The sequence below is a fragment of the Glandiceps talaboti genome, chromosome 6 (genome assembly GCF_964340395.1).
Source record: "Glandiceps talaboti chromosome 6, keGlaTala1.1, whole genome shotgun sequence".
In the NCBI taxonomy this organism is placed as follows: Eukaryota; Metazoa; Hemichordata; class Enteropneusta; family Spengelidae; genus Glandiceps; species Glandiceps talaboti.
The window spans coordinates 13,693,863-13,765,951 of NC_135554.1; the positions used below are offsets into that span (position 1 = coordinate 13,693,863).

The 72,089-nt window shown below is 35.7% G+C and overlaps 4 protein-coding genes across 6 annotated transcripts in view; 1 reads left to right on the top strand and 3 right to left on the bottom strand.

The window, feature by feature from the left end:
- Positions 1-8,590: 8,590 nt before the first annotated feature.
- On the bottom strand, positions 8,591-30,423 carry LOC144436870 (uncharacterized). Its single transcript, XM_078125731.1, has 26 exons — positions 30,333-30,423; positions 27,384-27,409; positions 26,439-26,480; positions 25,253-25,344; positions 24,751-24,880; positions 24,110-24,187; positions 22,331-22,476; positions 21,120-21,385; positions 20,120-20,203; positions 19,640-19,749; positions 18,697-18,812; positions 18,169-18,352; positions 17,419-17,545; positions 17,202-17,232; positions 16,411-16,471; positions 16,200-16,241; positions 15,910-15,963; positions 15,139-15,294; positions 14,457-14,577; positions 13,781-13,897; positions 13,173-13,219; positions 12,395-12,488; positions 11,682-11,734; positions 11,014-11,142; positions 9,725-9,818; positions 8,591-9,349 (listed from the first exon to the last, which is right to left on the bottom strand). The coding sequence occupies exons 1-26, from the start codon at positions 30,421-30,423 to the stop codon at positions 9,303-9,305; spliced, it is 2,538 nt and encodes an 845-aa protein (XP_077981857.1). The 3' UTR covers positions 8,591-9,302.
- Positions 30,424-38,681: 8,258 nt separating this feature from the next.
- LOC144436719 (zinc finger protein 367-like) lies at positions 38,682-43,063 on the bottom strand. Its single transcript, XM_078125573.1, has 4 exons — positions 42,703-43,063; positions 41,275-41,394; positions 39,551-39,704; positions 38,682-38,964 (listed from the first exon to the last, which is right to left on the bottom strand). Exons 1-4 carry the CDS (start codon positions 43,058-43,060, stop codon positions 38,763-38,765), a joined length of 834 nt encoding a protein of 277 aa, XP_077981699.1. The 5' UTR covers positions 43,061-43,063; the 3' UTR covers positions 38,682-38,762.
- Positions 43,064-45,919: 2,856 nt separating this feature from the next.
- LOC144436135 (uncharacterized) lies at positions 45,920-56,064 on the top strand. 2 transcript variants are annotated; one of them, XM_078124835.1, is made up of 5 exons: positions 45,920-46,222; positions 48,523-48,859; positions 50,402-50,578; positions 53,672-53,873; positions 54,582-56,064. In XM_078124835.1, exons 1-5 carry the CDS (start codon positions 46,006-46,008, stop codon positions 54,909-54,911), a joined length of 1,263 nt encoding a protein of 420 aa, XP_077980961.1. In that variant the 5' UTR covers positions 45,920-46,005; the 3' UTR covers positions 54,912-56,064. The 2 variants fall into 2 exon arrangements, with proteins under 2 accessions (XP_077980961.1, XP_077980962.1); XM_078124836.1 differs by having other exon boundaries at positions 50,414-50,578.
- Positions 56,065-59,412: 3,348 nt separating this feature from the next.
- The window catches only part of LOC144436247 (translation initiation factor eIF2B subunit beta-like), a 13,703-nt gene continuing 1,026 nt past the window's right edge, over positions 59,413-72,089 (bottom strand). The window contains exons 2-14 of one of the 2 annotated variants that reach the window (XM_078124990.1): positions 71,872-71,980; positions 71,318-71,335; positions 68,932-69,138; positions 68,005-68,050; positions 67,405-67,464; positions 66,581-66,630; positions 65,647-65,743; positions 65,002-65,061; positions 64,743-64,876; positions 63,866-63,926; positions 63,263-63,322; positions 61,826-61,962; positions 59,413-61,668 (exon numbers count right to left, since the gene is read on the bottom strand). In XM_078124990.1, the coding sequence (XP_077981116.1) occupies positions 61,584-61,668; positions 61,826-61,962; positions 63,263-63,322; positions 63,866-63,926; positions 64,743-64,876; positions 65,002-65,061; positions 65,647-65,743; positions 66,581-66,630; positions 67,405-67,464; positions 68,005-68,050; positions 68,932-69,138; positions 71,318-71,335; positions 71,872-71,942 (1,086 nt within the window). In that variant the 5' untranslated portion in view covers positions 71,943-71,980 and the 3' untranslated portion in view covers positions 59,413-61,583. The remainder of the gene's footprint in view (positions 61,669-61,825; positions 61,963-63,262; positions 63,323-63,865; positions 63,927-64,742; positions 64,877-65,001; positions 65,062-65,646; positions 65,744-66,580; positions 66,631-67,404; positions 67,465-68,004; positions 68,051-68,931; positions 69,139-71,317; positions 71,336-71,871; positions 71,981-72,089) is intronic. The other variant, XM_078124991.1, reaches the window with a different exon arrangement.

Consider the following 72,089-nt stretch of genomic DNA (forward strand, 5'->3'; position numbering starts at 1 on the left):
CTATCCACCTATCCATCAATCCACGTATCTATCTATCTATCGATCTATCTATCCATTTATCCACCACTTATCTATATATCGATCTTCCTGTCTGTCTATCTGTCTATCTGTCTGTCGTGTGTGTCTGTCTGTCTGTCCATCAATCCATCCATCTATCTGCCTATTTAATGCATCTATTCAATTTCAATATCTAGACAAGCCAAAGCCTACCAATGGGATGATGTTAGTTGTGATTTAAAAATGTACTATGCCTGTGAACCTGAGGGTAAGTGCAGCATTCAATTATGATTTGCTAACAATTTCCATGGTTTTGGCTTAATATTTTACCATTACAGTAACCTACAGCTGGTGCCTTATTATTATTTCATAGAGAGCTTATGTCTGCCAAAGAGATCCTTTTAAATAAAGTGGTCGAGAACTTTATTATGCATGTATTTTCATCACATATGTAGGTATTACTAAACAAACTAAGTCGATCTATCGATCGATCGATAGTAATAAAAATGTATTTTTTGAATAACAAAACCTGACGGAGGTGATCAATGATCATCAAAGCATGAATACTTTCCTATTCTCATCGTACTTTCCTTATGACCTTTCTCCATTTATTACACTTCACTTTTAGAAGATGTATCAAAATACAATGTTTTTGATGAGAAATTATCCCAAGCTGAGGCTTCTACGGCATGTCATAATCGTGGAATGCAGCTAGCAGTTGTAGACAGTGCAGAGGTACAACAAACTTTGGTTGATCTTTTGAAGAGCCAAGGCTTAGATGGGAGTATGTGGATAAGTTTGCATCGTTTCGGTGATGCTGGTTTCACAACCATGAATGGTAATACTTTGGACTATACAAATTGGGATGATGGTGAGCCTAACGGCAATGGTAGATGTGGTTATATGAGGTAGGTATAATATTCAACCATGTCAATTCATACCAAAATGTTGTTTATGTAACCTTAAACAACTAGATTCTGAAATCATTACCCCCAGACACTGTAACACAGTGTCAACAAATATTGCACAGTTATGAATTATATAACACAGTGATTGAATTCGGTTCAAATCGAAATAAATCACTGATTTTAGATAGATGTGTTTCATGTCTTTGCGTCACAATACAAACTATGATGGGAAGTGTAAATAATATAAATCACGATTTCATCTTCTTCTGTGTAACTAAAGGAATAGTAGCCCTCCCTCTAAGAATGGCTATTAAGAATTTGGACTTCTTTTGTTTATCTATTCGGGTCTTCATTCCTGTTGACAACTTATGAATACATAACGATATATATATATATATATATATATATATATATATATATATATATATATATATATATATATATATATATATATATATATATATATATATATATATATATATATATATAGTTTTGGTAGTACTGGAACTCTTTCTTGGTTACAACCAAGAAAGAGTTCCAGTACTTCCAAAACTATTACGCTCTGTCGTTGCGGTACTATAGAGCACTGCCTTAGCAGATTGATACTCACCGAGTTATATATATATATATATATATATATATATATATATATATATATATATATATATATATATATATATATATATATATATATATATATATATATATATATGCGTGTTCTTAACAAAGAATATCTTATATCCCTGACTTCTAATGTTTAGGGATGTCAAAGACTACCGTTGGGATGATGCTAGTTGTGATCTGAAACTCTACTATGCATGTGAACCTGTGGGTATGTACATTGAACAAATCACTTAATTGTATGCATAGTTGAAGTATGTCGATTGTTTATTAAACTTCGAGTTACTAAGATAGCGTATACGTATTGCCTTTGATTATAAAAAGTTCAAATCTCTCCCTTTCACATATATTAAATCATAATCTGTTCTCATTATATTTTTACTGACAGAAAAATACAAAGTATTTGATGACAAATTATCCCAATCCGAGGCTTCTACAGCATGCCAGAATCGTGGAATGCAGCTAGCAGTTGTAGACAGTGCAGAGGTACAACAGACATTGGTTGGTCTTTTGAAGAACCAGGGCTTAGATGGGAGTATGTGGATAAGTTTGCATCGTTTCGGTGATGCTGGTTTCACAACCATGAATGGTAAAACTTTGGACTATACAAATTGGGATGCTGGTGAGCCTAACGGCAATGGTAGATGTGGTTATATGAGGTAGGTAAAATAATTAATGATATCACATGATTCCCATATTGATATTTACGTAACCTCCTAACCAGATTATGACGTCGTTACAGTCAGACCCTGTATGTCATATACACATTTCCGAAAATTGTGTCATTCTATGACAAATTGTAAGTGTTCGATAAAGGTAGCCTATTCGTTTGTCTAACTAATTATTTCCTGTACTTTGGCAATATCTTAAATATACAAACTTCTGATTCATTATACTTTGGCTTAGCTACTTGCCTAATAATGGCAACATTATGTTCATGATACTATAATGTCATACTGATATTCATTCACGTACTTGATTTACGTAAATATTCATCTATCTATGGAGTTTGTTTATGTGTAGATTCCTTTACTTCTTTATTTATTCATTCATTGATTGATTTGTTCGTTCATATATTTATCATTTATTTGTTAGTTTGTTTATGTATCCGTCTATCTCTATATTTACCTACCAGTATATCTTTCTATCTATCCACCTATACATGTATCCATCCATCTATCCACTTATCTATCCACACCTATCCATCAATCCACGTATCTATCTATCTATCGATCTATCTATCCATCTATCCACCACTTATCTATATATCGATCTTCCTGTATATCTGTCTATCTGTCTATCGTGTGTGTCTGTCTGTCCATCAATCCATCCATCTATCTGCCTATTTAATGCATCTATTCAATTTCAATATCTAGACAAGCCAAAGCCTACCAATGGGATGATGTTAGTTGTGATTTAAAAATGTACTATGCCTGTGAACCTGAGGGTAAGTGCAGCATTCAATTATGATTTTCTAACAATTTCCATGGTTTTGGCTTAATATTTTACCATTACAGTAACCTACAGCTGGTGCCTTATTATTATTTCATAGAGAGCTTATGTCTGCCAAAGAGATCCTTTTAAATAAAGTGGTCGAGAACTTTATTATGCATGTATTTTCATCACATATGTAGGTATTACTTAACAAACTAAGTCGATCTATCGATCGATCGATAGTAATAAAAAATGTATTTTTTGAAAAACAAAACCTGACGGAGGTGATCAATGATCATCAAAGCATGAATACTTTCCTATTCTCATCGTACTTTCCTTATGACCTTTCTCCATTTATTACACTTCACTTTTAGAAGATGTATCAAAATACAATGTTTTTGATGAGAAATTATCCCAAGCTGAGGCTTCTACGGCATGTCATAATCGTGGAATGCAGCTAGCAGTTGTAGACAGTGCAGAGGTACAACAAACTTTGGTTGATCTTTTGAAGAGCCAAGGCTTAGATGGGAGTATGTGGATAAGTTTGCATCGTTTTGGTGATGCTGGTTTCACAACCATGAATGGTAATACTTTGGACTATACAAATTGGGATGATGGTGAGCCTAACGGCAATGGTAGATGTGGTTATATGAGGTAGGTATAATATTCAACCATGTCAATTCATACCAAAATGTTGTTTATGTAACCTTAAATAACTAGATTCTGAAATCATTACCCCCAGACACTGTAACACAGTGTCATCAAATATTGCACAGTTATGAATTATATAACACAGTGATTGAATTCGGTTGAAATCGAAATAAATCACTGATTTTAGATAGATGTGTTTCATGTCTTTGCGTCACAATACAAACTATGATGGGAAGTGTAAATAATATAAATCACGATTTCATCTTCTTCTGTGTAACTAAAGGAATAGTAGCCCTCCCTCTAAGAATGGCTATTAAGAATTTGGACTTCTTTTGTTTATCTATTCGGGTCTTCATTCCTGTTGACAACTTATGAATACATAACGTAATATATATATATATATATATATATATATATATATATATATATATATATATATATATATATATATATATATATATATATATATATATATATAGTAGTACTGGAACTTTGGTAGTACTGGAACTCTTTCTTGGCTACAACCAAGAAAGAGTTCCAGTACTACCAAAACTATTACGCTCTGTCACTGCGGTATATATATATATATATATATATATATATATATATGCGTGTTCTTAACAAAGAATATCTTATATCCCTGACTTCTAATGTTTAGGGATGTCAAAGACTACCGTTGGGATGATGCTAGTTGTGATCTGAAACTCTACTATGCATGTGAACCTGTGGGTATGTACATTGAACAAATCACTTAATTGTATGCATAGTTGAAGTATGTCGATTGTTTATTAAACTTCGAGTTACTAAGATAGCGTATACGTATTGCCTTTGATTATAAAAAGTTCAAATCTCTCCCTTTCACATATATTAAATCATAATCTGTTCTCATTATATTTTTACTGACAGAAAAATACAAAGTATTTGATGACAAATTATCCCAATCCGAGGCTTCTACAGCATGCCAGAATCGTGGAATGCAGCTAGCAGTTGTAGACAGTGCAGAGGTACAACAGATTTTGCTTGGTCTTTTGAAGAACCAAGGCTTAGATGGGAGTATGTGGATAAGTTTGCATCGTTTCGGTGATGCTGGTTTCACAACCATGAATGGTAAAACTTTGGACTATACAAATTGGGATGATGGTGAGCCTAATGGTAATGGTAGATGTGGTTATATGAGGTAGGTAAAGTAATTAACAACATTAAATTCCTTTTATATAAACTTTTATGTAATTTAATACTTAGATGCTGACATCATTAGGTTCATGCCCTGTACATCACTCAGATTTCAACATATCATTGTTTAATTGTAAACACATGTGTTGCATTCATGTGTATACATGTGTTGCATTCATTTTAGTTACGTAAATTGTATACTTGTACATGTTGTTTCTGCTTTTATTCTCAAAGTACACGGTAACAACTTTTAAGGTATATAAGTGAATTCAGGTATATTTTCTTAATTTTCTCATAGAAACAATAACACATATATGTCATGTAATACGATAAATAACAGTTTCGATTTTTCTCTTCAATTCAAACACTAGTATCCGTCTAATTGTGATGTTGTTTTTTGTTTTTTTCTCATTGTTTCCTCATTTATGTAACACATTATGAATACGTTATGTAATGAATACATGTTTGTAACAACAATTTCTTATTTCCCACAATTACGATGTTTAGGGATGTCAAAGACTACCGTTGGGATGATGCTAGTTGTGATCTGAAATTCTACTATGCATGTGAACCTATGGGTATGTACATTGTAAAATTGTGTACTTGGTTGAAATATGTCGATTGCTTATTAAACTCCGGGTTACTAACACAGCGTATTGCTTTTAATTTTAAAGAAAGTATACATTTGTAGACATTTTCTTTTCAAAAACTATATTTTTAGTACAAAGAATATTATTTCAGTGGGTCCCATTCAGCCATGCATCCACGCACAATGTGTCATTTCACAGACACTCCAAGTATAAATTTGTTATATTTCGAGTTTAATTTATTTGTAATATTGCGTTTAAAAGTGACTTTATTCATCCTCCGTCTCCCATCACAGATGTTAATGGTAATCGGATCTAATTTTACTTTAATTGACAGCAAAATACACGGTATTCGATGAACAATTATCCCAATCTGAGGCTTCTACCGCATGTCAAAATCGTGGAATGCAGCTAGCAGTTGTAGACAGTGCAGAGGTACAACAAACTTTGGTTGATCTTTTGAAGAGCCAAGGCTTAGATGGGAGTATGTGGATAAGTTTGCATCGTTTTGGTGATGCTGGTTTCACAACCATGAATGAAAATACTTTGGACTACACAAATTGGGATGCTGGTGAGCCTAACGGCAATGGTAGATGTGGTTATATGAGGTGGGTAAAGTAATCAATGATTCCATATTTAAGTTTATGTAATTTAATACCTAGCTGCTGATATCATAAGTTTAATGCCTTGTACATTGATCTTCAATTTACTATTCTTAATTTTAAACAGTAGTATACATTTGTTGCATTTATTTTAGTTGCGTATATTATCTACTTATACATGTTGTAATTGCTGATTTTGTCATCAAACTACAAAATTAACAACATTCAATGTATATCATTGCGTTCAGGTAAAAACTTTTTAATTTTCTTATAGAAATAAGAACACATTTCATGTAATACGATGAACCACTCTTTCGATGTTTCTCTTTATTTCAAAGACTAGTATCCGTCCCTCTTTGAATACTAATTGCTGTGTTGAATTTTTGGTTTGTCTATTCGTTTCCTCATTTATGTAACACATTATGTATGAATACGTTATATAATATATATTTTAAACCACAATTTCCTGTTTCCCTCAATTGCAATTTTTAGGAGTGTCAAAGACTACCGTTGGGATGATGCTAGTTGTGATCTGAAATTCTACTATGCATGTGAACCTGTGGGTAAGTACATTGTGTATTTCACGAAATTATGTACATAGTTGAAGTATGTTGATTCTTTATTAAACTCCGAATTACTAACATAGCACATTGCTTTTGATTAAAAAGGTTTTCATCTGTAGAATAATTATTTTTTAAACTATATTTTAGTGGAAAGGAGACCTTTTTCAGTTGGTACCATTCGTCCGTGCATCCATCCATAAGTCATTTTTCTGACACTTTAAGTATATTTCATTGGCAAAGAGGATGCAAGTCGCCGTGTAAATAAATAAATATGTCATATACATTAAATGAATTTTGTTCTTAGTTATTACAAGATATAAATGTATAAATGCCCTACCTGAGTTAACAAACACAGTGTTGTACATACAACACACTGGCATGGCATGATTCCAGTAATTCACCATATAGTTGGTCTGAGTTTGCGTTTATCCCAGTGACGCTAAAATTATAGCTTGCTTTATCTGATATGGGTACTAGTAACATTTATCTTTAATTTTTGTATTAAAGGAGCCTAGAGCTTGGATAATACCTTGTGTGAGAAGAAAAGATCTGACAACATTATTAATATGGTGATCTTACGGGAAGAATTGCATGATAAAGTTATCAACTCTATTTTCCTTATCATTTCATTCATATACTTCGATTTAGAGGTAATCTCTATTCTGATTGATTGATTGATTGATTGATTGATTGATTGATTGATTGATTGATTGATTGATTGATTGATTGATTGATTGATTGATTGATTGATTGATTGATTGATTGATTGATAAAGGTAATATTCTTACAAAGGTCTTTTCTTCGGAATAAACTACTAATCTGCAAAATATGTTCTGGTTTTCTTGTGACTTTTCTCATTTCCCATGTTATGATACTTTTAGGCCTTTTTAATGGAGGAGGTGAACATTTCAAGTGTAAACATTCATTGCACAATATGAATCAAAAGTAGAGCTGAAGATATTTATTTTGGTTAGAGTCCAATAAACTTTACGATGATCTAATTAGTTTGGTATGAAACGTACGAGCAATATATTAAATTGTATAAAACAAAATCACTCGGGAGACAAGTTTACACGGGTGTTACTGTTCATATCTAATGTGTAAGAGTATGTTGGTCATTGAAAACTTGTCATATAGCACTGTTAATGGCCCACATTGACTCAGTAATGTTCGATTTCAAAGTTGAAATAGTCATGTACCAAAGTATGGTATTAAGATTTCGAGAGAACCTAATGATTGCCAAGTTATGAATGTTACTTCTTATTATTATTTCTAAATTATAAGACACAATGACATTAGGGTGGTTAGAATTGACAAGATGTGATGTTATTCTGGCGATGAAGATTAGTAACATATTATGAACAGTCTGAGTTGAGTACGAACTCCGGATTTCAAGAATTGGCGTCATACGGGCGATAATTAATTTACCATGCACCCTATACATACTGAAATGGTGGCGTGTTAGGTGACACTTAACGCCGAATCACAGTACCATTTAATATATATCTGAAATTATAACCTCCGAAGTTAAGATACACTTGCAATTGTCAGTGCTCAGTAATTTATACATACTTCTGACATTTCCACTTTATAGCGATTCCGTAATAGTGGAAGAATGTACCTGGTGTTTAGCCAGAAAAGGAAGACTATGTAATTATTATTTTAGTCAAAAAAAACAGAGGAAAGGAAAAAGGTAGCAAAACCCAAATTCCAGATCACATGGACGCCGCTCCCTATGATTGCTCAAAACAGTGGCGATCAGCCAGATGACTAAATATCGAGTTTTGTCGATGGTTGCTCACTGAAACATCAGCATATCACATGCCAAGTACTAATAGCGAAAAAATATGCTGCCTGAAAACAAAATTATCAATACCGTAACAATGCTGACAATAGGTTCAATTAATTACCTTCAAGAAATTATCATATTGAAAATTCATTCAGATATATCGTTTGTGAATGAGGGAGCAGTAATGTTTCACCCACGAACAATTACACTTCAGAAAAAGTATCAGGTAACTCTGTTCGGTTTGCTGATATTTTAAATGACGATTTCTAGTTATGCATATATCCTTTGTGTTTTAAAGCATCCGCTATTATTCTAGAAACAAAGTTTCTTTGACACGTGGATGACGCGGGGCAATTCCAACTAATCTCATGGTGGACAATCGCTCTTTCACGTCCGTTATTACTGGCGGCCAGAAGTCATAATAGTCTACTGAAATCAATTAAGAGAGACTATCGCAGATAGTTTACATATAATTGCTTCAATGAGATTTACAGAGTTGACGTTGACCCTACTAAGTATTTGTTTAACTTTTAAACGTTTTCGTGTTCTTCATCATATGTCACTTTTGAGCCAGTAAGGCAGACAGACAGACAGACAGACAGACAGACAGACAGACAGACAGACAGACAGACAGACAGACAGACAGACAGACAGACAGACAGACAGACAGACCTAAAAACACAAGCATCTCTTTGGAAATAAAATTAGTGGTCTACAAATCTGTTGCAAAAAATCAAAGACAAACAGTAAAAGACTGAACACCTTTTCAAACGAATTTTCGTAACAGTGCGCTTGACGCGCATGCTCCAACGAATTCTTCACACTTATCCTAAAGCTACTTTCTTGTGCAAGATAGAATGCAATGTTTAAACGTTTCTTTTTACACATTGAGGCTAATTCTTAGGTCTTTCAACTTTTGTCAGTATGGTAATGAGGTTTCCTTATATTCATTTACGTGGTATCTGCAGTACAGCTCCTCACTCGTATTCCTGTCTTTTTGTAGTAACTTTGTCCTCTATTTTGGCTGGAATGAAATGGAAAAATAGAACTTACAAGGAAAACAATGACGAGGTATTATCTACGCCTTGTTATTATTGGACTGGGTTGATTGAAGATAGCGAAATGGGGCTGTCAATCATGTGTATACAGACGTATTCTAAAAGCTATGTGAAAATAAGCTGTCAATGATAAGAATTGCAATATACAATGCATCAGTTACTCTATCTATAAGGTGTTATACTAGTAAACAACACTATGATAAGCTAATACCAACGTCTAGTCAATATTCGTGATGTACCATTTGAAAGGTCGATGTTTAGTTTTGATAGATAGTCATTAATTAACATTAAGAAGGAATAAAACCATAACAATGTACTTGATAATAATCTGTACTTGTTACCTTCGAGTTGCTTTAGTTGTTCAAGTCTTTCTTTATTTATCTTATGTACAACGTCTACATCAAGTTTTATCCCAGAATCTCTGGCACCTGTAGGCTGTAGTCACACAAACATAGAATATGAACAAGGGGTAGTAAAATTTGAATTGATACTGGACTCCATTAAATACAGTTAGTAGAGATAACGTTACCTGTTTGGGTCTAGTTTGAAGCAATTACGTAGCTATGTAGAATCATATGCAGAGAAGGCCCAGGAAAGTACTTGAACATATTGACATACGAGAACATAATCCGTCTGTCAACCGTGACTATGGTTTTAACCTTATACGTTTAGTAGAAGTGATAGTCTAATGTCAGGTGACTCCAAGGGGGTCACTTGACCTAATGCCTTGAACGTCAAAGTGATTCTGTCGAAAGTCACATCAAACTTGATTTCAACAAGTTAACTTTATCTCTTAGCTACTAATGAACAGGGAAAGTTTTTGAGATTAGAAAATGTTATTATAAATGTGTCAATTGAGCTTGTGTTAAAAATTACTTACATGCCGAGTGTCCTTTACGAAATGATGTGAGATTTATTACGTTTTTCATGTTATTATAGACAAATATTCCCCCCCCCAAAAAAAAATGTCATTATTTGAAACATTATTTCAAATGAATTCATTAAACAAGACATCGACTCGACCATCATTTGGACAGGTACGACAGTCTCTTGTTACAGGATATGTTGCAGTACCTTTAAAGTGTGGACTATCAGTTTAGGACCCCTTCAAACATCACGAGCAAAAAATGTGGTTCAGATAATGAAAATAATGTTTTACCATTCTGAGCACAAGTCCCTGTACAATTATTACCCTTGCATGAACCTATAACGGTACAACGGCCTTTATACTTCCTAACATTCCACCTGTGAAACATACAATCCGTTGCAGTCACTCTAAGTGCATAGGAATAAGGCATTCACATACCAACCTGTCGTATCAGGTATCCACTTATAGAGCTGTGTTGAGTTGGACACAATTGTGGTTTTAATCTTACCCAAGGACTTATGCCACACCAAAACCAAAATGAAACGATTAACTTACAACTTACTTTTCCATGACTCAGCAAAATTAAGTGAAAATATATCAGCTTCTTTTTCAGGATACAACACGCATAATAACGGAGGGTCCCTTAACTTTCAAATCTTGCATGCAGACTGTGTTTCAATGCCTTGCACATTGTGGGAGATTTTGACGTAGGTTTAGTAAATATATATAGCGAAAACACACTACTTGATAGCCGCGGCCTACCCTTTGTGTCGACGGAAGGTCCAGTGTACGCCTCGTCTTTCTACCAGACGAAGGCCTATAACCAATATCACTGGGGATTTCTTCTTTGGTGCCATATGAGGGCAAAGACAACGAAGTTGGTACACTCTCCTGTACATAAAGGTAAAGGTAAAAAACAAGAAATATATCCCTATTAGAACACATTTCAGAAACAGATTTTGATACAACAAAGGGTAACACATAAAGGGACAATAATCCTTTATAATTATAATATATTTCTGCAAAATTAAAATGGCCATCAGCTAGGTTTATGCAATTTATAGGGGTTTTACTTCGTATGAAAAGGTACCTGTCGTATTCAAATTACTACTTTAGAAGTACATTTAATCATAATCTGCTAGTGGCAAAATCCACACATGATACTCCTGGAATAACGCATAAATTATTCAATGGCATAATACCTGAACATATAAATGTTGGGAGACCATTATTATACCACTAACTGTACTAACAGAGCAAGAAGACCATTAACACTATAGAAGGCATGCGCGGACACCGTCATTTCTTTTTACAATAGTTATTAGTGTGCTACATGAAGGTGCAGAATGTCTTTCACTGGAAAATGGACAATAAAATGACCCCCACCCCCACCCCCACCCCTGCAAAATACAATATTGAAAGAAACTCACCAAACCAATGCTTCTGCGATTGATACTTGGATTGTCGTTCTGTGTTGACATAGCTATCAAATGTCAGGACATAATTATAGCAGGAAGAAACGGAAACTTGTCAAGGCATAATCAACACAGAATATAAAGCTACAACCTATTATTAGAATGGAAGCCAGGTGACTTGAAACAAATTTGCTGGCTCAATATGTATTTTACCGACATCGCTACATGTTTCATTGCCTGAGCTACCATTTATCTTACCAGATCTATTGTAACAGTTACACTGTAACAATGTATACTTTTTTCAGGATGTCAAGGGATTAAAATGTAACAATTGTATAGCCATTTCTCTCTTCATATCTGATCAAATGTAGCAATGCTAATGAGATTAGTGTCACCATAACCCTAAAGATGAAACATGTTACTAAATCAGAACTATGAAATACTGTGTGTTGTGTTTACGTACATTTCTTTATGAACTAGCTAGTTTCTGTTCTTTAAAATTGGTTTGTACGTATCGCTCAAAACTTGAGAGAATATTTCGAAAACCTAATATTCATAAATCTTTTAAAAGTACAATTATAAGCAGACCACCAAATGTGTAATACCAGAAGACAAAAAATACAAGAAATATTTGAATGGCATTTTAGAGGTTGTCCTAAGGGTAGGCAAAATGCAAATTAAATCAGGTGATGATCACGTGTCAATGTATAGACATAACAAACACTTACCATGGATATTGTCAAGACGTTCAAGTCGTTCTTTGTTCTTCTTTGCTAAGGCGTCAACATCAAAGTCGGCTCCCGAAGTCATAGGGTCATCTTTCTGCAGAAGGAAGAAAAGAAAAATGCATCGAAGTACGATGGTAAATGCCTTTTAACGTAAGAAACAACCTATTGAAATCCGGTATCAATGCAAATGATACCAAAATATCACAAAATCAATTAGATATTAAACAATTCTGAAGACTATCTTGCACAATCGGAAAGTCATTGCCAAAAATCAGGTCTATTCAACAGCTTTATTAGAAAGATAACATACTAAATAGTGCAGAAGCTAACTTATTTGGAATTATTATTATATTTCAATTTTGTTAAATTAAAATGCTTGCTAAACTTCAGATCACTTGCCTCTATATAGTAGATTTTAGAGCATTGTCTATCAAAAACCAACATGACGCTTATGTTGTCATAATAAGACGCAAAAAAAATGTCACTGATTAAACATCTTACAACGTTGTATATCCCCTCTGAATTTCCCCTATTATTTATGTATTCTTTCGACAAACCATGCAAATCACATCACAGAATACAAATAAATTGTAAAACTATCCTATGCTGACGGTATGAACACACTTGTCAACAGTCGTCTTTACCTTTCAAGTTAGACTACTATTTCAAAGATCTTTGACACACATGACATTGCAGCCTTTACTCGCGGACAGTCTTCAGTGTAAATGGAGACAAAAACGTTCCATTAAATACTTAGTTGCCAACTCACCAAACCTACCTTCCTTTCGTTCATTACTGAGTGGTGTCTTTCCCCTGATCTTTGACCTATAAAGAAAGATGAAAGTACACTAAGTTAAAGACTCGATAAGATTCTGATCAGATAAAGGCTGCAATGTTTTTGTTCGGTAAACCCATTTTTTAACGTAGCTGTATTTTATCAAATATGTAAACTACTTCGTAACATATGAACATAATGTATGTAACTACTTCTTTTTCTTATACAGCCCAATGCAGGTTAGTGTTCACTGGCTCTGTTTGACACAACCATGCAGAAACAGAGAAACTTTACATACAGCAAGGTTGAATGAATAATTGCTAGCAACATTTTGTTTAAAATGAACTAAACGTACAACCAATCAGAACTCAAATGCAGACATCAAAACATTGGCGCCCGGCTGTCTCTGTTTAGTTGCAGTACATTGGTTGAAAAAATTGTTTATTTCATTCAAACTAATTGTAGTAAGAAATTGTGATCTTGCTACATCAAGCAGATCCAGCAAACACTAACCTTCAACTGGGATGTGTACTGGTTTTACTTCTTTATTCAAACTAAGTTATGAATTACGTAACTTTAATACCCAAGCGAACATTTTATATTAATCTCACCTCCGTTTTGGTTTTGTTTTTGCCGTCTTGTGAGAGAATATTGCGGAACTCCTGAAGTTAGGTCTTTCTGTTGGTAGTTTGAATGTCGTCTTTGGAATTCTTCTCTGAATGGAACAACTGCAAAGCGATATATATATATATATATATATATATATATATATATATATATATATATATATATATATATATATATATATATATATATATATATATATATATATCGTTCATTGCTGTAATTCTCAGTCAAACAAACGCTACATAACAATACTAACGAATATTAAAAATTTGACAATATACGTATGTATGTACGGCATGTATTGTTTGTTTGCTTGTTTGTTTGTTTGTTTGTTTGTTTGTTTGTTTATAGTATCTTTTTCATAGGCAGCATTTACTCCATGATAGCAGGTGGTGATTTTGTTAAAGAGTCAGTTCTCATAAGGATTACATTTTGACACAATACAGTTGTCTATTGCAGCACGAGTAAACATAAGCTTCTTCCCAAGGTCTGGTATGTTATCAAGTACAAACTATGGTTTATACCTGACCCACAGAGTAGTATATATGTGAGTAGTAACGGATATTGTGACACGCGTGTCATATCTTACAGTCTGAGACTACAAACAGGCAAGAATATGTTAAAACCAGGTTACTGCACCAAATATCTCAAAAATAATACCAGGGTCTTTTGGACGTGCTGTTGTCCTTCTAGCATAATCTGAGGGTTTGTTTCTTGGTAGATCAAAGACATCAATTTGTGGTGTGTGTCTTCTGTATCTGACTGGCGGATACTCATCAAACTAAAAAGTGAAAAAAACAATGAAACAGTAGAATTAGAGACACAGAGACGCTACTCTAAAAATTGTATAGAAAATTGAACATAAAAGTTTTAAAGATTGGTTATCACAGTTTCATAACCAAATATTAGATTGATTTACTATACCACCATTTCGAATAATTATTGAACATAACTTTGAAGCAAATTACTAAGCGTAGCCATGGAAGAAATAATGAAACAACCCAAATAGCGTCTAGGTACATTTAGAAGGTGATGTAAATAGGATTGTTTTTCATTCTATTCAGGTTTTTTCCAAGTTATTTAAGTATTCGAAAACGTCAACTCCTTGTCGATATAATTCAATGTCGATCAACTCGACTCCACATGTGTTGAATGTACACCCCTCGAAGGAAATAAGTCGGGAATTACCTTTGAATTCAAGATTTTACAGGTTGATGGATTTTTTATACATACTGAATTCAGGTTGGTTTTTAACCCTTGGTGATAACTATATTACTATCATTATGTTACCTGAATTTAAGTTATGCAATATTTAATCGTCAAAATTGAAAGTTATACTGACATTTTCGTCATGCAGTTGTTGCTGAATCCCCGACTCTTCGCCTTGAAGTTGTTGGCGCATAGCAGACAAAGCACGAAAAATGTCTTGGTCGGCATGCTCTCCAGAGTCATAATCAGATCTAGGAATCGGAATACTGTCATATTGTGATGTGTGATCCTACAAATAAAGAGGTAAGATTAAATCAAAAGATACCATAGTTATGTCAGACTAAAAAGGTATACAAAGTTGTTGGATCAAAAAATAAATTTAATATAAAATGGTGTTCCATATGGATGGCAAAATAAATTAAACGAAAGACATTCTAATGTGTGTTTACATGTACTCGTAATATTATTTTGGACATGAGGTATTAAAAGAGGTATCACATGAGGTATTACATGAGGTATTATTTAAGGAACAGACGTATTCATTACTTTAAGCATCATCGACACGATGACATATTTCGAAAAAGAATCGTCTTAGTTTTTGAAATATCTTGTTTTTGAAGTTTCGTACATGTATTTGTTAATTTCGATGCAATAGTTATATAAAAGCTATCACTTTATGGTGGCCGCACAATAACCACCGTTAATGTCTAGGAAAACCACGGGCTGCCGTTTAAAGAGAAATGTTCACTTTTCTACCTATGTCTCATATATCTTAATACCTGTAATATGAAGCAAGATAATGATGTGAGATACTATATCAAAATTCGTATTCAGTCCCCCTCAACAATCAAAATCGTAGTCTATTGCAAACTATACACTTCTTTGCTTTTACCGATACACTTACCATTTTTTGTACTTTATCTGTTTGTGTAGACTTACAGGCAAAAGTCGGATAAAGCTGCAAGAAAATATGTTCAACGTTCTTTTATTCATTAGCTCAGAAAAGAGCACTTATTATCAAAGTGACATAGTTTCTCAAAACCGTCCTATGAACGTCACTTTAAAATTAATTAGCACACATGAGTTGCAGTATAGGTAATTTGATGAAGAGTAAATCTGTTGATATTTATTTTCAATGTGCGTAATGAAAGGACATATTTCATAAACATTACTCGTATTAATCAATTTACATACCCCTTCTGTTTGGATTATTTTATCTTCAACCTGTAATTGTATCTGTAATAAAAGTACCAATGAAATAATTTGTTAATTGATATACGCTTTTGACTTATTATGTAATATGTTTACTAATCACTACTCGTTGGTTTTCAAATTTTACGCACATTAATTTATCAATAATCACGGGCACACGATGGACCATTACACTTGTTATGTTATCACCTACCCATTTCTCTTCGGGAGCGGATTGCAGGGGAACTATCTCTTCTCGCCTTGGCTTTACTTCTCTATAGAAATTGAAAAAATGAAGGTTTAGTGGTATAGCCATGTATGTACGCGTGTGTATGTATGTATGTATGTATGTATGTATGTATGTATGTATGTATGTATGTGTGTATGTACGTGTGTGTGTATGTATGTATGTGTTTGTGTATGTATGTATGTATGTATGTATGTATGTATGTATGTATGTATGTATGTATGAAGGTAGGTAGGTATGTAGGTATGTATTTATGTATATGTATGCAGTTTGTTTATTTGTTTGTTTGTTTGTTTGTTTGTTTGTTTGTTTATTTTTTGTTTGCATACCCCCATTTTGGATGAACTCCAGGTGTTGGAGCGAGGTAAATGTAAATATAAAAGAATTACAGTATATATAGTATACCTACAGTACCTACGTCATACGACTCTTGCCAACCCGGTACATAACACTAGTAACAAATGACTAGGGCAAACAATCAACAGGTTTTTTTTCAATGTTTGCTAATTAAAGTTAGGTACAATCGAAGCAATTGAAACATATATATATATATATATATATATATATATATATATATATATATATATATATATATATATATATATATATATATCAGTACAGTATCCAGAAGTTAGGTACTAAATATACAAATGGTTGAAATGTAAACATAGAGCAATTTTTGTAAAGAATCAATGACAAAGAGCCTTTAGAATTAATATGTTACTATACTCTGATATCATGAGGTGCATTGTTCTCACCTGCTTGGTTCAATGACAGTCCTTCCAAGATCTATATAAGACAAGACGCACAAATGTAAAGATTATAAAAAGGTTAACGAGTATCTTTGATTTCTCATGTTTTAAACAAAATAAGTAATACCCAAAATATTGTTTCTATCGAATAGTTTTATATTTCTTTTTCTTCAACGATATATATCCTTCTACATTTTCTACATTGAACTTTAGAATCACTTACCTTGGTCCTTTTTACTGTCTCGTGTAATCGTATTTATAAGAACATGCATGATACTATGATATTGTTCTTTGACCTGCTGTTTTAGTTGTTGCTGTTGCTGTGTCACCACACTGACTTCTGACAGAACCTTGATATAACATAAATGATATTAATTAAATAAAAAAAAACTTGTTATTACTTTGTTCCCGAAACTCAGAGCCGTTCTCATTAAAATTAAAAGAATTAAACACGGTCCACTGTATACATTGTTTAATTAGTTGTCAAAATTATGTCAAATGAGGTCTCAATAATTGTGCCATTTTAGAATCCAATATGGCCGCCGAATACTCTGTTAACTCAATGGGAATATAAAGATGGTCAATTTCCTTGAAAACCGAATTGTGATTCCTTACATTTCTTTTATCATTTCAAAATACCAAGAGCAACCTTCGTATGGCATAGTTTGGAGACATTTGAAGTACTTTAATTTTCAGGGAAGTTGGTCCCAAGACGGCATTCTACCTTAAAGAGTATACCCTTTATTGATTGACCATGGTAAAATGCCAATCAAATATATAATGAAATTGCATCTATAGGTCCATGCAAAACAAAAGAAACAACAGAAAGTAGAATGAATAATAACAAGAATAAAACAGAAAAAGTATCAGACAATATCTCAATCAGACAATTAGAAGTTTAGCGGATATTTTATGGTAGAATACTTTTTAAGATCTTAAAGGCGTTCTTTTTCATGTAAAGAAGTCAGCTTACATTGTTAAAACTTCTTTCATAATCGTCATCATAAGAAGTATCCTCCTCGTATTTTTCCCTTGCTTCATATTGTTCATATTCTTCTACGGGAGATAGTTTATCCTTCGCTGGTAGGTCGGCTTCTAAATGAGTAATGAATTCTGCCCTGGACTGCCAGATGGCTATATCTCTACCTTTGCTATCTCTGCTTATGTCAAAGTTTTAATATGAAAACTGATCTCAGATTAAGAACTTAGAATTCATGGGCACAATATTACATAATTTTGACTACATGAATTGAAAGCTTGAAGCAAAAACATAGCACAAAAGAACGTGTTGCACTATATACCATTCAGTGACACAAAGATATTTCCTACTTATTATAGATAGTTTTACCTATGTACTTGACCCCCAATGGTCAAAATCAAATGAAATATTAAAAACCGAAAAAGCTTATATTGGCTTAAAAATGCGAATTTCTTGCACTAACTATGCAAGAAAAAAGATCATGTGATAATCTCTCTTTTGACTATCGAAAACATGACTTACCTAATCAGGGTTTCCGTAATTGCAGCCATTACAAAGTGTACAACTATAACCGCTACAATTAGGAGGTAGCCTGCTACTAGTATATCAGTCATGATGGGAGCTTTACATTTGAGACCCTGGCAGTCACAAAAGTGAAAACGAATTACATATTAGATTCACTCCGTTCTCGAATGTCTCACATCCACTTAAGGGGTTCATTATGTATGTATGTATGTATGTATGTATGTATGTATGTATGTATGTATGTATGTATGTATTAAGCCGTACGTACGTACGTATGTGTGTGTGTGCGTGCGTCTTTGTCTGTCTGTCTGTCTGTCTGTCTGTTTTATGTCTGTCTGTGTGTGTATGAATCTATGTATGTATGTATGTATGTATGTATGTATGAATGAATGTATGTATGTATGTATGTATGTATGTATGTATGTATGTATGTATGTATGCATGTATGTATGTATGTATGTATTATGTTCTGTCTGTGTGTGTATGTATGTATGTATGTATGTATGTATGTATGTATGTATGTATGTATGTATTATTATTATTATATGTATTTATGTATGTATGTGTGGGTGGGTGGGTGGGTATGTATGCATGCGTGTATTTATGTATGTATGTATGTATGTATGTATGTATGTATGTGCATGTATGTATGTATGTATGTATGTATGTATGTATGTATGTACTGTCTGCATGTCCATTTTCATATATGTATGTATCTATATATCAATATGTATATCGAATAAAGTAATTAAGAAGATTAAGACATTTATAAAATCTTTACAAAGTGAACTACACTATACTTCCCAAACCGTTCTAAAATGTTAACTAATTTCAAAATGATAAGTATGCATACTAAGTCAATCATACTTAATACCGCAATCATGTGCATACCTGCTAACATAGCAGCATATACTTTGGTTTCCCACTGAATAAGACTTACCTCGTAATTATAGTCATCTACCACGGATAGTCGAACCAAAGAGAACATTGTGTCGAATAGTGTTCCGTATCCTTCGACATCACAACAAAACATCAACATAAAAGCACAGACTGATATGAGAAAATAGAAGTAATAGTCAGTGTTATAATAAATCTGACCTCATAGATTTATGTCAAATGGTATTGCTGCCTTAGCAACGTCTACTTGTGCGTCACGATTTTTTTAAATGAATTCGACCTTACAGCTGATATTTTATAATTGTGTAACTCGTATTTCAGAAACATCAGTTGCAAAACTTGACAAATAACCCATTTTTCAATGTGATATACTTAAAGAACAAGATATATTCAAAGAAAACATTATGTTCTCTACCTTCCCTTAGATGGTCGATTTTTCAAATCTCGGAGCATGATTTATTTTCTGATTCTAGGGCAGATGTTGTAAACGACAAAACATTCTCAGAAGTGTATGTATGCTTACCGAAGGCAAAATAAAACACTATGAACAGTATACTTGCAAGAAAGAGAGCTTTCAGTAGCAGGTAGAACTTTCCGATTATGAGACCTAAAGTTTAGGAGAAAAGTGTAAACAATTATTATCAAACTACACATTTAATGGTTTAATAATAAACAATGAAGTTTATTCCCTATCCCTACAATGTAATAATGGATAAGCGAGGGGAAATACAATGAAATTAAGGGAAGAGGGAATGAAGGAAAGAGGGAGGGAGAGTAGTGAATGAATGACTGAATGACTGACTGACTGACTGACTGCCTGAATGAATGAATGTGTGAGTGAGTGAGTGAGTGAGTGAGTGAGTGAGTGAGTGAGTGAGTGAGTGGGTGGGTGGGTGGGTGGGTGAGTGAGTGAGTGAGTGAGTGAGTGAGTGAGTGAGTGAGTGAGTGAGTGAGTGAGTGAGTGAGTGAGTGAGTGAGTGAGTGAGTGAATGAATGAATGAATGAATGAATGAATGAATGAATGAATGAATGAATGAATGAATGAATGAATGAATGAAAGAAAACTCTTAATATGTATAAAAACACACCATGCTTCCATTTTCCCGGTTTCTATTTGACGTATGTTTCATATATTCCATACATACATACATACATACATACATACATACATACATACGTACGTACGTACGTACACACGCACGCACGCGCACGCGCACGCACACACACACACACACACACACACACACACACACAATTTTTATAGCAAATGTCGCTCAATATTCAACATACATAACAAAGTATTGCCCAAGAAATGACCAGCAATTTAGCTAAATAATGTAGAGAGTTGACTGAAGTATATGTGAGACCATCTCCTTTTTTATTAGCCATTTAGTCCAGTTGAAGATGAAAACTCGTGCAAAGTGTGTACAAGGTTCATTTGATAATCCGGGAAAAAGTATACATTGGTAACAAGCAGGATACAGAAGTAGTCAGGAAAAGTAATGAATAGTTGTCACACTCACTGAAAACAGGAAGTACTCGTAGTGACTTGAATAGTCTAATCCAAACGAAAATTATTGTGACTGCAAAGAGGCGAATATGAATTATTGAGTATATGCTTTCTCCTCTGTCTTCATCTGTTTCACTGGTACAGGTTTCAGATTTGCCTGTATCGCCAGTATCATCAATTCCATAACAAAAGTCCCTCAAAGAGGCATCATTAACATCAATCAGATGCAGTATAGTACATGTAGTGATGAGTAAATAGGTAATCCAATTAAAATAGTTCCTAAAATAATCAAAAGAAAACTGTCTAATATTACATATAACGTTACGTTATATTTTGACTTGTCTCTATAACTACAGGAGTGTCCAGAAGTGCTTCACTCACTTTCATGAATTGTATCGATCACTTACATTGACATGAAAAAAAAAATCGCGCGTTCCTCAATTACAGAATTTTTCGAAAGTCCACCCAATTTAGTCTAATTCAATGTAATCTTCAAAACTTGACGGCGTTCCGCCATTTTGGTGAGTGGGTTCATGGGTAAAATTATTTGATGACGTACATCGTATTCCTACCCTCGTTCTGAGTGGAAATCCCAGGACAATGCGATTCCGTCATTCACATACTAGTGATAAATAATCCTGTTCGAAATTGTGATGTAACTTAATGATCAACAGATTTAATGATGATTAAACGTATAAAGTTCTATCAGAAAAATAGTACAAAGTTTCCAAATTATTTCAAGCAAAGCGTCCGTTTAATAAGTCACCAATCTGTAAAATACATAGTCTCGTCCCCCTGCCTCCTTTCTGCCGCTGCTGGCGCTACACTCACAAATCCTTTCGTGAGTGTAGCGCCAGCAGCGGCAGAAAGGAGGTAGGGGACCAGACTATAAAACACATTCAGCTAAACCACAGACAACTAAGAAAGAAATTGTCGGCTTCCGGTTGAAAATAGCGCTATCGGACCCTTATTTGACCCTTACCGATGACGCGGTACTGTTTAATCAACAACAACAAAAACCGATAGTACCCGAAGATGGACTTCGGTAGCTTTCATTTCAAAGTTGAAAGTGCTAGAGACCCTTGTAGAGTACCCAAGGCAAAGATTGAGCTGTTAATCCCAAGATTAACACCTCGAACAATAGCCATTACCAATCAGTTTTCTCAGTTGTCTGTGGGTAAACGTATAGAACATACCACAGACAAACATCATTATCACACTTACCAAATATCTTGTGCTTGGCGGTAAGATGGTTTCAATTTCTTAACTTCCTCTTCTTGATTTTCTAACATTGCTTTCTCACTTTCCCACCTCGGGTGATGGTTTTTCTTGTCATGGTTTATCAACTTTTGTTTCTGTTCTTTCCATCTCTGAAATTAACCGTGACATATTGGTTATACTCAAATTATATCTTCACATTAAAAGAAAATATGTATATGGAAATAAATACTGTAAAAGAGGGAATTTCATATTCGTATCATTACGTACATCTGACGTAATGTGCAAGGAATGACTAAATTTGATCACCCTGCTTTGTAAAAAAAATTTCACTAACATATCGTAGGCATTCTGTCACCTGACAAAAATTACACAGCTCCTTTCACGTTACCGTCCATCAGCTCTTGTTGATACGTGTACAACGACACAGAAACCAATGGGAAACTGCACATGCTACATACACTTTCAAATAGCAAGATTAAATGAATACATTTTCTTGCGATGTTTGTCTAAATGAAATAAACTACTGCAACACCATGTAGACATCAAATGCAGACGTCAAAACATTGGCGCCAGCGTGTCTGTGTCTTGTTCCATTACGTTTAACCTCATAGTGGTCTGAGATTTAAATGGTTTGTTTCAATTTGATGAAATGTAACAAGGAATTTTCATCTTGTTTTCTTGGGGTACAATATCCAGTGTCTAATCTGCGTGGTTGTAACAAACAGTGCCGGTGAACAGTAACTTGAAACGGACTGTACTAATTAAATTTGCTACATTTCATCGTCTGATTCGACAGCAAAATCTTCGCAGCATTGTTTAATTTCATCGTCTGGATTGACAACAATCGTACAACCATTGCTACACTTTCTTTTATGTGAAATAATATTATCACATCATTAAGAATAACAGTCTGAAGATAATGGTATCCCACGCGAAGAAAATGTAGCAAAGTTACCAACAATATTACTAAGATCTTATATCGAGCTACTCAATAAAGATTAGTTAATATGTTAATGAGAGAAGCTTTGTCGATGACACACGTGCACACACACATGCATACACACACACATATGTGTGTGTGCATAAGCTTACGCATATATATATATATATATATATATATATATATATATATATATATATATATATATATATATATATATATATATATATATTGAGGGTAGAAGAAAATCAAGTAGGTTTTCGTCTCTACAAGCCTGTTTCGTGAGTCAATCACTCGTTTACACCAGCATCTCCTGACGAGTGATTTACTCACGCAACAGGTTTGTAGAGACAAAAAACCCTACTTGATTTTCATCTACCCTCAACATATACTCCGCTCTGCGTGCAGACGTATCGAGCACTGTGCTACGGATAAATCTTACCACTGACTTCATATATATATATATATATATATATATATATATATATATATATATATATATATATATATATATATATATATATATATATATATGTGTGTGTGTGTGTGTGTGTGTGTGTGTGTGTGTGTATATACACATATATATATACATATATATATACACATATATGCGTACGCTTATGCACATACACATATGTGTGTATCACTGTATGCATGTGCTTGTGCACGTGTGTCATCGATATATATATATATATATATATATATATATATATATATATATATATATATATATATATATATATATATATATAACCCCACGAAATCAATGTTAGTTTTACGTCATAATGCTCCGATTATGATTCCGCGGAGTAATACATATTCGAGCCGGTCCATATACTTACGTAATAATCTCGCTTTGGTCGTATGAATTCACTCAGTTCCTTGTAACACAAATATATAGTGTAACAAATTACTAAGCACTGTGAAAATAAAGTGAGTGATCTTAAGCTTCTCATTATTATAAGTACAGGTATGTTGTAATATGTACTGTTTCATTAACACGCTTGTTGGAATTCATCCCCTTTTTTGCTGCATGTTCATAACGCAGAGAAAACCACATCACAATCACCCATGCTAAATACCCTGTACGCCGCTCTTGCACTCAATACGTCATGGGGTTCTGTCATCATACTAAAAAAACAGGCGTTTTTTTTTACTCTTTGTGTATAATTTGTATGTAAAGGACACTATCCAAATGTACATATCAATTGTGATAAAGGTGATTTCAAAACAGATGATTTATGCAAGAAAGAAAAACCTAATCCTTTTGGAAGAAAATTGGGGATCTGAAAAGTGCCTTCTGTATGTATATATAGTAGATCGGTATCGTGAAAAGAATAGTGTTTATCGGACAACTAATAGTTAGAACAGCGCAGCCAGCGGCAAAAGTTACGACGGAACACCGTCTCATAATTTATGTATTCTAAGGTAAACAATCAAAATATGATACATTTCTACACTATGATGAAACGGGGATACTTACCCAAACAACTACTCTCCAAGAATCTACCGGAAAGTCATAGCATGCCCTTTCTTCTCTTTTCCATATGGCGATAAAGGACCACGTGATAACAAAGGCAAAGTCAAGGACGAGAGCTTTTATAGTAAGACGTCTGTAAAACCGAACAATAATATGATGAAATAATAGTGATGATTTTTCTAAAGTACTGTCACTATGTATCCGTATGTGTGTGTATGTATGTATGTATGTATGTATGTATGTATGTATGTATGTATGTATGTATGTATGTATGTATGTATTCTGTATGTATGTATTTATGTATATATGTATGTATGTATTGTCTGTCTGTCTGTCTGTCTGCCTGAATGAATGAATGAATGAATGAATGAATGAATGAATGAATGAATGAATGAATGAATGAATGAATGAATGAATGAATGAATGAATGAATGAATGAGAAGGTTATATCAGGCAAAAGGAGGGTTTGTCAATTTTGAAATGTTCGAATTATATACATATTTACCTCCCAAATCTTTCCCATTTTGCCTTGATAAATTTACGAACGAACTCTTCTTTAATAATCGTCTTACGACCGTCACTTACTATCCTATCCATCTGAAATATGAATATAAAGGCTCGATTATTATAAATAATGTAACAACGATGTGGTTTACATTAGACTCTTAACTCTTGTACAGTTATGAGTACAAATGTTGTGTAGTACACAATCATTGAACTAATATAATACGTATCCAGCGAGCTGAGGTCCCTTGCTCGTGTCATTGTCTTCAGCCATAACACATATACTATTGTGTTAACAACACAAAATTATAGAAATTCCAATATCTCGATTTCTAGTTTACAGATCCACTACAGACAAATAAATATTGATTCCTTGACTTTGTGTAAATGATGTAATGAGGAAATTAATGCGAGAGACAAACACGCGGAAAATCACAACGGTGAAATCCACTTGGAAATGTATCACTATGCAGTGACGTGCTATGTTTTGGTTGGAAAAGTTGAAAAATAGAATATTGAAACAAATTCCAGATTAAAAATAAAAGTCAGAGCAAACTTATTACTGTCTCTAGTACACTTGCAGTATATATTGCTGTCAACTTAAATATGTCTTTGGGTGATACTATAGCACATTGGTAACTTATTCAACTTTGAAATCTTGTAAAGAATCCCTGTGTTCTGCGGATTTCCTGCAAGGCAGGAAATGACATAAAAACATGTCCCCCGTAATCTCTGTCAAGACTTCGGTTCAAACATAAAATACGACAATGAAATTCTAGAGAATCTGAATACATAAATGCAATGGGATGAAATTCAGAATCAAATTTAGTGATGGTCATTCATGTATCAACAGTTAGATATCATATGTAGCAAAATTTAAGCAAACAAGAATACATTCGCCATTCAAAACTCATAAGTGAAAACAAAGGAGTACAGTAAAGAAACAATGGGGGCGCCATATATACCACACCTACAAATGCAAAGTGCTGATATTTACTCGCAATTCATCCTAACTTGAGAATGGTGGAGTTAACAGTTAATTAATGTAACTGCACTATATAAAACTTGTATTTAGAACTCATTCTTGCTGCCACTAGAGTGGTGTGTGATATGATTGGCATTGCAACCGTTTTCATTGTCTCTGAAATAGTCATCTGTTGGCAATAACACTGTCAACGAAAACTTACCGGCGTTATATTGCTTGGTCCCTGTTTTGTGTCCTTACTTTGCTATAAGTGACAAAGTTGAATCCAAATTTAGCATACAATTAAATGTTAATTTATGCAGAGAGGCAGGTTACAAATAAAACAGGAAGAAACAGTCAAATGGTCCTGGGACGGTTCCAACTTTTTCAAAATCCCCGTGATTAAACAACAAAATGAACATTCATCATAAACACCTAAATAAGATGTATTTATTACTGTACTACGCGCTCCACTCAAAATCAATGCTAGGAATTCAAATGAGAAATATTATTAAGCAAATGTCTTGATCACATGACCACTGATCAGGGGCCAGGTGAAAAAAGTTGTCAAAGTTGAACACCAACAGCGCCCTCAATTTAAACGTAGTTAGAAAAAATACATATGATTTGATGACGTGATTCCCGTGGAGATACTAGTTTATGCATTATTGATAAGTAAACATGTTTTAAGGTTTCCCTGCAATCAATCCGGGACACTCTTAAAGGTGACATAGAAGCAGTCCTTCCAGTATAAGGAGTATTGTGCCTCAAAACATTACCAGCAATTGTCTTAGAATTATTTGCATGGTTCGTTATTTAAAAAATGTGTCTGAGAGCACAAATATAATAGCTTATCACTTATATGAGTTACTCGTTGAAATATAAATAGTTTATGTATGTTGTTATTGTAGATGTTGTCGTTTTTGCCTTTGTTGTTGATGTTACGTTGTCGTTGTTGTTGTTGTTGTTGTTGTTGTTGTTGTTGCTATTGCTGTTGTCGTTATCGTTATCGCTGTCGTCGTCGTTGCTGTTGTTGTTTGTTTGTTTGTTTGTCTGTTTGCTTGTCTGTCTGTCTGTTTGTTTGTTTGTTTATTTGTTGTTTGTTTGTTTGTTTGTTTGTTTGTTTGTTTGTTTGTTTATTGTAAAAATTGTTGCAGGTGATAATTACCTCCTCACAACAAGGATAGCACGGTCCTAGAAAAGAACATAACATGATCACAATGAAATATGAACACTATAAAATCCACGGTTTATTAGAGAGGCCAGACTGTCTGTTGTTTTGAAAAGTGTGGTAGCCAGGCTGTAGTCTCAATAATAGTAAGAACACCTCGTCATATTAAATAAAGGAATGTGAGTTCCAATATTATAACTTTAAAGGTTGGTGTTAAAATAGAATAAAGATATTGGTATGAAATACACAAGTCTGACCACGTCACTACTACAGCAAAATGTTGTACGTAAATAAAACGCATATCCCTACGGCACCAATAGTATAGGATAGCAGTAATTCACAGACAGTGAGGTTGAAACAATAGTGTTGAAATATGGCCTATGAAAAATGACAAAACAATTCACCCTAATATATCAAAAGAGAACATTTGCTTAGATGACATTTTGCTCTAGAATTCTACACAAAAAAAGCTGAATGGCTGAAGTGTTCGAGAGATTGAATTATTGACTGTCGTGAATCATCTTGAGTGCGAGCTAAGACTGTTCTGTTTTCTTAGTTCCTTCTTGTGGCTATTTACTTTTGAGTTCGCTATGCCTAACGTAAGTGACCGCATTACATAGCTAAATATTAAGCATTTTCGATGCAGGGTAACATTCTAGGGACATCTTCATAATTGTAATTAAAACCGCGGCCACGGGCCTATTTTAATACGGTGCCGTACTAGACGGAACCACATGTTTCGTTGCGCTCTGGCTTGCGGCAAGAATGTCTAGGGGCGGAACATAGCAAATATCATTACTGATGTCAATAAAGGGGAAACTTTCTATTTTATTTCCTATTTCATTTGATGACAATGACTTTAGCTGAAGGAGTTATACTCCCAACGCAATGTATTACTACTAACTTAGGGAGCCTTCAGTAATTACAGGGGGGAATTTGGGGGTCACCTTTTACAAATCGGGAAGGCCATATCTTAGAAAATGGCATAAGGGGAGGGTAATATTTCACTTTGACTCATTATATCGCCTGATTTTGTATTATTTTTGATTTCCATCCTATCGCTGCCACATCGGTTAGGGTTAGGGTTAGGGTTAGGGTTAGGGCACAGAGCGCTCAGGCTTAGTTTAGCAGTTAGTTATGTTTACGAAAGCAAACAAAATTAAAAAATAGAAAGCAAAAATTGTACATACCCCATATATTGTGGGGTATGTACAGTTATGACTATTTCGGCTATAGGAAAACATATAGTAATTCTTGTTGTTCATACAGAATTGTAATTACTCTCTTGTTGATGTTGACAGTATCTATTTAGTGTCTGTTTGTCTGTTTGTGTTTTTTTTTGTTTATTTTTGTTTATTTGTTTGTTTTCGTAAACATAACTAACTAAACCTCAGCTCCCTGTGGTTAGGATTAGGGGTTAGGTACTGTAATATCAGACCATGTCAATCAAATCGCTGCTGACAACCATGCATGGTTATTACTTAATTAATTGTTAGTTGTGATATGATGTGTGTCTTACAGGCCTATCTAGAGTAAAACGGGAACAGTTGGGTAAGATATTAGGGGTAATGATGTGATGGCGATGTTGAGCTCGGTCCCGACAATGTTGGAAGTGTGACCATCTAGTATTCGTGAATTTGAAGTAAATAATATCTTGAAAATGTTCAAAGTGGTGGGACTTTAAACCATTGATGCTAGGATTAGTGTCCTACTCCATGGCTGGCAGCATTTTAACAGTAACATGTTTTTGACAAATTCAACGGGTAGAGTCAAGTTTTAAAGAAAGGAAAGTGAGGGAAGCGTCACCTTTTAGCATGACGGAATCGGGACTCGGGGGGGGGGTCTTATTTTATCCAGCAGCTCGACCTCTCCCCCCGTAGTTATTGAAGGTTCCTAAGTCTCAAAATATAGTTTCCCTGTTAAACACATACATACATACATACATACATACATACATACATACATACATACATACATACATACAAACATACATACATACATAATACATACATACATACATACATACATACATACATACATACATACATCCATCCATCCATCCATCCATACATACATACATACATCCATCCATCCATCCATCCATCTATCCATCCATACATACATCCATACATACATACATACATACACACATACATACATACATACATACATACATCCATCCATCCATCCATCCATCCATCCATACATACATACATACATACATACATACATACATACATACATACATACATACACACTCCGACATGCGTACACGTCGACGCGTTACAAATATCAGCTATCTGATATCTCGCCTAGATCAATATACGTTTTATATCTTAGACAAATAGTCTCTGACTCCCACCCCACCTCACCCCCAAACTCAGTCATGAACCAAATTTGTTCATACAAATGTGTAAACCCCGACTGTTTGAATGATGCATAAGTAGCGTCAAGATATGACAAATCTCAGACCACTATCTGTATAATGGTCTGAGGACAAATGCACCATAGTTAGACATTATCTAACTGCCCCCGATACATGTGTCACGCTTGGTGACATGCAATAAACACTAAATTGTTATTTTGACTGAATTGATTACGGTCATGTAATAACAAAATGGTGGGTAACTTGTATGAATTTGAAATTTCATCTCAGCTCCTCATTCAACTAGACGTGAGAAGAGATTCGAAGTCACGTGTAGACAGACTACAACACCCACACTTTGTGGTGATTTGATATTCATAATAATAACACTGCATCCCGTCTATTAGTTTCACATTTACACAGCATTCACACTGAAACCAGGTCACAGTTGTTTGAACATGTTACCAAGCAGGTAATCCACGTATGTAATTTATGGCCAGGAAATGCGAGAGTAAAACAATAAAAAGTAGGAAGTGCAAAATAGGATTCGTAGTCCTTAATTGTACATTAAATTTTCTTACCATTTTTGTTTTCTTGGACTTCTGTCGTGTCTCCCTCGTTGGTAACAAAGTTGTTCTTGAAGAATTGCAACCACTGGGGATCACCTTCCATGCCGGAAGATTGAGAAGCGGTGGAGTTGTTATCTGACTGCCCATGTCCTTTCGAAGTTTCCCCATTATCGAACGTCGTTTGATCACTTGGCGAGACTCTGTTATTTTTGCCCAACTTTATCGAGCTTTTCTTACTGGTGGCACTCATCTTTCACTCCGTCATTTCTTCAAGTTTCAGGTAGATATGATTTAGAACTGTGGTAGTCTCATCGTTATAACAACATGAATGCTAAAGCAACTTCAGTGATCTAACGCCAAGATTACAGAAATGCCTGTGTAGGCTAGGCTAGACCGGGGGGTCACAGAATGTGTGAGCAATCGATGACTTTAAACACTACACCACTCGGTCAAAGTTCAGTAACTCAAAAACTGGTACTTTCACTTACTTCTGATGATGCGTCTGATCATATATTGGCCAGATTTCATATAGAAAATCCGGACTGACTTGCCCCGTCATCTCCTGTGGCAGAGGATGATTTGAACAAAGCGTAACAATACACGAATGTATGAACAAGCAATCAGTCGTTTAGACATGATGACATGCTGTTGGATCGGAGTTCGCGACTATTTAAACTGTATCGATACGGTACGGTACCCAAACAATTTCTTGAATACATATGTGACCCCAAAACCTCATTCTTGTGTCTAAACTCAAACCAGAAGGAAGTCCACACAAAACTGAGAAAGTATTCCGGATAAAATGAACTTTTACCTAAGATAAAACTTACATTATGATAGAACACGGGTAAGAAATTGTCAATGAATTAAATATTTACTGTTTAGAAGATATACTGCATATCGACCAATTCACCTTAAGTTGCTGATTTTAAATATTCCATCATAAGCCATAGGGCAGATTTGACCTTGTTTTGAAAAAAAACTATCGATTTACACCAATTATATATTATATATAATGTTTTAAGGTCACGTGGGTCATTCTAATCCAAATTTATCTATATTAAAATTATACTGTAGCAATAAAATGAACAAAACCGTCGCTGTTTTCATTATCCACGGGTACTTCTGCCTTATCAGAGAAGTAACTTCATCATACCGTCCATGCATAAATACCGGATGAGTGTGTGTATTAGACGGAAGACGTCTAGTCCAGCCTAATCTTCATGATTTATTGTACGTATTTAGTTTGTAACGCCTGTAAGCAAGCAACGCGTTGGGTGCTAGTCCATACTTGTACTACTGACACGCGGTTGCTGTAACAACATCAGAACTGGTCACGGTGTCGATCAGGAGGGGTCACTACCCCCTCGGGCTCTTGCGGTTGGCAAGAGACAGTGTGCATTACGCATCGTTTACATATCATTCTCACTTCGTTTTTCTTTCGGCCACTGCCAAGCAAATTATACGAGTGTGCGTGTAAGTGTGTGTGTGTGTGTGTATATATATATATATATATATATATATATATATATATATATATATATATATATATATATATATATATATATATATATATATATATATATATATATATCCTTATAGCTCAAGTGTATTTTCCGAGTGGAGAAAAATATTTAGAACTTTCTTTAATATAATTTTAACTGCTCAAGCATAAAAGACGGAATTTGAAATAGTAGTGGCGATTTTGAAAGCCTGTTTACTGTTTACCATTGGTATGAGAGATAAGCGGTAACGGTAGCACCGTAAATTAACAGACCAATATTTTGACCAATACTTTGAGTATGAAGTAGGCGAGGGTTAAATCCAACATTTTTGTCCGATCGAGTTCGTTCGACTTGGCTTGGCGGCTTGCACGTGAGGATATGCGATAATGAAGAATATTGCCTTCTAGTATTTCGTAACTAGACTGACTAAAACACAGTTGACAATAGAACACAAGTCACAAACATTGTACAGCATTTGCTTATAAAGATATGTAGGGGGCATTTTTGCAATTGTTAGGGAACCTTCAGTACAGACAAGGGGGGCGGCCGGGGGGAATCAGGCGCTGGCTGTTTCGTAAAATGCTACCTTCCCCCGATTCCGTCGGGCTAAAAAGTGCCCCCCCCCCCCAACATTCTTGCTCTAAAACATGATCCCTTCCCCTGTTATTTCAAGCAAAATGTAGGTTAAAATGCTGTCAGAAATGTAGGGCACAAGTCCCAGAGTCATTGCTAAGGATTTAATCCCACCACTGCCACCAATATTGCAATTTTCAAAGGTATTGGTTACTTCCCACTACTACAGCCATGTGGACGTGTGTGAAGACACTGCATTAATAAATTACCCGTGTTTGGATCTCATTGGCTGAGCTAAGGCCTAACTCCCACAACAATTAGATTAGCATATACTTCCAACATTGTCGGGACCGAGGTCATGATCTCCACAACATTATAGTATCTTACCCAACTGTTTCCGTTTTACACCTGTGATACCCACTTCTCTCCTCACATTATATAGCTGACAATCAATTCATTACCACATATGGATGCCAGTAGCAATTTGATTGATAGAGGCCGCTGATAGCATGGGTACCTAATAACCTTAACCCCAAGTGGCAGCAATGGTATTTGGAACCGGTGACAGCAATGGGTCGGGATGACAAAAAAATTGCAATGTTAGGCAATACAATGAGTCAAAATAAAATGTGATATCCCCCCCCCCATCCCATTTTCTAAAATATGGCCATCCCCCGAGAACCGATTTGTAAAAAGTGGCACCCCTCCCATCCCACCTTGTAAATATTGAATACTCCCTTATTCATAACACAGGAGATGGAGTCATCACTCACACTTTCATTTAATGATCTTTTTTTGTCAAAAAACAGTATTTGCATACTTAGGGACTGGTCAGTTTCTCCAGCCTGGGGGGGGGGGGCGGTGGATTCTTAAATCGGACCGACAAAAAGTCACTGACCCCCCCATTTGTAAAACCAAAAACAGGCTGACCCCCCCCCCCTATCACTTAATTCTAAAACATGATGACATGAGGTTTTTAACTCTGAAAAGTCAATTTTGAGACTATTCAGACATTTTCAGAAAATAATTTCCAAGCTTTACAAGACAGCACCAACATGTAAAATGCAACTACATAAGGTTGAAATATTTTTGAAATATAGTTTGATAGGATCTTGACAGTAAGAGGTAGGGGGAAGATCTTGAGACTAGGATGTGTACACCTCATGTGGGGGGGGGGTCCTAGGGGGTCTCCCCTAGAAGCCCTGGAGGTTTTTAACTCTGAAAAGTCAATTTTGAGACTATTCAGACCCTTTCAGACAATAATTTCCAAGCCTTACAAGACAACACCAACATGTTAAAAGCAACTACATAGGGTTGAAATACTTTTGAAATATACTTTGATAGCATCTTGACAGTAAGAGGGGAAGAGCTTGAGACTGGGATATGTCCACCTCATGTGGGGGGTCTGAGGGGGTCTCCCACTAGAAACCCTGGAGGATTTTTACTCTTAAAGCCAATATTTAGGCCATTCAGACCCTTTCAAGCAATAACTTAATCCATGCTTTACAAGACAAAGGGTATCAGAAACTATTCTTTATAACTTACACTAAGGGTTGAAATATGTTCATAAAAAGTTTAAATGGCATCATTATATACATGTAGTAAAGGTCAGCACATCTATAATGGTAGTATCATTGATAGGGGAGATTTGGAGTTTAAGGCAATTTTAGACTATCTTGGCAAACGTTTCAGATCTTGAAAAGACAATATCATATCAAATTAGAAGAGGGTGAAAATATTTAAGAAAAGTTTAATACCATTATGACAGTAAAAAAGGTTGTTGGTGCATCTGATTGTTGGTTGAATGTATGAGTGACCTCTGGGAGTGAGGGAGTCCTTGGGGTTTTCCCCCTGGCAGATCTGGAGTTTTTTGCTTGAGATACGAAGGCAATGTTTAGGTTATTCATAACCTTTGAGGTAATATTTCCAAGCTTCGAAAAGCTAACGTAAAACGTTTTTAAATGAGTTTCTCATATCACATAAAATGGACACGTAACATTAGTACATAGGGGCATTAATATTGCATGTATAATAAAGTCACCGGTATGTTAGAGAACTTTAGGTGGTCATACCTAGTGTATAATAGTAACTGGAATCTGATGAGATGTGGTGATTTGTAGTGTCAATAGCATGTAGTGTCCAAATAGAAAGTGTGTTAATCCCTTCTGACAAGTTCATAGTGAGGAGTATGGAACATTTTAGATTAACTTCTTTTATAAACTATCTATGAAGATTACCATAACGAAACCTTCAAGTTCACTTTTGCCCCAAACTGCAATATAAGTGAAGCATTGATTGTGAAACAGCCAAGCATTTACATGACATGTTCTGTAACTAGTGTGGTAGCTAGGTAATCCCGGTACATGTACAATGTATATGAATATGTATAGTTAGGTTTGAACTAATGAGTAATGTTAAAGAATTCATGTAAGAAACAGGGACAAGAACAAATATTGACATGTACCACATTTCAGACAAGGCTATATGCCATTGTAGAAAGGATTTTTTTCTTCCATCACAATCTAAAACACAATGACCCCCCCCCCCTTCCACAATTTTCAAAACAGCATGACCCAATTTCAAAAACAGGGTGACCCCCTACCAATCCACCCACCCCCACCCCCCCCCCCCAGGCCGAAGAAACTGACCGGTCCCTTATTATATTCTAGCCTTACATCGATGTCAGATAGTCTGGTCGAAACCAAAGCAATATTTAGTCATTGACTGTCGTACCGTAGAGGGACAATGCAAGCGGGAACAGTCATAAAAACAAAAGAATCACCTATTCCCGTCGTAGATGGACACGCGAAGTATGACGGTATTGCAGGTGGTCGAATCGAGACAGTGATAGGGAAGGTAGATGTCCTCCGAGCACACGGGGGAAAAAAAACGAAAATTAGGACTCATCTTAGCTGATCACTTAATTGTTCTGCAAATCTTCAATCTTACTCTTTCAAAACCTAAACAATAGGTTGAGATAAATATTTTGAGCGTACAGATAATCAGACTCCAATGACACGAAGAGGCAAGAAAACCCGGCCTTGTTCCTTTCAGATAGATTACAAGTATTGGAGTAGCTCTACATTTTACATTTCCAAAACAAGGGTGCCACCTTTTGTAGTCTGCGAGTGCCCCATGTCAGGGCGCTCTCTAAAGTCAGTCAATCCCTTTCACGTCTAGTCTGTATACCCATGCTTTTACTTACATTTTCCGACAAGCTCTTGTTGCAGCCAATCAAGTATCATTATGCCAAGTCATTGCTGATAGCGTGACACAGTCGTCGAACCACACTTTTTGATGCACAATGTTGATTTTTTACTCAATGAGCACAACCAAACTTGCACCATGAGAGAGAGAGAGAGAGAGAGAGAGAGAGAGGGGGGGGGGGGGGTCTGGAAGGTATATTTGAATTTACAGTATGGATTTTTTTTCTCTCTCTTTACGAGCACAATCTCATACCAACTGAAACACATCCATACTGGTAATCAAACGAGTCTAGGCATAGATTTTTTGACATTGCTACTATTTGTGTTTTATTTTTCAGGTATGCTTAACACTGCAAACTAATATAGTTCACAAACCATTTTAATGTACGTATATGGTGCTCATCCATAGCAGATACGGACTGTGTACTTGAACTCAAAACAAAAATACAAACTCAATTTCCGTGCAGAAATTTCAAAACCAGAAAATGTGGTGTTGCTGATGTAGTGCATTATCTAAATGCAGAATGTGTGGTTTGAAACCAACTAGTGTTGATATATTTCACATATCATAAATGCTAAATAATTCATCTATACAAGGTTCAACATTGATAGTACTTATTTTTGTATGACTTACTCAAGTGAATTAACAAATAAACAGTACAAAATTACAAAATGTCCAACTATACTACCGACTACATAGATTTCTAAAAATACTTACAAGGAAACATAGTTGCTAAAAAGGTTGCGTTTTTTTGACTATTTGGAAGTGTTATTCTGTCCAGGAAATATACATTGGTGTGATTTGATGACGTCATTTCCTGAAATGTACAAGACCGAATTGAGCCCTAAAGCAGTTTGACCTCAAGAGACAATACGATGGAGTCATTGTATGTTTGCTGGTGGAATGTTCTCTCAACACACGATAAGTGAAATGTTGAATGGTTTTAGTTTTTCAAGCCCAACATTAGTTTACTGTTACACTTAGCAACAGTTCAACCCACTTAGTTACTTATAGGTTGTATTGAAAGATAATTACATACATGTATTTCCAGATTCATTAATTATCTTTCTCCCAGCTTGTACTTAGTTGTGTACAACCGAATATATTCAATTTATGTCAGGATGTTATTGATGTCATCTGGCAATCCTGGATTTATTTAGAATTCAGTAAGATTTTCCACCCATTTTCAGGCTCACACTTTCACCACAGTAAACTTTGAAGTAGTTTTCCTAAGTGTGTCTTGAGAGACCATAGTCAAGATCAACCAACACAGATACTAAGGTAACATTCATCACTTTACAAGTCAGGTTCCCTACCCAGTTCCTTTCATCGGCTGCACCCAAATTCAAAACCTCTACCTTACACAAATTCACCCCAAAATTGTTGATATGTGAAAGGCAGTCGCAAGTCTCCACTTCATCATCACCAAAGAAGTTTATAGTAAGCAGTTGTTTTGATGGCCCAAAGAACAGCAAACAGCAAAGAAACCAAAACAATGCACACTTTTTAGGTGCAGACCTGGCTCTAACAATATATGCTCACCATCTTGACTGAGCATGTGATCAGATTTGGTGGCACTGGCCAATCAGAATGTTCAACAATACAAATAACAGCCATGGATAGAAAGCAAGACTGGGTTTGGGAACCAGACTATATTCAATAAACTCAGATATACCTTCACAACAAACGAGTTCTGCAAATAAGAGATGACTACATGCTCCATCCTGGTAGATAATTCAAGAAAATCTCATCTCAATGATCAGTGTTAGATGTAAAAGCACTTAAACTTTCGTCCCAATTTCCGCTGAAGTTAACTTTTGTAAAGCTAAAACTAAATATAAATATATACATCTATATGTTTCAAGAAAATACACCTCTGGAACATAGACCAATATTTTGTGAATTTGGTATTAGTAGCCAGAAGGAAAAAAAAACTACATGTAATGTTTCAAAGAAAGGTTACTGACCAAGTCTGAAAAGGCAGTGTTTATGGTTAACTGGTTTACAATAAGAAAAAAGAACCCATTCTGTAAATTTCCACTGTTTAGGAAATGAAAACAAGTAAAACATTTTGGTTTAAGTCAAATTCAAGTAATATGTTTCCAGTATGTTTAAATTTGATCTTAGGAGGTTTAAGCAAAGCATAGCCATACATGATCATTATGCGTAGATCCAGGCCTGATGCGGTTAGATTTTCTCTCCTTCGACAAACCAAAATTTACTGCGTGCCTCTACCAATGGGCTTTTATAAGTACAAATGGGTTCTGAAAATATCTAACACTACAGTATAATGTTAATTTCTGAAAATTCTGCCCTGAAACAAGACAAATGATCCGTTTCATAAAGAGAAACAGAATTTTCATTGAGCAACCCGCTGAATCTGTTAAACGATGCCTTATTCACCACATAATTCCAGAAATATGTGGTTTGCTGGGTAGTGGATCCAATTTTGAATGGTATGTTTGTTAGCAGATCAGTTTATGGTTGCCCAGTATTTTTTCCTAATTTCAAACTTATCTACATATCTACTTGACGCTACTGACATATTAGAAATTGGTGTCTACTTATGTGAAGTCGACTGGACAGTTATTTTCAAAAATAGTCTTCTTAGAAAAATGTAACAACTCTTCTGATTTGTTGATGAAACTGTCTTTTAAAGCTTGTCGTTCATTGGTTATTCTTCTCAAAGCCTGACCACTACAGTACAGGGGGTAAAAGGTAAATGTTTTCTACAAATCTGATATTTAAAATATTCTTTTTCAAAGAGTTTGAACGGCATGTATATCTGATGACACTATTACTCCGTTTATGGTAAAATATTTTGAAAGCACAAACATGTTTTCAAGTTATTTTGATATTTCAAAGCACAGGCAATGTTTTGTCTTTTTTTTTTCTTTCGTAGCATAAATAATTTTTAAAAGCTCCATAATAAAAAATAAAAACACAGCAGAGTGAAAAATTTTAACAATTTATGTTGTCTTTTATAAAAACTTTTTGTCTGAAATGGCCAAGTATTTATGGACTTAAAGTGTGTTTTATATCTTTTAAATTAACCACATTTTTAATGCTATGTCGCAATTTTTAAACTTGCATAATTTAGATCACTTTATATAAGGGGAAAATATTTACAAAAGCAAAGTTGAGGGCGCAGTAATGTTTATGGACTCGCTGTCGATAGCTGGATCAATGCCAGTGCTCCGTACCACTTCTCTCTTTGTTCATGCAACCGTCTTTTGGCCGCGAGACGAGCCTTCTTGCGCTCCATCAAAACGTCTTCTTGTTCTTCCCGTTCTTGTTTTCGTTTAATTTGTTTTTCTTTCTTGGCTGATGGAGTTCTTTCTTTTTGACTTTCATTGTACCTGTGTCATACAAGAAATAAGTAAGTTTAATATGTTGTCTAAATACACTACTGGTTACATCATCAAAAAGTGTTTAACAGTAGGTGTTCCTGGAGATATTATTGCCAACTACTGCCCCTTATTTAGTTATCAAGAGCTCTCCACCTGAATGAAAACTGTTTTACATGTCAACACTGACAACAGCAGATTATTAGATACAAGATATTCATCATATTGTACCTTTGAATTGTTTTGGGGTATTACAAAGCACAGTACTGGATAACAGAAATTCATCCAATTGATAACTTGTAATTCACTGGTAAGGCAAATACCCGGTACCTCTATCAATTGACAGAATATATAGATATTTCATTTGATATTCACATTAACATATCACTTTGACCAGGTTCATGTCGATCTTCAAAAGAAAATCATAAAAAAAACTCTTGTATTAATATATTTATGTTCTTGTATTAAAGTAAGATCATATACCAATAACCCTACTACAAGAAAACCACATAGAACAGGACCTTGCCCGTTCAACCAATCAGAACATAGAACAGGACCTTACCCGTTCAACCAATCAGAACATAGAATAGGACCTTACCTGTGTAACCAATCAGAGACTTCTTTGTGGTTTTCATTTTCACTTTTGGCAGTGGTGCTTGAGTCGGGTGAGGACTCTGTGAATTCTCTCTTGAGACGAGAAAATGGATGATCAGGGCAGTGTCGGTTAGCGTGTGTGAATCGACTTTGACAACCTGGTGGGATAAAAACAAGTGAAGGTTACTAAATATGACAACATACAATACACACTACACTTCAATCACTAATACACAAATGAGATTATATCAATCATCTCATAAGCTGGCCAACAACAAAATGTTTCCCCCCCCCCAAAAAAAAAAACAGGATTGATTAACTGCAAACTAGTGCTCTTGGTATGTGCTAAAATTCTAGGATCACTTGGGATATTTGCTTTCTATATCCACATCATACCAATGCATGAGTACAGGAATTGCCGAACATCAAAACCTGCAGATGTTTCGAAAATCAAGGAGTCAAGATAAAAATAAAAAAGAATACACGCCCATTTCATATGAATGAAAGTAGTGAACATAAAAACATAATTTGACTTTTATGGGTCCAGCAAAGTCTCGGTACACAAGACCAGAACAGGACAGTACATGTTATCTTAGAAATGACCCTGCTTTATACAGGATAGGGGCAAGAACCTTCTGCCTTGTGGTCAAGTGAATAAATCCTATGCCATTGTTTAATTTATGTTTGTAAAGGTAATTGTGTTTGCATGAGTTTTAGCATGTCTTGGCCATTCATCAACATCAATACATTTTGTCATTTGAATTTCCCCCGCCATTCAGTCTACAAACAAAGCAACAATTGTCAGACATCTTAACCCTTTTGTTCAGGAATCAGGGTAGTGGGAAAAGCCCTACTACACATAGTTCACCAATGAGACAGCTGTGATTCTACTTCAGATATCCATAATTTTAATATCAAATTCCAGATCTGTATTTCACATCCTTTACACGGACAACCCAATTTTCAATTAATTTACAAGGAGAAATTTTAACTCCACACTGACCTTGTGGAAGAGTCTAATTTAAATACCAGCACTGATTTCAATTGAATAACATGTGATGTGTAAAGACATGTTCCTGGACAATACCTGTTACAACATGCCCACATGACATGATGGCCTGGATTTCAAATTCAGAGGGAACTTTAAAAAACCTCATACCTCAATGTCTGTGTTGTCATGGTTTAAATGATAATGACTCATGCAGGTGTAAACATGAACCAAATTTAAAGCCCTCGTCATCATGACTCAAAAGTATTCTGAGTCATAGTGTTTTGAACTCAAACAATTTCATCACCAGAAACCCATTGTATAAATGTTGTGACTATGAGGTCATATCTATGAGTAGGTCTTTAAAGTTTCACATGTCATGTCAAACACATGGCATCCACGTTATGCTATGATGTATTTTGTTTTCAACTGAATCTAGCGACAAACGTTGGGTGCACCTACTTTCATCAAATCCCTAGTGAATGCTTCTAAGGCAAGTTTTAAATCTGTGATAATGGTGGAAAATCTGCACAAGTCTGATCAACATTATTGCATACCGTTTTTTATAATAATGGGGGAGGGGGGGAATTTGGTTACACAATTCAAGTATCACCGATACTTCCATGATTAGACGCTATGAGACTCAATGATAAAATTAAAAGATCTGATAGATTACCTTCATACTAACCATGAACCCATGTTCTAACCAAGCTAATCTAAAAATATATAGTTCAACTTACCAGGAACAGAGCAAGCAAAGGGTTTTTCACCAGTATGTAACCTCTGGTGTGTCTTCAACTGTCCACTTTGTACAAACGCCTTCCCACAGTTTGGATAGTCACAAGTGTAAGGTCGCTCACCTGAAATCACAATTGAACACTTTTTATCAATTTCTCTAGCCATAAGCATTGTTATCATTTTCTCAGACTACTCTGACTACATAATGCTTACATGAAGAAACGCATGTATAAAATTGCTTATGATTTTTAATGGTAATAATTAAAATGAAATCAAAATAAAATGCATGCAAAGATGAGATCATCATCTGAGCTTTGACCTTACACAGATATATATTTACATTTCAAATACAAAATTTTTGGAAGTGCAGTTAATATAAAACTAACATTCTTTTTTTCTTTTTAATGTCTGTTTTTAATTATGACATCTGGTCAATCACTGAACGGTGGGGGAGGGGTTAGGGACATGTTCTCGGGATAGACTTTGTATAAATCAATGAAATCAATAGATAGAAGCCCACCATAACTATGTCAGTTCCTAAATCATATTGTCGATAGAAAACAATACGCGGCGACCTCTATTAAAACAAAACAAAAATACTGAGCGGGCATGACAAGTGTAAAACACAAAAACTGAATGAGTCAGTCAACTCTGATTCATGTTTCTAATTGTGACGATTATCCAGGTAACATAAGTGTGAATGGACTCTTTTGTGTGTGAACACTATTGTCTACTTCCACACCTAACGTACTAAACCCTAGACTTCCCGCCTTTTAAAAATAAAACACAAAGAAAACACGACGACAGACCTTTAAAGTCGCACAAATCAACAAAATATTTCCGACAAAGTATTTAAACATCAAATTGGATGGCAAAATTTGTTTCAACATAGTGTCAATTTTTTGGAGGGAATATTTTGGATGTTTTACTATTAAAAATTTACAAGGCGCGAGTAAGCTAATGATGCTCGAACGGGAAGTCAAGGTAGCTTGACCTCGCATGTGTTGTTCTGTATTTACGTAGGCGGGTCATTTTTACATGCTTTCAAAATTTAGATTTGAAAAGGTGTACTTCGAAATACGACATATTTACTGCATAATTAAAGTGGAAAATTGAGTATGGCCTATTGGGTACCATGGATATACATCGTAACGGTGGTACATTGTATTCCTCGACATCGGTACCTTAAAATTACTTGCCGGAAGTTTAATCGAAGATGGCGGGTTAAATCATACACGTCATGCATACACAGAAATGATATTTTTTTTCAAAGTTTTGGTTTCTCTGATGACTTCATAATCCAACACGGAAATGTTTCAATAATGGTGAACTGAACGCCCGTTGTCAGCCCGCCACATTGCAAGACTCTGAGTCATACCCTAGCACTGTCACAGCATTTAAAACTACATGAACAACAGAACTTAAAATACCTGTGTGTGTCCTCATATGAGCTTGCAGGGATTTTTCGCGAGGGAAAACTCGACTGCAAACATTACACCGAATAGAACTGCATGAATTCCTCCCTTCCTGCATAAGATTTGCAAGTACGTCTGTACGGGGCCGGCCTCGTCGCAGCCCGTCTTTGTCCGACCCCGGCGAACTGCATGTCGACGAAGGACTAAGCTGAATTTGCTGTGCACTTTCGGCCCATCTCCATGGATAAATCGTGAAATCACTCAGACCAGGACTTGTGGCAAGTCCTTCGATCTTCATTGGTTTGATCGGTGTTGTTTTTGACATATCGGGTATGTTCTTTTGCGGAGAAAGCATTGCTGTGGTAGCGTCCATGTTGTCGCTCTGTTGTGATAGATGTGTGAACTGGTAAGTCCGCGCCAAATAAACGTTTTTTATTTCCCGCCTACCAGCGCATTGCATCATGGAACTAAAATCTGCATATATTAATATGTAGATTATTTACTTTGTTTACCCGCGCTTTCTTCCTCATCTGTGCAGCTGTCGTATATTTACAATAACGGTTTTGTATGTTGAAAAAGGAACTCATTGTTTCACACTCACACAAAGAACATTATATAAAGGAATCCACCTCCAATATACAGTACTTGAACAAAATTTTAATAGCTAAACAGAGTTTGAACTATGACCTTTAACTGCGAGTTCGAAAGGCGGGGACGGACAAGCCAGGCTCAGCGGCCAAGCGCGCTAAATACGCTAGCGAAGCCCTACAAAGAAAATGCTTTATCAATGAGCCGGAGTTCTGTTGTTGTTTTTTTCGACAATGATTTTGTGGAGTCGTTTCTCATGCTGCTTTCTGCGTATACTAGTCTCTATCGCAAATAAATATTTTGTCATTTTACGACAGATAGGAAATGTTCAATGCATGTCTTGTCATGTTAACATGTACAGCAAGCCAATCACGATACGCGATCCCATCATACTATACGTCGTGTTGCACTGAACGCGTACGTGTCTCAGGTAATATTAGCGCGCCATGTCCTTTTTTGGAAGATAACTGAACACCATAAAAACCATGTCTCGGTTTACGTTTATGAGCCTGGACATGCACAGCGCCCTGGCAAAACACGCATCTTTGAATGTCAGAAGACTTGCACAAACCCGAGTTGTATCTCAACGCTTGTTGATTTTCATTATATTTTCACATATAATTTTCACCTGGAAAAAATAGACGCGTCCGGGTCAAAAACATGGAAGATCAGACAAGGATGTTTCTTGGAAGTGCAGTGGTCTTAGACAAAGGGATGTAATAATACCTCCGAGAAAGTTGGCTTGAAGTTGTATATTGACACACATAACATTTCCAATCTTTATTATCCTTTCTGAATTAATTTTCTAAAATTTTAGAATTAGGTCCAGCTGCAGAGAAGCCTTATTTTCGATATTTTCTTTTTTTCATAGGTTTCCGTCCGTGTTCAAAATGATAATATTATTTTTTCACCGGGGTCTTTGTACCTTTCCCCATACATTCTCGCAAACCAACCAGAGAGAGCTGTTCAATCGAGTCTTCTTTCCGCGACACTGCGAAATGACGTGATGGCGCGTATTGGACGGTGCCGTAAAAGAGGCTGTCGGTTTACGACGATGTCCCCATGTTGACGTCCAGGATGTAACATTTTTTGGAGTACTTTCGTCAACTAACAACATCATGGTAGACTACTTTCTAATAATCGACAAACACTATTATATATTCCAAGATATGTCTGCAATATTTGTATGATCCTAATCACCCGCTTAATTAACGCCACTAATTGTTTGCCAAATGAATGAATGAATGTGTGTGTGTGTGTGTGTGTGTGTGTGTGTGTGCATGTATGTATGTATGTAGGTATGTATGTATGTAGGTATGCATGCATGCATGTATGTATGTATGTATGTATGTATGTATGTAGGTATGTAGGTATGTATGTATGTATGTATGTATGTATGTATGTATGTATGTAGGTAGGTAGGTATGTATGTATTTATGTATGTATGTATGTATGTATGTAGGTACGCATATATGTATACATATACATGTGTGTGTGTGTGTGTGTGTGTGTGTGTGTGTGTGTGTGTGTGTGTGTGTGTGTGTACTAAGTATATATGCGTGTATGCAAGCATGCATTGATTGATTGATGGACGGGTGGGTGGGTGGGTGATTGTGGATTTGGATGCCATTGATTTGTTGACAGTATTGGTCGAAACTTATGTACATATATCACAAGCTTTGAGGTCGTCGACATTGTGATAGCATTTCATTATGGTGGTAGTTTAAAGTGGCCATATGGATGAGAATTTGGTATTCATTTTGGATTTTTATTTGATAAAACAGCTTCACTATGTTTTTCTACTTGAAAAAATAATGCGAAAGAACATATACCAAGTCCATGTTCATAACTCAATACATTGCAAAAAGATGCAAAAAGTGTAAAAAGTTTGTTATTGTACGTACAATAACAAACATTTTACACATTGTTTAATGTTTTGCCGTTTATTGAGATGTGAACATGGACTGGATATATGTTATTTCACATTATTTTTTCAAGTAGAAAAACATAGTGAAGCTGTTTTATCAAATAAAAACCCAAAATAAATACCAAATTCTCATCCATATGGCCACTTTAAACAAGCTCAGCTGAAGAGCAAGTGGCCACCGTCTCAAGTGTGCACACAAAAAATACATCTTGAGACGCACATACATACATAAATGCATGCACTACGCACGCACGCACGCACGCACATGATACATACATACATACATACATACATACATACATACATACATACATACATACATACATACATACATACATACATACATACATACATACATACATACATACATACATACATACATACATACATACATACATACATACATACATACATACATACATACATACATACATACATACATACATACACACACCATAGGCAGTCTATGATTAAACCGCCGTGTAAACACTCCCACGTTTGTTGTGGATCATGATCTCCAAACCGCTGACACGATTTGTATTTTCTGCACCACGACTTTCATACATGACATGGGGCTATACAGTATTCTGTGAAGTGTTTACATGGTATAATTACATCATTTAGATTATTATATTGTCATGACATTTACATCTAAATGCGGCATCAGGTTGAATAGCGCCCTCACCAAACCTCGTATGACATTCCGCAACCAGCCAGCCATATTGGATTCCAGGTAGCATCGACTTCAACGCGCTTCGCGTTTAAATCCAAATCATCCTTCGCTTTTAGAAGGATTTGACAAAATGGACGTCGAGTATAGTATAGGAGTGAACAACAGGTTTGGTTTGCTCATAGATGATGACGGAGATGCCGATGCTTTGCTCGAATTAGACGAGCCAAAGAAGGATGAGAAATCATCAAAGAAGCAGGAGAAAAAGGGCAAGGAAAAGACGAAACAGAACCAGCAGCAAACAAACACCAAAAAGGAACCCCTCCAGTCTGCTAATGTCAGAAAAGATGGTAATTTTTATTCTTCTCCTTTGCCAGTACATGTTCAACGCACGTAAAATAGCGAAAACAAACCAAAACACGATTCGAATTCAAACGTGGTCGCATGCTTGACATGACGTAGTGTGTTGAGGTTGTCAATGTGCTGGGGTTCTTCTATGCTATTGCGTGTCATGTTTTCGCGCCTGATATCTAGTAAAATCATGCAAGATACTCAAACACACGCTATCATCCTTCTTCCCGTATTTATCTTTAAGGTTAGACGAAAAATTTGCAAAGAAATTCCGGCGCTGACAGTTCACCTTGTCGCGTCGGGCTTCATTCATTTCAAGTACATGTGGTACAAGAATTCCTAACACGGGTTACAACCGCTGGCATGCAGCCCATCTGTCTTTTCAAAAGTCTGAAGGTCAACATGCAACTTGAAGTAACGTAACCGTCTGTGTCCAGGGTATTTTATATTTTTAAAAAAAAGTTGAGAAACATTGAAGACAACGGCAAATTTAACACGTTGTGTCATTAAAACTGGTTTTGCAAGGTTATACCGTTAAAAAAAACGTGTACTGCTTAAAGGGGGGAGTGAATAAAAAATCTGCCTAAAGTCAATATGATGAACCTAGAAGCCATTCATGCAGAAAATTCAAAATGGCATTTTCTCAAATATAAGAAAGTTGCTTGGATGTAAGAATTGTCACACAGACGTCCTGTAGTGACACTGTTCAAATGCAAAGAAATTACTCCATAAACACTTGACATTTATAACTTTAGGTCAATTTACAGTTAGATGGTAATTAATTGTTAAATAGATTAGCCACCTCATTGCATTATGTGCAGAAGACAAAAATAATAGTGTAATATTATATTGAAAGCTCAGTTTAACACTTGTATGGTAGGCTAACAAATAACAAAACATTCAATTTCGAGACACCATAACTTGCACTCCACAGACTTCTCATTTTGGCTCTCTAGGATGAGGTAAAACTGTATTGCAGCTACCGAGAATTTCAACCCTATCATTTTCTAAACCAAGTTATTATCAATATAATGTGTAGTGTAACTGTTCAGTTTAATTGTTATTTTTGTGGATGTGATCAATCCCTCACATGTAACTCCTGGTAAATCATACACTACAGTACACACATTACTGTTGTATTTCTAACAAAAGTGATGTTATTTCTATAGTGAATACAATAGATGTGTGAAAAGCCACCAACAGAGTTTGCATACATACATACATGTATTATGTAACACATTATCAACACTTACTGTTTGACCTTACCAATGCCAAGTAAGAGATATCAGCATTCATTAACCTTGGGGTCTACCTGTGTAAATGAAAAATTATCAATTTATGAGATTGCCCTTAAAACACAGGACATAAATAACAAATTTGACATTTGATGGAGTAGAATAAAGCATTGATATTGGGTAAAAAAGCAATACAGCAACTCAAACTGCAGCATGTTTTTTTAAAGGATGTTAATATAATATAATTAATATGTACCCAGTGTTCCCCAGGTATTTTGCTGAGGTTCCCCAGCAACTGCAGATAATTAGATATCATATGCCATTATTTTTCTCCATTCAACCGAGGCAAATTGTCAAAGTGGCAAAAAATCCCATATGTCATGAGTGTTTAATTTGTACGAGTGAATGAGAAAAAAAATGTTGAGATTAATTTCAAGTAATTGTGTACGTGTTAACATCAGAACTGAAAATGCGTTCAGATAAAAAAAAAAACGAAAAAGCGTTTAGAGTTTTAAAAAAATTCATGCAGAATTGATCATTGATGTGTTTTCGATATTACATACCAAATTTCATAACATCACCAAAATGTACATGTACACAACGAGTATGGAAATGGGACCACTCCATCATTTCAAAAATGAAACATCTAATTTGACAAGCTGACAATTGTATTGCGATATAAAATATAATCTCACACTTGTAAAAGATTTGATAATTTGTGTTGAGGAATGGTTGTGGAATTTAAACCTTGTAAAAAAAAATAGATACAATAAAAATCATTTGTAAAGGGATGTGTGTTTCTGTGGGGAGAAGGAGGGTACATTAAAATGAAGTCTCTTTGTTGTGAAAAGTACATTTGAGTAATACATTACCTATAATACAAACTTGCAGTGGTAATCTTGGCCCAATTAGTATACCTTGAATTGGGTTGGTAGAAATGCATATTATATTGACAGACAGGTACAGGTATAATCCACCTGTTTCACGATGCTTGATACTATCAACAAACACCATACAATGACACTTGTTTCCACAAAATTAAGACTTTTTTTTAATTTCTTTAGAACCTGCAAGAGAACCTTCAAATAAACCCCCTCGCCAACAACGCGAAGAGTACTCACGGAGGCAACAAGGCAATCGTGATGTTGTGAATAACACTGACGAGAACAGGAGGCCCGACTCAAGACGAAACCGACCAAGAAAACCCCGTGACGAAACCGAACAACCACAATCATCATCACAAGTAGCATCCCCACCAGAATTCAGGAATGAACGCGACACACGAGACAGACCCGAACGTGGACGTGGATTCCGTGGTAGAGGACGTGCCAGGGGCTACTTCGGTGGCCGTGACAGCCGAGGAAAACGCGAATTTGAAAGACATAGTGGCAGTGACAAAAGGTTGGTTATTTAAAATTAGATGCAGTTGGTATTTATTAACTTAGATAATATCCTTAATAATTTGATAATTCTTTTTATTTACTATTAATCCATTTGGTATTCAGCCTATAGTTTACATTAATAGTTTGTAAACCTGTATTCTGAACATCATACATTCATAGCACTAGTATAATGAATGTTTTGTTTATCTTATAATTGTTAACATTAGACCATGAAGGAATGGAACCTGTTACAAACTGGGAAATCGAACAAATGAATTGGATTGATAACACTTGGCACAGCATGTTAGAACAGCAGGGACTTGTATTACATTTAATGGTTTGATAAGAACAATTTTATGGTCTCTGTATGTGTACATGAAATGCCAGGGGGACTTCTGCTTAATTTGTGGGGATGTGAACTATTATGTAAAGAGGCCATACAACTTTGCTTATCAAACGATGAATTGTAATAGTAAGTACTGTCTGTACTTCCAACTTGCTGTGCCAAGTGTTATTAATGCAATTCAGTTGTTTAGTTTCCTTGTTTGTAACAGGTTCCATTTGTCCATGGTCTGATGTCGGCAGTTGTATTTGTTGCACGTTTCAAATTTTTGAATGTGTTTGTAATTAAGCCATAAAAACACTACCTCTTTACGTATATAGAGTAATACCCTTGTCATTAGTAAATGCACGTACACTTAGTTTATAGACTGCTGTAGTTTGCTCACTGTCAGATATATAACTTTGCAAGTTACCAGTTTTTGTACGCACGGCGGTAGTTTGACACTACATAGACATCAGGGAAGGTTACTGTCATCATTTCAAGGCTGTGAACCCAATTAAATGCAAGACTTCAGCAGACATCAAATACTGTAAACCCGAAAATTGACACTAAAGACTTATTTTCGCTGTAAAACAAACACGCAAAAATAAGTCGTGGCAAAAAAATGCCGCCTTGTACATGAACTGTCAGAACACAATGCACCAGTCTGGTAATTATAGGAAATTGGTCTTTGACAACTTGCTGAAGACTAATCTCGCAAGAAAAATGTTAGTCGTGAAAACACTGGGTGAAAATAGCTCGATTGACGGTAAACTTCCCAATGTGTCATCACACATGTAGTAGTCTTTCTAATCAGTAGTTCATCATAATTACAACCCATAACACCAAAGTGAAGTTTTTTTTGTATGTACCACAATCGTTTATAGCATCCATATTAAGTGTATAGGTATACTGTTTCATTTGCCAATTGACCACATTAGAATGGCCGCATACTTGGCTTGTAAGTAAAGTAATTGAAACAGTATACTTTTACACTTGATACCAATGCTATAAACGAGTGTAGCACATAGAGAAAGTACTTTACTTCAGTGTTACCTTTTGTATACTTGGTAATCGTGCATGTTGTGTAGTTTGCCATCCATACTAACATGCCACGTAATATCTAATTGACTGTCATTCTTTTTTTTCTTCTTTTTCCCCCCTGTGCTTCACATGTTGTCTGTTACAATTAATCCACCACTGATATCTGTATTGGACATTATCATTGAGGATATAAAGTTCTTCTTCTAGCTCTGTGAAACCCCAGGACAAGCGCGACGGTGCCGGACCCCATAACTGGGGCAACGTGAGAGACGAAGTTAAGGACGTGACGAGTATGGAAATGAATACCTCAAATGTTAGTGATGACCCCGAGTGGACCGCACAAAGTGAAGACCAAGAAGGCAAGGACAATAAGTAAGTAAAGGAGAAGTGATCTAATTTTGAGAATGGCAGATCACAAGTAAATTGGAGAGGAAGGAGGATTTTAAGACTTAACTGCAGGTCAAAAGTAAATAGGGAGAGTGAGGGATGTAATTTTGCTACACTATGGCAGATCAAAGTAAGTATGGGGGGGGGGGGGAGGTAAATAAGAATTAGATGGGTTAGGGGTAGTAATTTGGATATACCGATCTGTTGATGTAAAGTTGATGGGGGGGGGGTGTAGCATTACTACAGATTTTGTAGATCCCAAAGGTAAGTTGGAGGGGGGGAATGTAATTTTGCTACACTACTGCAGATCACAGTAAGTATAGGTGGGGGGTTAATAATTTGGATATGTTGGCATGTTGATCTAACGTGGATGGGACGGGAGGATTTTTGCTAAGAATGGTTGTAAATCCTGGGGGTGGGGTTGCAATAATTTTGATACCAAGGTTTGCAGATGGAAAGTTATAGGGGTACAGGTAGTAGTTTTTGTATGTGCGAGGGGTGGTGACTGAGACTTGATGACAAACATACAATATATCTTTCCTATGGGCCAATGCGTCATAGGAGTTTGCAGAAATCATTGTATTCATGGTTGAACAATGAATATTTTTATGAAAATGCCTTTTATTTCCTGGAGTTGTGTTCCCCTATGATAATGTTCACAAGTACATCGTTGACAGCAAGTAAACTAAACAGACAGTGGGGCGATAGCTTGGCTTGCTCAGAGGGGAGGGTAGTAGTTTTAAATGAATTCAGAACTGACTGTTGGATCTATTGGTATATGGGAGCTTAGATACAAAATGTAGCATGCTGAACATATCAGTGTAATCTATCAACAGCAGCTGACTATTCCTAATGAATAACGGCAGGAGGATGCATTTTTATTGAATGGAATCTCTGTGATAAAGTAAGATAAAAAAAAAGGGGGGGGGGTTAGATATACAGTGTAAACATTGCAGTGTTCTGCATTTAATAAGTAACACTGTCATTAGGAGTAGGAACTTTGGATTGATGTGGTTCATTGGGGAATGAATGCTGACAGCCAAATGACCTTATAATATACACAATTCAGGCATAATAGGTACAGTATGTCCCGTAATAAGAGACAACCTTTGCCAAATTGCTGAAGTCTGTTCTCTTGTCAAGTCAGCACACAGTAAGGGATACATGGGCATCATATTTGTGTGTGTGTCACAAGACATTAATGCATCTGTGGCATATGAGATTAGCCTGGAGGGCATACTATATATACATCTAATTGTTCCTATTGTATACATGTACCTGAGACAATGGGGGAAAACATTACACATCCATGACTGTGTAAAATTGTACATTTAGAAACTCTGTCGTCAGTACCTATGTAGCTTTACTATTTATGGTACTTTTTGAGGTCATTGAAATGCCATTCTCTCATTTACTAAAAATAAACCTGCTGATGTTTGTACTGGCAGAAAGAGACAAAAATAAAATAAAGCTGTGATGAGGTCATTTGGGAAACCTTTAAGTGTATATCATAACTTAATTAGGCATAGCGTCACTATTAAACTGTTACTTTGATGTAATGTCCATCCCAGTAAAAAACATAAACTAGTTCCTGGTTGTGATAAGCATTCTCAGTTGAGTGATTATTAGATGGCATACAGAGTTCAGGGTCATATGAAAGGTCATCATCCTCTCTATGTGCAATATATCCATTACTTATTTAAATAAACATGGCATTCAGAACAGTAGCTTTATATATATTGTAAATATTTTCGCCAAATAAAACATCTCTAGATGTTGTATTTGTGTGTATCCAGCCCCCAAAAAATACATTTGCTGTTCTTCCTTACCCCCCCCCCCCCCCCCTTATAATTTTTAGGTCAGTATTTAGATGGACAATACAGACCTAGAATGCAAACCTATTGTTATTGGTAGCAGTTACACCATATTGGCAGGGAAAATTGTATTTCATAGGGTATTGAGCTTATGTTTGTGGTGAATTTGTAATGTAGGTGGGTAACCAGTGAGCGTTGATACATTTGATACATAAGTGGATTACAGTATTAGCAGTTTTTAATTTTTTGCCATACATTTATAAAAAGGTGGGGGTTGAGAAGTGGTAGCCAAAAGAGCTTTGATAAATTTGGAATCTGCTTATGTTTATTACAGTTGAAATAATCAATATACTCTTTCTAGTCCAACTACCAAATTTATGTGAACTGCTGTGTAGCAGGTAGTAGAACTCATTCTAGGGAAGTGTAATGTAATCTTTAAATGATACATGGACTATTTAATGACTATCAGTATTTTGAAAGATGTCAGTGTGTGGTATTCTTACCTTTTCAACTGCTCTACATCATATTGTTGCAATTTGAAGATAGGCAATGTTGCAAAGTGTTTAGTATAATAGTATTGATACTCTCTGCTACTTGTTTGCCAACAAATCCGTTTCTCAATCAAATGTGGAAGAAGAGAACTTGTGTATGAATCTTGGCGTTTCCATGATCAACTGCAATGCGTTATAGTAGGCTGTGGTACTGATTTTCATTGTACATAATGGAGAAACAAAATCAATTCAAATACATGAATCTAGTTATGTACAAATGTGGCAAGTTACAATTGTTGTCTACTCTGCATATATGGTCAAAAATACTCTTTTCAAGTGTATTGCCTGACCATGCGCTTACCTGTATATACTATCATATAATCGTGACCACCTTGGGGCAACGCAATCTACTCACTACCCCACAATACATTGCAACTATTAACTTAATGTTCCCAATTGTCTAGGCCTATATCAAGGAGTCAGACAATAAGATTATATGAATCAATAATAAATTAATATTATTGGGTGTAAATTTTCTGTTTTGCCCTTCTAAGTTTGAGGGGGTTTTGGGGGAAAAGGGGTTGGATTACACTGCCTTGGGGGTTTTACAGCCAAGTACATGACACTAAGGATTTCTAGATTAAGTGAATATTTCTGATTTTCATGCCGTTTGTAAGTGATGAATTCCTATCTAGAGTTCCCAAATACTTGCAGAAGTTCAACATTTATTTATTTATTGTTGCTTTTTTTTTTTTGCTTTTTTTTTTTTGTAGGGGTACAGGAAATGCCGAGACTGAAGAAGTTGAAGCTGTTGAAGAAAAAAAGGAAATGACCCTAGATGAGTACAAGGCTATGATCCAACAAGACAAAATGGACGCCAAATTTAACATTCGTAAAGCTGGCGAAGGAGTTGACGGCGGACAATGGCAGAAGTATCATGTTTTGAAGAAAGACCGTGCAAGTGCAGACGCCAGGGTAAGAGTTTCTATAATACATTGAAGACAAAATAACTCGGCAAGAGAGTAGCGCTTGTAAGATTTGCTGTGTGAGTCATTAGAGTGATCTTTTATGGGTCAAATGTTTTTTCCTAAGGTTGGGGAACTCCGTTAACAGATAGAGGGGATATGATAAAACTGACAGTTTCCAACACGTACCAATATTGTGCCATAATTTTGATGGGGAGGCCCGGTAAAGTGACAGGGGAACTCGGATAGATTTTACCTGCTTACAACTCTCAACAAAAACATTGTGGGTGTTTGTTTTCTATATACTATGAACTTATGTGAAAGGGTTAACCTTTGTTCCATCCAGAGGGAAAGCCCTCTAAAAAAACTTGGGGGGGAGGGGGGGGGGGGGCACAGAAAGAGGCATGGATTTGTGGTAATGATAAAGTTCTGTTGGAAATTATTGATGTTCATGGAAATTCAGAGAATTTTATTTAGCTTATATTCTTTCATTAGCTGAGTATGTTGACTTTGTAAGACGTGATATATATATAAAAAAAAAATTGCATAAAATGCTACAGCACTTGAATCTTGTCAAATCATTATTTCTATGTCTATTCAATTGTTGCATTGTTAGGCAAAGTGTAAGAAAGGTGACTCGGTCCCTATTCCTGTTCATTTCCTATGAGCAGATATGTGAAACGAGAATAACTTGTATCCATTTGCTCATACTATGTAGGCCAATGAAGAGCGTCTCACTCGAGACCGTGCCGCCAAACCGACTATCGACATTGAAATCAAATTTGCTGATACTGCTCGTGGCGGTGGAACTGGAGGACGTGGCGGTGGTAGTGCTAGACGTGGTCGCAGGGGACGTGGTGGTGGCGGCGGCGGTGGACGTGGTCGCGGAGAAGGTGGTGGTGGTGGCGGCGGAGGAGGAGGAGGAGGCGGCGGCGGTGGTGGCGGCGGACGGGAAAATTATGGTGGAAACATGAGAAAGTCACCAATGGGAGGAGGCTCCGCCCCTAAAATGGATGACGAGAATGACTTCCCATCATTGGGCAAGTAATACTGCTGCTGCTACTTGTGGCCACTCACGGCAAAAGAAATGGCAAAATGTGTGCCAGATTGTCACTCCTGACAGAAAACTCTTTGAACTAAATTATAATGGTATCTGCCATAGATGGACAAAGACACTCGACTACTTTTATGCTGGACGGAAAGTAAAAGTAAAAGAAAAACAAGTTACAAGATTAAAACCTAAAAAAAAAATATATTACAACACACAATGTTTCTTTTTACCAAGGAAATACTAGAAGATTCCTTTTTTTACAGTTTCCCTATTTTGTTTTTCTTATGTGCATTGTTTAAAAATATTAGAATGAGTTTCGAGTACTATTTCCATTGTATATACATTGTAGCTGCCAGGACTCTTTTATTTAAAAGGAGCATGCAATGTGGTACACGCACTCGGCATTTCCACCCACATACTTTTGACGGGAATGACGTATTTTTTGTTGTACAACCCTAAAAGAATTCAAAGCATATCAGCTGAAAATGTTACATTGGAAATGTAGACTGGAGAAACCCTCTGTAATTATTGACGTGGAGCAAACTTTTACCCTCTGTCGTTTTCATTTTAAAGAGAGGGCACGGACTGTAAAAATTGCTCGCACAACAGTGACGTTACGAAATCAGGTTTTTGTTTTTTTTATTTTGTTTATTAACACACTGTAGGTTGTATAATTCCCATCTCTTCAAATGAAGTCTAATCTCAAAGCGAGAACAAATTGTACTTTATCGCCGCGTCATGTATAAGTATCTCAAAGGCATTACACAATGAATATTACTTTATTTGGTATTTGTGAAGTAAAAAAGAAAGAAAGGTAAAAAAAAGCATGGGTTACGCTTTAAGATATATTTTAATATTTTCATGCTTAAAGTATTGGCATAAGGCAGATATCAGTTAGGGGGGAGAGAAGTCGTGGAAATTCCTTTTTGGCACATTTTTGACCAAAGTATTTTTGCTGGTAGATGTGTTGAGACTTTGAAAAAAGAATTGTTTAATATTGCTATTGTTCACTAGGGTATGGAAAGGGTGACACCTTTCTTGAGAGAGAGAGCAATGTGTGACATTACAACCAATCTGAGTGAGAAATACACAAAACTCAGTTTATTTCTAGACAACCAAGACAAAAAAATAAAACCTTTGAGCTCTTCAAACTGAATCGTATGATTGTTGTGTATTTCTTTTAAGAGAGAAAATGACTCTCTGGTGTATATACAGTACCACCTTTCAAGTTAGTTTGATTCTTGGCAAATGAAAGAGTTGAAATTGATTTGCAGATATTGTTTGTATTCATAGGTAGGGGGAACAGACACATGCATACAAAGATGCGCGGTATTTATATATTAAAGGTTGGGAGGGTCAGATTTGCGTTTGTTCCCCTTCCTAGTTTAGTTTGAATCTTGGCAAATGAACAAACCGGAGTTACAGGTGCATTTCTTAATCACAGGGAAGGAGGCATTCATAGGCCTAAAGAAAGTGGTGCAAATAATTTTCTACTACAGAGTAGTGTTACAAGATGATGCACAAAGTTAGCTAGATCATGAATGTTGATGTGATCAAGCACACAAAAAAATATTTGGTTAAACTTCAAGTAGACTGTCATTAATTGACTAGTTGAGTGCTGGAGGTCCTTTGAAGACTTAGATTTCGTACCACTCTTTGAACGTCTTGGAGAAAATGAATCATTCGAAATGAAATTTTTGAAATTAAAATGTGGAAAAATTCTCATTGCATCATGACAGTTGAGATGCAATTTAAAATTCATCCACAGCCACCCACACAGTCATTAAGATCAAGCCTTTCTTCATCAATCCCAAATGTTAACCAATAACACAGTACCTCATAAAGTTAGTCTACATTTGGGGCAGTTATGTAATGTCCAAATGTATATTTGTTAGTTCAGGATTATACTTGTATACACTTGTTTAGTCACTATAACTGTTGGGAGTTCATTGATTGGGTGAACAACTTTTTGTGCTGATTGGGGGACTTTGACCAGACATGGTTTAGTTAGAAACCACGTTGACATCCAGACTTCTATATACATGCAAACGCAAGACATGTACATACGTACACATGTACATATACCAACACATTGCTCTCACACACAAATCTATGTACACTACAAGAGTCTGTGATGGTTTGAATCATACTTACAGAAAGTAATCCCTTATCTCTCTAACCCCATCCATACACAGTCACACACAGACTATAAAAGTACATGCTTGGAAACTTCTCCATGCAGACTTGTTCATGTCTATTAGCACTAAGGGTGTGTATTAAATGTCATGTCACGATTGAAACACCAAGCCTACATCATTTTAGCTGTAAAATGTTGATGACACTACTATTGCGCAAACAAATCCAGAATACGATTTCAGTGTAATTGACAGTAGCCCCCCCATACTGTAGTTTTAATTATGGTTTTATATTAAATATTTTCACTCATCAAATAGCTTGTAAACTCAGCTTGTGCCCCTTTTAAGACCCAAGTAGTTTTTAGAATTTCTGTACCTTAGCTCTATGCGTCAGTAGTCAGGATTACATCATTGATGTAAACCACAGGCCTCCATACGACACCATTCAAAACGTGCAAAACTTGCACTTTTAGACTGGGATTACATCTGCAGATCCTACATATGCAGCTCCGTGATCCAGTCAAAACAGTAAGTCGAAACTGTGTATTATGTTAAAAGAATGTGCGAGCATCACTATACACAGTTGTATTTATATACACCTCTATCGGTCAAGTAAAACATTTGCATGTCGATATTGTTTACGGTATCCATATCAAGTGTACAAGTATACTGTTTGTGTTTCAATTGCTTTCATCATCAGCCCAGTATGTGGTGTCTCATTATGTAATCAAACTGTAAACAACGTCAACAGTGCAAAGCAAGTAAATAGTCAAATGATTGTAAACAAAGATGTGGATGCCATAAACACTGTCTAGGCCTCATTGCAATCTAAATATAGCTTAGCATTCATCATCATCAGCCTGCTGTTCATTTATACTATTGCATAAGTTTACAAGTCGGTTTAGAAAGGCCAAATGCTTGTAAACTTGATATGAATGCTATGAATGAATGGCCTTACTTCAGTGTTGCAACACATTTCTTTCAACCATCCCAAGTTTACCTATCACCAGTTATGCTTACACAACAACCTTGATCAACCATGGCTCTATGCATGTCTCAAGCTGTGCTAAAACTACCTACTGAGAGCTAGTTTCTCTACTGATCACAGATTTAATCTTTCACTCCCTGGTGTTTAATTGTAAACAAATTGATGATAAGGACAAGGCTGGCTTGTCCACTACACATATGACACACATACACCCAGGCAGTAAACTTGAAGTGTCTGATGCGTACATTAAATACAATTACACAAGTACAAGTGTGTCATGTAATCTGCGTAGCCATAGTCCACCACTCAGCCTTGTCCTTATCAACAATTTGTTTACAATTACTGTAAACACCAGGGAGTGAGATTACACTTGTGATCAACAGAGAAACTGGCTGTTAGTAGGTAGTTTTAACACAGCTTAGACAGGCTTAGAGCCATGGTTGATCGAAGGTTGTTGTAGTAGCTACATGTTACCGAGTTCCTGCGTTTAAAATATTGAGGGCTATGGGTCATTAATAATCGTTATAGATATAGCTCACTATCACTACACACTAGCACATGGCTTGTTGCTGAATACAAACACACCAGCCTGTCGTCGCTCACCGAGTTCACTGTTTCCAGAAGTTAATTTACTGGGTATGTGTGTGTGTGTGTAATGTAATATGTCTGGTAGGCTAGCCAGCCTTGGCCTTATCAACAATTTGCTTACAATTAAATACTGTGATAAATAGAGAAACTCATCCCTGGTAGGTAGCTCACATTCAGGTGACACAATTAAACACTTGTTTGAATTTAATTGCAAGGGTTGTTATAGTTTGTATATGTTGGTATAGTCTAGTTCCTATACGATGCATTACAATTAGTACGATCATCTCCACTCACATATAGGGAAAGTCATTATTCTAGCACGGAAATCTGTGCTACCCCGACTGCGTTCATATAAACGTGATGGCGTTATCGTGTCCCCGTGTGCTTTTAGTTCAGACTGGAGCGGTAGAGTTCAGTTAATGAGCAATTGCCCATAGGAACTAACAAATTCCAACTGTCTGTCAATTTGTGATGGATTACTACTGACATGCGTCATTTACCCTTCGCCCAACGGGGGTAGCACAGATTTCTGTGCTAGAATAACGACTTTCACTATACGCGAGTGGAGATGATTGTAGTAATCGCAACGTGTCATATGAACTAGACTAGTATTTCACCCTTGTAGAACTGCTTCAACTGGACCATGTACTACTCTGATCTTGTTTAGTAACTCTTGAGTAATGAATCTGAAAACACTTCAAGGGTTGTGTACAATGTTTATTGTTTGAAAGTTTAACAAAGAATGCTCACTACATTAAGGTGTATTCCCCTTAATAGAGAGGGTTTGTTTTGGGGGGGGTAGGGGGGTGGAGACAGTTTAATGTTGAGATATGGGACGACATACAGTAGCAGGTGGTTGCTATATAACATTCGCACTACATTTTCAATTTCTTCTCCGCAATCAGCCTTTACACTAGCAATAATGTAAGATAGTTACTCTTGTGACTTCACCTCAAAGTTTTTATGTCTCTCTGTCCACGATTACATCTTCTCTTTTTCTGTTCAAAAAACTTTTCCAAACAAAGGTTGCTGATTTCAACCAAGTTCACACACGCTCCTGGAAACTCCTAGTAAATGTGATTGTCTCCTGGAAAAGTCATCAACTGAACAATTGACATAACTGTTATAAAGTGACAAATATGCACTCAAAAGTAGGTGTCTTGACAACTAAAATGTATTTTGCTGGTCAATATTCCTGGAAAATGACCATAGTTGATCTGAATACTCTGGAAAAACAGGAATATTGTTTTACTTTTTAAGTGTATGAACCCTATTCACAGTACAAGTCAGCATGCAATTGTAAGCCTTAGAGAAATATTGGTCTTTGAAGTCATGTCATCATCATCTGCTAGAACTTAGAAGATTTACTATGAATCAATGTCACTATTCTGATGTCCTGATGCCGTGCAGGAAGAATTATACCAATGTCATTATCATCCAAGTCTGCTGGTGTGAAGATTTACTATACGATAATATGAAAAACAGAGTCATAGTTACTGTTCCTATGTCCCAATGGCGTTACAACTGATGTCATTATTAATCTGCAAGGGTGATGAGCCAGGAATTAACAGAACTTTTCGGTGTTGTGACCAACTAGAAATTTGTTACTAGCACTTTTCTAATCCTTGTCATCAACAGTTAAGCGTGTACGCAAAGGTCCTGGAAAGAATCACTCAAAGTCATTGGTCATCTTCAAGAGTCAAGTCGCCATCATCTATTAAAGTTCTGGCTTTGATTTAGAATTTGAGCAAGAGCACTGTGCTAAGCTTGGTTCAACATTTACAACCAAGCATATACGGGGTGAGATCAATAATTCAATGTATGATAAAAATCTTAATTCTTTTAGTTTGGGGATGAGGATTTTGAACCATTCTAGTTCTCATCAGACGACACAATTTTACCTCTAATGAAATCTGTTTTTTAGTCCTTTAAATACAAAAACAAATTTAAATGTCATCAAATTGAGAAATAGTAGAATATTTGCTATAGTAAATGAATGGCTCTAAACATATATTAAAGTCAATAAAAGAGCTATTTTTTCCTCACTACATACTGGCTTTGTATTCATAGCACTACACTCTACTACATACTGGCTTTGTATTCATAGCACTACATACTACTACATACTGGCTTTGTATTCATAGCACTACATACTACTACATACTGGCTTTGTGTTCATAGTGCTACATACTACTACATACTGGCTTTGTATTCATAGCACTACATACTACTACATACTGGCTTTGTATTCATAGCACTACATACTGGCTTTGTATTCCTAGCACTACATACTACTACATACTGGCTTTGTATTCCTAGCACTACATACTACTACATACTGGCTTTGCATTCATAGCACTATATACTACTATATACTGGCTTTGTATTCATAGCACTACATACTACTACATACTGGCTTTGTGTTCATAGTACTGCATAATACTACATACTGGTTTTGTATTCCTAGCACTACATACTACTACATACTGGCTTTGTATTCCTAGCACTACATACTACTACATACTGGCTTTGTATTCATAGCACTACATACTACATGTACTACATACTGGCTTTGTATTCATAGCACTACATACTACTACATACTGGCTTTGTATTCATAGCACTACATACTACTACATACTGGCTTTGTATTCATAGCACTACATACATACTACATACTGATTTGAAATTGATTGTTCTGTTTGAAAAAAGTATCAATTTTGCCCAATCAAGTTAGAGTGGGGATGGAGTGGGGTCCGAGGCCTTACTGAAAGAATTTAGTTTTTTATCCTATATTGAACTATTCATCTCGCCCATTACGTTGATTAGGAATCATTCAGTGTCATGACCATCATCACAGTAGATGGGAATCACCACCATTTTAAGCTGAGAGAGACAACATGTAGAACTCTCTCACTTGTACTGTCCCAAGTTGCAATCAATCACGTAACAATATTGTTAAGAATCACTTTCAATGTCATGATCATCAGCATGGTAAAGTTCACTAAGTAGTCGGTATACATACGATGGTGCATTACCACCTCTGAAAAAAAAAAATAGAAAGAACAAAATGTACAATTACTTTAAAACAACAATAATTAGTAAAAATCAACGGTACTAAGAACATAGAATATGGATATGAGGAAATTGATAGATTGATACATGTAATTCAAAATCTATGAAAGGGAAAATTAACTTACATATTTGAAATAAATAAAGTGACTAGTTCTGGTGGGACATAGTCAAAGACTGGATTCTGGATTTGTAGTCGAGATAAAAGATCACCCTCTGAAAACTTCATGACTGCATTGGGTGTTTCTAATTTGTTAAATGATTTCTGAAAGATAATGGTACAAAAAATGAGATGTTTGTATCAACACTTTTATAGGAATATTCTGTGTCAGTGTGTGTGTGTGTGTGTGTGTCTGTCTGTATGTCTATCTGTCTGAGTATTTGGTCTTGCATGTGATTTTCATTGGCACATCACTTCAAGGTGTGGGCATGTTCAATGTATTTGTATTTGTCTTGCATAGACACAACTGCAATGTATGTGAGTGAGTGTGTGTCTTACATCTGTTCTTCAGACACATTGTATGTGTATGTATGTATGTTCAATATGCATGTCTGTGTATGTCAATATGCAAGCATGTGTGTAAAGCATGTGTCTTTGTTTGTCTATGTGATTTTCAAACACTTCACTTGTGTGTGTGTGTGTGTGTGTGTGTGTGTGTGTAAGCATGCATGTGTTGTGTCTGTCTTTAATGCATGTTCTATGTCTGTGTGTGTCTATGTGTACAACATTGAGTATGTGTGTACTGGTATGTGTATCTGCATGTGAGATGTCTGTATTTGTCTTTTGGTATGTGTGTCTATGGCTGTGTATGCCCTAGTCTTGCTGCTAGACGTTCGGGCTTTCTTTCGATGCTATAACTATAAGCGAACGAAGTTCGCATGTGAGGGCCTGCCCGAACAGTCTAGCGAATGTCATTTTCAGACCGGACATTCCATTGAGATTACATTGAGCGGTGGGTTGGGCCATCTATGCATATATATACTTTAATATATTCAATAACCTATGACCTCGGGGAATCTCTGCATGCAAGTGTTGACAAACACATTTACGTCATTACTATGGCTTATCGGTTTATGGTAATTGTGAGTTTGATGAGTGTGTAGACGTTGTCATTCACACATTTCAGTTAACGCATTGGTGGTTATTTATACAAGCCCCTCCTTAAGATGAATATGCATGAAAATTTAGCTATTGTCCTCTGTTTGTGCTTGTCGCTAATACGATTCTCTGATTGGCAGTTATTTATATCCTGATGACATTCGCTAGACCTCGGATGTTCCATCCTCGATAGCGTTGTTCGGCTGTGTGTCGTATTTTGTCGGAAGAACATCCGAGGGCTAGCTGATAGACTATGTATGCCCCTACAATGTATGTTTATGTTTGACACTCTATGAGTATATATGTGTATTCATGAGTATATTTATGTGTATATGTATGTATGTATCTGTGTCCATGAGCTACCTTTCTAAGTTTAGTCTTGAAAGAAAGCAAATGCAACCGTTAGTGACTTTGATAAATGTTGTAACAATATTGTCACAAAAAAGAAACACTGGCTGAACCCTACCTGGTCATTGGAAAATGGATACTCAGGAGATAATTTAAACATTGGTGCACAAACTATGACCTGTAAGGTAGGAAAGAAGAAAATCGGATAAAAATCTGATGGGCAAGTAAACTTGGTTTACTTTACTTACACCTATGGTTGTTGTCAGGTGAGTGTTACCTGTTTGTCAACCATCCAATACACAAAGGGGTGAGAGAAGAGTGTATGTATAAAGATGGTTGATAAAGCAAAAATAGCGTTCTACATGTAATACTAGTAGTAATGACCAACTTGTAACTCTAACTGCTCATGCAGAGGTGCAAAGGACTGTGGGATTATTTGTAGTTGTAGTAATACCTAATCTAGGGTGATTGAAAGGACACCCTTCCTGCAATGGTCTGGGTAACCAAGACTAGATTATTTGTAGTTGTGGTAACACCTAATTTGGGGTGACTGGAATGACAGCCTTCCTGCAATGGTCTGGGGAACAAAGACTACATTATCTTGTGTTTAAAAACAATGTGACAGACATTGGTAATTTACAACATTACTATGATTTATAACTGTAATGATACCACATTTCCCACAATGCACCAAAGATGAGATTACAAACTTCATACTTACAGGAACTGAATGGTGTTTAGCTGCTAATGCTATAGCATGTGTACCATTGATAGCTTTCAACCTGTGAAACAGAAATATACCTTATGTTTATAATGACAATTATTATTAGCTGTCTAACCACCCTTTTCGGTAAAAGAGTTATTGCTGGAAACATTAAGCGAAATCTACATCTGTGAGGACTGTTTTACATACATTTTGTATACCTCATGTTTTAGATCATCTCACCATCATACATCAAAGATTCAAATCACATTAATTTCTACTATTCATGTTTGTAGTAAATCCATACATGGTACATCTGATTAGTAGCAGTTGACAATGATTAGTTGCAAGGGCTTCAATTTAAACATGGCTGTATTCACTGATAAGGTATAGGAAGCTACGACTTCATCAAAGTGGTTAATATAAAAATGCCTTCAAATAGTACCTAGAATAGGTTGAGTTCATTGTCATTGATTTGATTTGACCTCTTATATCGCTGATTTGACCTGGAGTGAGTTGATCCATTTGATATGATATGAAATGTGATGGCATAGGATATAATGCAATGCAACAATTACATAATACAATACGATATGAAACAGCCAATATCATACAATACAATGAGATATACACAATGCAATTATATAATTATTATACAATAAAATATAATACAATACAATATGATACAATGCAATATATGATATGATATAATTACAATATATGATTGATACAATACAATACCATTTGATATGATAATTTATGATATACCATACAATATAGGATACGGTGCAATACAATAGTTTATGATGCAATACAATACAATAGGATATGATATGATATGATGCAATGTTTTCTAATCTGATCTGAAAGTGAATAATTGTGATACAGTACTAACCCTCCATTGGCCATAACTGTATGTGTACCAATGATAACTTTATTAACCCTAGACATCATAGCAAACACAGCTGAGTCTGTAATAACTGTAGTTTCTATTTTAGATTTGGCAAGGCTGGCAGCTAACTGTTGACCCTGCATCAAACAAAAAAAAAAATAAGTTAAATACAAAGTTTACAACAACAAAAATGATAATATCTGTATAGATGCCAAATAAATATGTTTTGGTGTTAAGAAAGGACGCCCTCTGGAGGCCTTACCTGATATGAAGGTGCACATTCTGTTACCATAACTTGAAATTTTCGTTTTCTAGCTGCTCCCTGTGAAACACAATGCAGAAATTGAATGTCACTGATGAGAAATTTGCTGAAATAAACTTGATATCATATTTGTGTCTTGTTGATATGTGATATCTGATAAAAATTTTCAGCATCAAACTATTTATTTCTTCATCATTTCAAGTGGACAACAAACAAAATATAGCGACAAATCATAGTGACAAGTAAGATTTTAGGTTGCGTGTGGCTCTAGAATTGTTTTCCCTGAACTCAAAATTTCTTCAAATCTTTCCAAATTTTGAAATATGAAAGCTTGTTTTAGGTCCTTTTCTAGTAATAAAACATTAGGGTTCATCGTCTTGTTTTCAAGGAAACTGTCAAAGTTTTTTTTTTCAACATTGTGTTAACATAGTATTTGGTGGTTCTAGCCATATTGGATTCTGAAAAAGCTTAGTTTTTGCTACCACTTCCACTGCTATTTCAAATTTGTTTCACCCCCGATTTGTTTCCGTGATTTCAACTAAGAATGAGTTTGACTTTTCTTGAACCAAGTAATTAACAGCAAATGTTTAATAAACTTTTTATTTACAAGGTGTATAACTACATTAAAGTGAATGACTTTCTTACCTTAAGAAATGCTTCTACTGTTCTAGATTTTCCCGCCGTCATAATGACTTCATTGGAATGGATATGTTCTAGTGCCTGCATGGCAATATTATCAGCACTGACAACAAAAACACAGAAAATACATCATTTACTTTCACTGTATGAGGAGAAGTCAGATTATAACATTTGAACCAAGTATGCCACTTCATTGGAATGGCTATGTTCCAGTGCTTGCATGGCTATATTATCAGCACTGACAACAAAAATACAGAAAATGTATCACTGACGAGTTTCACTGTATGAGAAGTCATAATGTACATAGCATCTGAACCAAGTATGCCATTATATTTAAGATTTCATTGGAATAAATAAGTTAGTGCCTGCATGGCTATATTACGAGAAATACGTCACTGACTTTCTAGTTGACGATGACGTGGTCATAAAGAAAATGTACTTGTTATGCATGTGTCCCTGTTCATAGCATTGCCCTCTAGTCTTCTGATGTGAAGAGATTCTAATTTGCCTGCCTAACCTAGTCCAGTTTTGTTGATGATACTTGTATCCAATGACATATTTATTTTGTGTGACATGGACTATGATAGCTGATTTGTTGAATATTTTTGGTGCAATGTCTTTGTGTTGTATATCATCTGTATGACCACAGGGGGCAGCAAGCATGTAACTGATTAATCGAAGTTATATTGCACCACAAAAATTGATCATTCAATCGATCAATCATTCAACCAAATAATAAATCGATCAATCAATAAATCAATCGATCGATAAATCAGTTACATGCTCGCTGTCCCCTGTGGTATGACCATGTCATCATCACTACACTACCCCTAGCTGTGAAGCCAACAAACAGACATTATCACAAAATCCTGTCAACCTGAACAGGCAAAATGTGACTTATACAGTAAGTAATAAGAACCGTTAGTCCTAATTTTCTTACCTGCTATCTAGTTCTGCAAGAAATTCATTGATGGCTTCAATAACTCTAACCTGTAACACAAAACATGTCAGTTTAATAGATAAATTTCACTTTTGACCATTTTGTCCTTGTGACATACATAAATTGCAAAACATTAAAAAATGTGTAAATGTTAGTTATTGTACGTACAATACACTTGTTTTTACACTTGTTTACATCTTTTTTCCAATTTATTGACTTACAACCAAGGACTTGGTATATGTTATTTCACGTTGTTGAATTTCAATATAATTTGGTACATACATTAACCATAACAAAGCGGATATGTCCTATAAAAATTTTTGATTTAGCTTACAGTTTTAATGAAAAATTTGCATAATTAATGATTTTAGGTAACTAGGTTGTATCTTAAAAATGCAAGCTTCAAATTTCGTATAATATGGTACATATATCAACCATAATATTACACACCTGTCCTATGAAGTTTGTTGCTACAACTTTTACCTTTAATGAGTATTTTGAATAATGAACGATATTCAGTAATTAAGCAGTATCATGCACTCTTCAAATTTCGTATAATTTGGCACATATATTAACCTAAGAAAGCACGCTTGTCCAAAAACCAAGCCTGTTACCATAGTTTTTTTCAAGATTAATGAGTTATTTGCATAATTAGTGATTCCCTTACGGGAGGCATTCACTTTAAATCTGGTTTACTTTTTCAGGAGCTAGAAGAACACACTTGTATATATACATGTATAGCAATGTGTATTGGTAACTTACACTTTGTGTACAAACAGTAAAATTTTGCATGGTGATAGTTTGAGATAAATCCAATTGATTACCTTTAGATTATGACTTGGTATACTAAAATCATCTGTCTGACCCTCTGCCATCAGGAGTTTCTGTGAAAACAAAATTAATGCTAAATACAGGATCATTAAAATACAACATTACAGTACATTGTGTAGAATAACAGAAACATCATGGTATGTGAGTGCATAATTTATAATAATAAATAATAATAATGTTGTTTTTATATAGCACTTTCCTATGCCGTGCTCAAAGCACTTTACAATTATTACCCCTGGCACGGATCTATAGTGACACAGTGGCCCTTTATACTTCCTTAACTCCCTAGGAGAATACAATCCATTACAGCCTTTATAAGCGCATAGGATTAAAGCTTTCACATTGCAACCTCTATCCTACCAGGTCCCCAATTTTCACCTGTTTGGGTCGACTGATATTGTGAAAGTGTTTATTTCCAAGACAATAGTGTCATTAGAATTTGCAATGTTTGGACAAGTACCAAGTCATGGATTGGTGTTAGACTTATCTAACAGCTTCTACTTATGCATGTGTGTGTGAGCATGTGAGCGTGTGTGTGCGTGCATCCGTGTGTGCATGCATGCATGCATGCACATATGTATGTATGTACTCACATGCAAAGAATCTTGTGGATCTCCTTCTTCTCCTTTACCTCTCTCACTGAAAAAAAACGAGAATGGTTTATCAATATATGAATCTTTCTAAATGTCATGATGAAGATGAAATGAACGACAATATTCAAATATGACTAATGTAGTAGTTCACATTGCACACCGCTATACCATTTGTATGCAAGTAATATAGGTCTTTATCAAACAATGAATGCCTGGCAATGTTACAGGTAAACTACTTGTATGATTAAACCAAAGTTGTTACATGGCAGTTATTGCACCATCCAAATGAGGATGCGTTCATTCCTTGTACACAAAGCATGTGATCACACAGTATCATTTTTTTACGGAAATTTACTGTTTCGAATAAACATATCTAATAATATCAGAGCCCCATTCCAATTGAATTCCAGTGAGAGTACGCATAAGTATTGCACTTATGCTTGCAGTGTTTTCTGCTGCACTTTCACTCGCTAAGCTCATGAAAGTTCAGCCACAGAGAACACTGCAAGCACTTGTGCAAATACCTCGAGTACTGTATGCCACACTTGCACTTGACTTGTGCATCACAGGGTTCTGTCATATCACTTGGTATGTCAATGTTAATCATAATTTTCTTGTCATATCTTAATACGCCTTTCCAAAATTTGCCATGGTGGCACTCTACTTCCTGTCTGTGTGTACCTTGGGGGTATACATGTACATGTTATAGAATACTAGGTTAATCATAGAGCACTGCTGCTTTCACCGATGTCTGAACAATACGTAAAACATCCCTGATTTACACACTTCTGCAGAATACCAAGGAACAAAGCTCTTAAGAAACGGTACTATGAGATGATGATACCCCCAATTAGAGTGAGGGCGCTGTATTCTCAATTTCCTGTTTGCAATCTAGAATGGCCTATTACATGACTACAATCTACATACCTTGCATATTCTTCCCTGATTATCTTCAGTACTCTCCTAACCATATTTCCTACAATAGCTTCAGATGGCTGTGCATCCATGATACGTCTTCCTTCTCTTCGTATAATCGTCATCAGTTCCCCGGCATGCGACCATCTTGTCTGTGCCACCAATCGTCTTAAAATATCCACTGACTTGTACGCAATCTCATACGAACCAATCGCTTGTCTAGAGTCAAAATTTTAAAAAGAGAAAATTCTGAAATATTGTGACCTGGTTACTTTGTCTTTACACAGCACCTTTACCAATTAGTTGTCTCAAATTTTTTATACCATGCGCAAGCAAACAGAAAATATGGAATTTACACCCTGGTCAGTGTATATCACACCGCATGCGTCTATGTTATTGGCTTTGTTTAGCACAAAATTGGAGTCTAAATTTTCGAAATTTCCATATTTTTTATTTTTTTCTCCAACATTTTCTTCACTCAGCTGGAAAATAGTCATATACAGGTTTTGTCGTTACTCGTCTTTGACTCATAGTGACAAAGCCCCTTATGTCACTCATATTTCCCCAGTTGAACAATGAAAAGTATTGATATATAGTATCGAATAGTGTTATATTTGTTTGACCTCAACATTTAAGTCTGTTTTTTCAGTTTTTTAAAACATTTCAGAAAACCACTCTCATTGAGTCCAAACCACACACACACACTTGATGTGGCTAAATTGAAACATGACATAAACCAACATGCAATTAACTATGGCTTTGCACCAAGTGATAACCTTCTTAAAGACAGTGCAATGTATGATACTTTCACCTGAAAAATGCATACCCCATTTTAAACCAATGGCAGAACAATTGAACACAAATGGCAGCATGCCTGTCTTTAGTCAAACATGGAAAAAAAAATATGAAGTATCCTTTCCAATGCCCCATCCACCCCTCACATCCCATCCAACCTTCTAATCCCTCATCCAACCCCTATATCCCATGTAATCTCTATCCACCTCCTCCTATCTCCATTTAACCTGATTCCTCCCCTCCTCTCCCAACCACCCCATCCCCACCCCACCCACATGTATCCTTACCCTGCCCCCTCTCATCCCCAGCAAACCTTGTAATTCCTCCCATCCCCCACCCAACCCCATCCCATCCCACCGTCCCTATCCCCATCCAACCCATCCCCACCTTTTAAGTTCTATTCTTCTCCTCGATCTGTTTTAGAGTCGCATTAAGTTAGTGTGAATCTATTAATTACACGTTCAGTGAAACTCTGCACACAATTAATTAATTCATGATGTGCTAATCACACAGCTGGCATGACTTTTTAAACACATGACTTCATGTACATAAGTACTGCAAAATTCCAAATTGAAACCACAGCTAGAATTTTTTTTTAATATCACGCACACTTTACTGTATAAATCTAAAAGTGAAACATGTCTTTGACTGGGTACAGTATCTCATAACAGCTTGATATTTGGCAGAATACTTTTTTAGTATTGTTTGTATACAAAATAGCTTATTCTGGCTGTACCACTTGAAAGTGTTTTCCACAGAATTTTTTCACAAGCGGACTCAGTCTCTGGTTAAACCCTCTGTAGTTGCTGGTTGGAGACTAGGATAGGAAATTTTGGGGGTTTAGTGGCTGTTATATTATTTTTGCATACAATGCTGTGATTAGGAATATAATTAAAAATCTTATCATGTGGAACACTAGATGCTCAGAAATTCCAAAGGAGCTTGATGCCCTTGTTAACTTTCGTCCATGGAGATGTAGTCATGTTGGAGCACCCTTACATATAGGCCAACCACTGTAGGAGTAAGGCAATTAAGAGCTTAGCAAATCAGAGCTGCGATGTACATTTAATGTACATATATTTCACAGTCTAGTGAGACTCAGATTTGCTTGAATATATGCCATTGATATCATGTATAACCACCAAGCATTATTTTGCTTTCAAAATGTTTCAGTGCCCAACAAAATTGTAAACATACTACTTGTGGAGCTGGCACAGAATAGTATTTTTTCACATATTACCCAAAGGGATAAATCATAACATTGGCCATTTACCAACTGCATGTACAGAGCGATTTGATACACTGAATTGTATGTGAAATTTTAGAAGCGTTTTCATAACTAGAACTTAGAAGACAACTTGCAAAGTGCTGTGAAAGAAACCCAATTATGCAGTTTTGGAATTTTACAGAACTTGTCATTTCAATTTTATTAAAATCTGATAGTGACACTAAAATTATATCCAAGCAAATATAATTCATATTTTTTTAATGTTTTTAAAAGCCATGAATTGTGAAATTAGAATGTACCACACCCAGGATGGTGTTAGATGAAAACCGAGTCACATAATTTGGTAATGATTATATTCATAGATTCCCTACTTACCGACCATAATACTTTGAACTTTATAAAGTTAAGCAAAATAAAAGGAAAGAGGTGAAACAAAGGAGAATAAATGGATAGTAACACAAGGCTTCATATATATAATGCTTTCCGACACTGTTATCAAAGCACTTTACAATTATTACTTCTAGCAAGAACATACCAACAAAATGGTCTTTATAATTCTTCAACTCCCTGGGGAGAAAGCAATCCTTGCTGCGTACATGTATGTGCATGGGATTACATCCTTCATGTAGCAACATTGATCCTGCAAGGTCCCCATTTACACACTGTGGCTGACTGGTCTTGCTATAAATGACTTTAGCCATTCAGAAAGAAATGGCCATGGCAAGGACTGAACTGGCAAATTGCTTATTCCAAGACAGTCACTTCAACAATTTAACCATCATGATGAATTAGATACTAATAACGGTTCAAGCAACTGAGGCAAATTTGAATACTAAATGTTGTTTCTATTCTTCATGGGTAGAAAATGCAAATGACAAAAACTCCAGCTTTGACAGACTTGAAAACATCTGTTTCATGACTATACTTACCCAAGTCTCAACGTTGATATGAACCCTTCTATCCGTTCATTCAACTCAGCTGATGTATCACTTGGTGGCATTGTTTAGGATTCAATAATCACTGATATCATTCAAGGTCCTGGGATTGGGTAGAAATTAATAATAGATATGTCTTATCAATGAAATCTTATTAGAATCATGTGATATACAACTAGATGTGTTAATGTTATCGAGTTCACTATTAATCA

Excerpts from the sequence above, each read along its gene's own strand:
- LOC144436870 (XM_078125731.1), bottom strand. The coding sequence starts at position 30,423 with ATGGAAGGTGATCCCCAGTGGTTGCAATTCTTCAAGAACAACTTTGTT. Across the intron at positions 18,813-19,639 it reads TAGATGACTATAATTACGAG|GGTCTCAAATGTAAAGCTCC; the intron begins GTAAGTCTTATT and ends TGTGACTGCCAG. Across the intron at positions 16,242-16,410 it reads CCGCTCCCGAAGAGAAATGG|ATACAATTACAGGTTGAAGA; the intron begins GTAGGTGATAAC and ends CTTTTATTACAG.
- LOC144436719 (XM_078125573.1), bottom strand. The coding sequence starts at position 43,060 with ATGGACGCTACCACAGCAATGCTTTCTCCGCAAAAGAACATACCCGAT. Across the intron at positions 41,395-42,702 it reads TCATATGAGGACACACACAG|GTGAGCGACCTTACACTTGT; the intron begins GTATTTTAAGTT and ends TTGTGATTTCAG. Across the intron at positions 38,965-39,550 it reads GTCTCTGATTGGTTACACAG|GTACAATGAAAGTCAAAAAG; the intron begins GTAAGGTCCTAT and ends TGTATGACACAG.
- LOC144436135 (XM_078124835.1), top strand. The coding sequence starts at position 46,006 with ATGGACGTCGAGTATAGTATAGGAGTGAACAACAGGTTTGGTTTGCTC. Across the intron at positions 46,223-48,522 it reads TGCTAATGTCAGAAAAGATG|AACCTGCAAGAGAACCTTCA; the intron begins GTAATTTTTATT and ends TAATTTCTTTAG. Across the intron at positions 50,579-53,671 it reads CAAGAAGGCAAGGACAATAA|GGGTACAGGAAATGCCGAGA; the intron begins GTAAGTAAAGGA and ends TTTTTTTTGTAG.